The sequence below is a fragment of the Schistosoma haematobium genome, chromosome 3, assembly GCF_000699445.3.
Source record: "Schistosoma haematobium chromosome 3, whole genome shotgun sequence".
Lineage (NCBI taxonomy): Eukaryota > Metazoa > Platyhelminthes > Trematoda > Strigeidida > Schistosomatidae > Schistosoma > Schistosoma haematobium.
Window position 1 is genome coordinate 42,227,423 of NC_067198.1, and position 60,948 is coordinate 42,288,370.

The following is a 60,948-nucleotide window of genomic DNA, read 5'->3' on the forward strand; positions in this document are numbered from 1 at the left end:
ACTGGGATTTCAAATGGTCTCCTTAAATATCTAATCTATATGTTCCTCTTATCTAGATCATTCAAAAAAGTTATCTATTTTGTTTTTCATTTGTTTTAACACATCATAACTTATTCAGGTGAATTTGTAAAATGTTTAATACATTTCGTTGTACAAGTAACAAAAATGCCCAATTGGAGACATCGTGGTTACTGGCAATATGGATCGAAAGGAATTTATATTATTTCGATGTCAATACCTGAACTACTAACATCTAATTGGCGACTACTCAATATTTATCATCAGGATCGATCATGAAATAACAAAAGGAAACTTGTTCAAATAATTTATGCTGAGAATTCTATATAATAGTACCAATAATATAATATTGAATAAAGTTAATAATAATACGTAGACTAGTCACCAATTTCCAACTAAAGTCTGTAGACCTGAATACAAACAAATTATTGATTGTCTTCTAGGAGACAATGCCTATAAATTAGACATAAGTTTAAGAATTGTGATGATTGGTGAAAATTAATATCTGATAATAATAATAATAATAATAATAATAATCTACCCTTATTTCCTGTAATATACCACAACATTATATCTGGGTACAGTCTGTTGTGTCTTTAATGTCCTGCTATGTTTAATTAATAAAATCATTCTAGGTATATAATTTACAGGAATTTTGGTTAATTATTCTTAATTAAATATACTTCTTGGAATAATCATTGTTATATCCTAGTGAAGATTACATTACGAGTAACTTCTGAGACCTATTAATGGATTGCTATTATCTATATATTCTTATGGTATAAGTATTCAGTATTTAGATTGTGTATATTTATATTCATCTTATTATAAGCTTCGTTTCGACTTATTATTATTGTACGGTTGACTGTTCTCAAGTTATGTTCACTTTATTGATTACAGTCTCCCACGTTCGCAGTCACTTTTTGGCTTTATAGTGTATAAATGTTGTTTCGTGTTTCATGGTACATTGCGGTCTGTTTGGTTGAAATATATAAACACAGTACGCCTGAAATAAGTGATTCGCTTGGTGGAAGCTGTTATTAGTGTTCTGAATTCAGGTGGAAAGGCTAGGCGAGCAAGAGATCAATAAGGACGCTAGGCTGTTCAGACCGGTCGGACGTCATTAGCTTAGTACAGTATAAGAGCGAATAAGTCGTATTTTGATTGGCGGGTAAAGAACCTGGTAACTAGCCGGACTCTAAGTCATAACAATCATAAGATTTTCGAAACTCTCTATTAGTTTGAATGAAGAGTTCAAAAATAATTTTTATTACCGTTTCCACAAATTGTGTCAAAATATAGTATTTACACAATAATATCGATAATAATCAGAATGAATATGATTTATACACATTGATAATGCTCATCTATATTCCATATAATGGAAAAAAACTTCAACTGAATGAAATCGACCAAGAAATCATGAAAATGAAGCTTTTGGCTTAAAGCTATATCGAGGCAATCCATACAAGATGCACATATGTCAACATGAGACTGATCAATTGCAGCCCTAAATAACAATGGAAAGGTACAAGTAAAACAACACCAAATGAATTCAAACTTCACCCCACTGCACAAACAAATGGCTATCAGGACTCAGTAGCTGAGTGGATAACGTGATGGCTGTTTGAAGTGAACTGTACTGGGTTCGAGACCCGTAGCGAACATCACCTCTGAGATGCAGGTACATCCATCTGACGAGTCCGAAATGTGGTGAAACTTGCATCCTGTATTCCACTGCTAACCATTATCCATCTTTACTTAAAAAGCTTATGACTTAAGGTTATATCGATGCAATCCGCAGGGAATATACATATGCAGTCCTAAACATCATTGGAAAGATACAAGTAAACAGTACAAAGTGAATTTAATCATGAAAATAGTTGAAACTTAATTTTTCCATACAATGAATTATTATTTTCAGTCTCTTGCTAATGTATTACTAACTTCACCTTTCAAATAGTATTTGGGAATGAAGTTATGCATTTCAACGAATTCATCACATTTTAGTAGCATTCTTTATATCTTATCAATTTAACTCACTATTTTCACAACTTAAGTTATAAATAAAGATTGATGGTGGCTATTAGTGGAATACAGGATGTACGTTTCACCACATTTGAGACTCGTCAGCTCGATTTATTTGCATTGCAGAGTTGATGTTCACTTCAGGACTCGGACTCGGTACCGTTCACTTCAAATAACCGTCACCTTATCCACTTAGCTACTGAGTCCTGATAGCCACCTGCTTGTGCAATTAGGTGAAGTTTAAATTCACTTGGCGTTGTTTACTTGTATCTTCCTATCGATGTTTAGGACTGTGATTCCTGGATTTCACTTCTAGCCACTATTCATCTTTGCTCATAATGTTTCTAACTTAAGGCAATATTGAGACAATACGCACAGTATGCAAATACGTCAATAAGACACTAATCAGTTGCAGTCTTAAATATTAATAGAAAGATACAAGCAAACAATACCAAGTGAATTTAAGTTATAAATATTTAAAACACAATTATATGAACGAAATATATTCTTTCCAATGAATTCCTCATCAGCTACACTACAATTATCATATCCAAATTAATAATCCATAAAAGTGGTCAGGTTTAATGCAGAGTACATTATTTAAAACTTGTTACATGTGAATTAAGGATTGTTATTGTCATGGAGGAGAATATTTGTAGCTCAGGTGGAAGTTTGTGCTGATTATATCGTTCAGAAGAACGATGAAAGCTTCACAACCAAATCATTCAACTCAGAGAACTTCATTAAAAATTGTTTGTCATATCATATCAAATCAAATCGTTAATTCAAGAGCTGATTGATATGAAGTGTTACCTCGACTTAGTAATATAAGTGAAATGAAATTGTGAGATAAATGATCAGAATGAATATGGTCAACATCGAGTGAGAGAGAGAGAGAGAGAAAGGGAATAATGTAATTACAAATCAAAAATTACGTAATATGTAGAATAATACGAACTGAGCAAGAATTAGTAGTTAGAGGTGGATGCTGAATAAATTTCTCAAAAAGGTTGACAAGTGTAATAATAATAACAATGGTAAAATGTGTGGATAAGATAAATAAAGGATATAAAAATGAACATTAATGAAGTTACGTCATCACATCATAAAATTGATTATTAACTAGTTGGACCCGAAGCTGACCAGAGTAAAAGGAGTGGCTGAATATATTTCGTTTGGAGGCAAAGCTCTGGATTTTTAATCCGAATAGCAATTGCTTCAGCCGTCTACAGGATTCTTAGTCTGAAAGATTGCTCTATGTTGACTGTATCTCCCGTTTGAATTAAATGAACTGAAATGGAGTTGTTAACAGTTTTAACTACACCTTTACTTAACCACACTAGGAGGTGCCCACGAACTTGAATATACTAATTCCTGGAACATCTGCAAATATAAATTGCTTCACAGGCGCAGTCCAGTTGATAGACACAGAAAGATGTAAGTGGCTAGTATAGGCACTTTATTTTTCAACCTCGCAGTGATCATTGAACGTGTGGAAAACATAAATTATAGTTTACCTGCATTAAAATTTCTTTGGATTGATCTTTGTAACTTTAGTCTTAGCATTACCCTAGATGCACTGCCTATGAATTTTAAGAGTATACATTGAGGATTTTTGTTCACGGTTTTCATTTTATATGACAAACAACAATCCTTAATACACATGTAACAAGTTTTAAATGATGTACTCTGCCTTGAACCTGACCATTTTTATGGATGATTAATTTGGATATGAGATAACTGTAGAGTCCTTGATGAGAATTTCATTGAAAAGAATATCCTTCATTCATACAATTGTGTGTAGTATCAGTTACTATGTTAAACCCATATAACTTACTCTAGCTCCTAGATAGGCCAATTCATCCATTTTGACCTTGTTAATTATTCAATTATCAACCTTGGCTGTTTTTATATGAGCACATTGTGTGTATACTTCTTATCCTATTCATTACATGTCTGTAACCTATTTTTATCTAACTCCGCCTGGAGCCCCTCTTGGGCTACTGCCGGTCCCATGCCCGAATAAAGGAGGAGGGTTGGGCATGGGATTAGCGACTCACTCACTTAGAAAACTGACTCGCTAAAAAAACGCTAACCAGAAAAAATTGTTCAAACCAACTTATTTTCATCTAGCTATAAATAATGGTCAACGCTTGATTAAACTAGAGTTAGCTTACATGCCTTCACCCATTGCGTATCATTTTGCTTCAATCCCTTCTCTTTGCTTTGTCCCTCTGATTATCCATCCATATCAATGAGTATACAAAATATATGTATTCAAAACATTCATTCTTGTATTTGACTTATTGAATTCCATTATTCACCAACACGATTTAAGTCTATGATAACCGACATGTATATTTAAATGACAATCAGTATACAAACTAAATTGGAGTTAGATATTAGGCTACTAAATATGTTTTCATAATAATAGAATTAGTTCAGAGATTGAGATGGTGGTGGCATGTCAGAAACCGCAACGAGACTGCTAAAAACCTTCGGGATAGGTGTGGCACACAAACCGACAAAATCACTACAATCAATCCTATGCAAACCAAAGAATGAAATAACAAAGGAAGACAAATCAAACATCATCTACAAAATAAATTGTGCCAACTACGAAAAACAGTACAACGGACAAAGCGGACTCCCCCTTCACCTTCGCCTACATGAACATCAATTAGCAGTCAAACGCCATGATACTTCTTCACTTATATCAATACACGTGGACAACTGCGGACACTCCAATGGGAAACACAACCAAAACAATGAAGTAAACAATGACAAATTTAAGGTCAATAAGAACCAATCAACGTCAAGTTGTACAGAACAAGCTGTGAAACGCATATGGATAAATTCGAACATTTCACATCTATCTGAAGTTTGTGCTGATGATGTCGTTCAGAAGAACGATGAAAGCTCCACAATCAAACCATCCAGCTCAGAGAACAAAACTCCATCAAAATCATAATTCAGAGATTATAATTATTTAATTAATGATAATTTATTTTATATAGATGAATTTATGACCTAATTTAGTTTTTTAAAGTTTATATTTCCATTAGCTTTTAATGAAGTGAGTTCTTTTAGCTTAGAAATAGTTTCCAAATGATTCGAAAATAACTAAATAAAAAACATGTTAACAGGTTTTCTAATTAAAATCAATTTGATTTATTCTATTTTTATTACAGGTAATAACTGCTCAAGGTCAAATATTCATTTATTTATATAATTGAACACAAAAATATTGGTACGAAGGGGGAACGAATACACATGCGTTTTATATATAAGTTATTTGATTTGTATGTGGGTTATGATATTGCCCGGATGCCCAAACTTAATTAGGTGGGTTTTTTTTTTTAAAATGGGGTTACACCCGGAGCATTTTACATAAAAGTCTGATCCACAAGTTAGTGGAGTGACGTTAAGCGATTCAGAAGCATGTTAACCGATGACCAACAACTGGTTCATAAGCCATTTGTTCCTTTAAGATTCTGGAACCCATATGTTTTGTTGGTTTGGAATCAGGGTTTTCCAACTCTCTTAGGTGGCTCTTCAATATCCACTAACCCTGTTAAAGAGCCGGATATTAGTTTCTCTTCCTATCAATTTCGTAAATAACGGCAATGACGCGATAAGGCAGTGAGTAGTACTTCCCTGGTAGTGGCTGTATACACGTAGCCATGTGAGAGAATTTGAAGAGGGAGAGAGGACTCCCCCCACCCTAGGTCGTACTAGGTTATTTGGGGGCTATCTGAACTGAATTGATTGATTGAAATAGTAATATAATAATTGAATGGATGAGTTGATTAAACCTAGACCATCATAGAAAATCTGGAAGTACCTCTGAGGAGTCCTATACAAGTGTGAAACGGTCACCCAATGCTTCAAAGTTTTCTATGGTGGTCTAGCTTTAATTAACTCATAAATTTAACCAGTAAATTACTAAAATCATTACACAACCTCCCTTTTTGATAATAAAATAGTAATAATTAACATAATTCATTTGTTATTATTGTATCTTTGAGTTCATATAATCTAGTTAATATTGTTGACGGATAAATATTATTTAATAATTTAAAATATATTCATTAAAAATAGGTCATATATAATAACCATACATGGCAAAGTTATGGATTTCATTAAATCCATTAACTCTTTATTCATTATAGTTTACAAATTTATTGGAACAAAATTGAAATCATCAGTCAATTAAAGCTAGACCACCATGGAAAATCTGGAAGCAGTGGAAGGCCATTTCGTCGTAGTATGGGGCACCTCAGCAGTGCGCATCCACGATTCTGCACCCCGCGAGATTTCAACTCAGGACCTATCAGTCTCGCGCCAGGTGGTTAACCATTAGACCACTAAGCTGGCCGGCATCCAATGGTGTTAATATATAACTTCAACTAATCCACGAAATTGCGCCACCGTACACCATTGTCTTCAGTGAGCTTATATCTCACAACAGACCTGGTTCAACTCCAGTGATAACGGCTTCTCACTAGAACTCCAGGAGTATCTCCTGAAGTCAGCCACTAGTGAGTAGATGATTATTATCAGAAGGGGTTTGTGGAGATTTGAGAATTTTGCTAGATTTAAATCATGCGCACTGCTGAGGAGTCCCATACTAGGACGAAACGGATGTTCAGTGCTTCCAGATTTTCCATGATAGTCTTGCTTCAATGGATTCATGTTTTCAACGATTAAAATTAACATATTATTCACACAGTATAAACCCCTTCTGATATTAATCTAATATGATCAATATGTTGTTTGAGAAAAAAATATTTCACACTGAATTACAACAAAATCACCATTAAAAGTAGACTCGAATACAGGAATAGAAGTTTGTTACAAATTTATGTTTAGCAAAAAAAACTAGGTCACGCTATTACACAATTTATGTATTGTTTATGCTACCATTGCATGAGGTGAAAATGTATTTTTTCTAAAAATATCATTGTTGAATTGTCTACAGTTTCGATATTATCAATGATCTAATTTTTGAAATATTAATAAACTTACTTATGCCTGTTACTCCTCGTGAAGGAGCATAGGCCACTCACCAGCGTATGCCATCCAACCCTGTCCTGGCCAATCCTTTCCAGCTCTTTCCACTTCTTATTCATCCTTTTCATATTTGATTACATTTCCCGACGTAATGTGTTCTTTGGTCTTCCTCTTTTCCGTTTCATTTCACGATTCCAAGTTAACGCTTGCCTCATGATGCAGTTTGATGATTTGTGTAATGTATGTCCTATCCATTTCGATTGTCTTTTCCTAATTTCTCTCTATCTGATCTTCATTATCTTGATATAATATAGTCAGTACAAAAAATATTCCATAAATTTATTGATAAATCGTAAAATGTTGAAGAAGATTTGTAGCTTAAGTAGATGAAAGCTCCATGATTAAATCATCTAGCTTAGAAAACAAAATTACATCAAAATGGACAAATCTCTTCATACCGGTAAATGTGTATACGTTACAGTTTAAATGTACTACTGTTATTCGATTGTTTGAGAGATGTTAGAAATCTGGAAAGAAAATTCAACAATATAATCAGGAAGTAAACTATATAATCAGAGAATAAAACAAGAACAGTCTTTTATTTCTGATCATTTTCTTCAGAGTTAATGAAGTTAAATTATATTTAAACTGTATTCTATGATATTCATATTTGATTGAAAACAAAATGTCTAACAAGTGATAATGTTAAGTCGTTGACAGTTGAAACAATACAAAACTTTTTTGATTGAGAGCATTAACCGATTGATGTTAGACCAACGTTAGAAACCTGGAAGCACTGGAGGGCCGGTTCGTCTTATTGTGAGACTCCTCAACAGTGCGCATCCGCGATCCCGCTTGCGGGATTCCAACCCAGGGCCTTCAGTCTCGCTCGTGAACTCTTAACCTACTGAACCACTGTGAATAATGTTGTCTTTTTTTTGGTAATTTTACAATTTATCCAACCAATTCTTCAACTTCACAGCTGTCGAAATCTTCGGGAAAAAATCATACTTCTGAAGGAGTATTATATTTCATATATAAGTTCATAAACATTTTCATATATATGTGTTGTGACATACAGTGTTCGAAATCTGATAGTGCTATATGGTATGCTATGCGCTAACTCCCCAACTGACTACTAGAGAGAGTGAACACAAGAGTGAGGAGGCAATTGCATTGGACTACAGAATAAAATGCACAAATACTCATTCAGATATACATACCAGTCTATCCTTAGGAAATTGACCTATTGGCTCCAATGATCAGTACTAGACATTTGGGTCGATCGATCGACCTTTTGATACATCTAATTGGCTCTCTAAATAAACAAGTCACTGTAGGTTTTGACTGAAACAATGTAATAACTAAATACTTTCATGAATTTATTATTCAAAAGATAGGAAAATTAAGTTTATATGATTATAATGTTGAGTGGTAATGTGAAAGAAAAAATATATTTAAATAGTCATACTGCGGTACATGCTACTTATGTCTGTCGACATAAGTAGTATGTGCCACCAAACAGGAGTGAATGGCTTGTCGAGTGGAACAAAGAGAAAAGAAAAGGAAAGCAGTAAGAGATCAGAATAAAATCAGAATTAGAAAATTCATGAAGGATGTAAAGGACAATTGACAGAAGATATACAATTGATATATTTGATGTATGACTTTCACATTTTACTATACTACTGTGTAATTATGCAATAAACAATAAATTAGCTATTCACATCTGCATTCTCATTCACTAAAATACTTCAGTGAGCTCATTCATTTGGTATTATAGATGAGTAGCCAAAATATATCAGTTTATGATAATCCCCTCTATTCACAATGTTTATCATTAATTTAATGTAAAGATTATTTTAATGAATAGAGGGGCATAGGATTTGTTCTTTAATACATATACAATCGCATATCACTTCAAACATGTATTGAGTAAATCAATTTACCCATAGGCAATAATGAATATTGAGTGTAATAATATGAAATATGATGATAACCTGTTCGTACATTTGTTTGTAATGCTAGTGTTTCAAACATACAATCATTTCAGCTATTATATTTGAAATTAAAATTTTCAAGTGTTAATTAAGTAATTTAAACAGTTGAGATCATGATTCAATTGAAGCTAGATCATCACGGAAAACCTGGAAGCACTGGACGGTCGTTTCGTCCTATTGTGAGACTCCTCAGCAGTGCACATCCACGACCCCGCCTCGCGGGACTCGAAACCAGGACTTACCGGTCTCGCATCAGGCGCTTAACCTCTAGACCACTGAGCCGGCATCCAGCGGTGTTAATGTCTAACTTCAACTAATCCATGAAATTGCGTCACAGTCCACCATTGTGATCAGTGAGTTACTACCTCACAACGGACCCGGTTGAACTCCACTGATCACTGCTTCTCACTAAAACTCCAGGATATATGTCTTGAAGCCACTCACTAGTGAGCATATGTTGATTATTATCAGAAGGAGTTTTGTGGAGATTGTAGTAATTTAAACAGTTGAGATCATGAGTCAATTGAAGCTAGACCACCATGGAAAACCTGGAAGCACTGGATGGCCGTTTCGTCCTATTGACTCATGATCTCAACTGTTTAAATTACTACAATCTCCACAAAACCCCTTCTGATATTAATTAAATAAATTTTTTCTATGTAATAAATAATTTTTCATATTTTGACTACGCAATCTTGAAAGATATTAACATTGAATATTGTCTACAAAATCACTAATCATAGAGAGGTTTTATGGATATGATAGTAAATTAATACTTGAATTCATGAGTCAGTTGAAGCGAGGTGACCATGGAAAACCTGGAAGCAGTGGATGACTGTTTCGTCCTATTATAGAACTCCTCACCAGTGCCACTTCTTCAGAGAATAAATAGACATGTTTAAATAGTTCTCATCCTTATCATCTTGTATACAGTTATTTGTACTGCTTATTTTAATGTATATATAACAATATCAAAAGATTTTCGTATTTGGAATTGAAGGGTTGATTTGTTGGAAATGATTCAATTTTGAAACAAAACCATTCATTCATTTATGTAATAAGATGAGACTCTAATTTATGGACGACCTTTGGAAGAATCTTAAGCGACCTTGAGAAATATTAGCCAGTCAGCAAACAGTCATTATAGAGTAAAAATATATTATACAAAACCAAGGAAATAAAGTGGATACACTTCTTATACGTGGTTCAAAAACTTGTCAAGGTTAGAAAGAGGTTCAGAGGTTCTAAAATCGTCATGCATGCAGTAGAGGAAATCACCCATACAACTACAGAATAGTCGGCCTCTAGATTCATGATAAAGTCTCAAAAACTTTCAGCATCGATCACATAGCTTCAATATTGTTTATGTGCACCCCAGTTGTTGAGTGCACAAAATGCTACTTGTGGATAACGACACGTGCACATAACCGAGCCTATGTAGGAGTCTGTACGCTCTCCAATCATCCGTATATATTGTAGTACCTGGCTGCAGCCAGTGTTACTGGTGCTTTTATTATGCAGTTCACAATACTTGTCGTAATTTGCCTTAGTTTTCATCACGAACTGACATCAGCTCTAATGCGTTAAAAACCGAGATATATTATCTTATACCTGATTGATTCGTTCACAAATTATAGTCCCTCTGTTTTATTTGTGATAGCCACTTAATTATCACATTTTGTACAAAAATCCCTGTGAACCGATCGTACGTTAGCATTAAGCACTGAAGTTGGCGCCGTAACCTTGAAATCTCTAAAATGCCTCTGATTAGCTCGTCCACAACTTAGAGTCTCGCCATGTAATAATTCTGATCATTTGTGTGAATCAAAGTATTATGTTATAGTCTATATGGGATAATAGACATTGTTATATTTCATTGAAATCACAAAAACCGATATAAATTAAATAATCATTTCAAATCTAAAAGCACTGAACATTTATTTCATTGTAGTATTTGATTACTGAACGGTGCTTCTTCACAACCTAATGTCCAGGAATGATATTCAAGATCTACGTTCACTCATACGAATGCTTAGTTTCTAAACCATTGGAATAACATTAAAAATGGTTTATACTTGTAACTGGATAGGATATAAATATAGAAAAACACTGAACTACGTCACAACACAAGTCATGGCTTGGAATCCTCAAGGTCAAAGGAGAAGTGGAAGATCAAAGAACACATTACACCGAGAAATCGAGACAGACATAAAAAGAATGAACAACAATTGGATAGAATTAGAAAGGAAGATCAATAACGGAGTGAGTTGAAGAATGCTGATCAGCGATCAATGCTCCATTCAGGATAACAGGAGTAAGTAATTAAGTAAGTAACTTGTCACTTCAAGATATTTATAATCGATTCTTATATATTTCCAAGTGTAATTTTTAAACATACCATTTTTATAATAGATACATTCAATTCAACTATATAATTGCATGCAACTTCATTATTTATGAAGAGTATCATATCAGAATTGTTCTAAAATTCGGTATATTCCAAACTTTTTTCTAAATATTCCGTTAATGAACAAACAAACAAACAAACATACAAAAGATAAAGGACTTGATATTCATAAATCATCCTTTCTTTTTTATATAAAAAAAAAGAAACCTAATGTGAATCTTCATTTTACATTATTCTACTTATTCAATAATGATTAATGATTATTTTTCATTATTACCCATGATTTTAAAATGATGATCTAGAGAGTGTTATACATAGAAACAAAATATAAATTATACTGTTGTTTTTTTTTTATTTTTTAATTTTTTTTGTACTTTTGTATAATAGTCATATCGTTTATAGTTGATTATATTACTACATATAAGTAGTATATAACATAAATCAGAAATGGAATTATCTAATAGAAGAAGAAGATTGAATTCAAGTGAATAGAAATGAATTAGAATTAATAAAAGAAGAATTATGAATTATGTATATAAAAGACAATTGATAAATGATATGAAATTAATTGTTTTAATGTATGATGTATTACATGATACAATAGTATTATGTAATGATGATAAGTTAAAAGGTTTGAATAATTTTTTCTGGTTAGCCAATGGCTAATAGTGTCCATTGGCCGGACACTATCAGCAACAACGTACTGTGGAAGAGAACAAACCAGAACCCAGTGGAGGAAGAAATCAGGAAGAAGCGCTGGAAGTGGATAGGACACACATTGAGAAAAGCACCGAACTGCGTCATAAGACAAGCCCTCACATGGAATCCTCAAGGCCAAAGGAAAAGAGGAAGACCAAAGAACACATTGCGCCGAGAAATGGAGATAGACATGAGAAAAATGAACAAGAATTGGATGGAACTAGAAAGGAAGGTGGAGGACAGAGTGGGTTGGAGAATGCTGGTTGGTGGCCTATGCTCCATTGGGAGTAACAGGCATTTCTACTTCTTCTACTCTAATGATGATAAGTTAAACAATAAATTAGTTTTCCCTAACCTAAATCTTGTTCACGATTAGTAAGAATTTGTATATAGTAAATTAACTTTTTATCTTATTATGTAAGTGTTATGTCCCGGCAAGCATAATGAATGGTAACTTTAGGGATCCATTTGTGGACCAATACTATGCGTATATTTTTATCGTATGATTGTTAAGTAACTAAACTATACATATTCATATCCCTCTTATTATCAGCTTTATTTCGACCTATAGACTATTATGATACGGTTTACCATTCTTGAATGGTCCCTGGTCTATCAATTACTATCTCCAACATTCACAGACATATTTGGTTAAATGTTGTATGAATGTTGTTTCCTATTTTATGGTACGATGTGGTCTGTCTGGATGGTATATAAACCCAGTATATTTGAAATAAATGATTCATATTGCTGAGGTTGAGATTGGTGTTCTGGACTTATCTGGCTGGGCTAGGCAGGCAGCAGGAACGATAAGAACTCTAGACTGCTCGCATGAGTTTTAGGCGTCATTGGTCCGACAGATAATTCACTGTTCTCTAATTGGCGGTATCATTAGGTTATACATTAACATGGCACACAGGCCACAAGTTATAACAGTAAGATTTTTAGTTTCATTTATTCTCATCAGTTGTAATTCGATTTAAGTACTGAGAATTAAGGAAAAAACAAAAGTTATTGCTTATATAAAAGTTACTATAATAATGTATAATTAATATTCAATTCTGATATATACGATTATTATCAGTATAGGATTGTGGGGGCTATTAAGTTTTTGATTGAGATCATGAACTAAGTAATGTTACACTATCATTGAAAACCTGGAAGCACTGGACGATCGTTTCGTCCTATTGTGGGATTCCTCAGCAGTGCGCAACCACGACCCCACTTTCCGGGATTCGAACCCAGGGCCTTCAGTCTTGCGCGCGAATGCTTAACCTCTAGATCACTGAGCTGGCCGGCATCCAATGTCTAACTTCGATCAATCCACGAAGTCGTGCGATCATCTTCCGTTGTACTGATGTAGATGCCTATATTTACCCAACAAGGATTAGCTTCACTGGTCACGGACCTAAACCCGCGAGCGGTATCGTGGATGGGAAGAATCAAACAATCAAAATAAATGAATAAGTCATCCTTATTATTCGATTTTTTTATTACATTTACTGTTTTTTTAATATGAATGGCACTAGCGAACATCAGTTATTGCTTAAAACGTGTGACTGCATACATAAGTCTGTTCTCTAAGATACAGATAATGAGAGCGTAACGGATCAAACACATAGTTTGAAATTTCATGAATTGACATGGATTTGAATTAGATAGAACTTAATGTTTTACAGTAAATTAGGATCTCAGTAAACTCGATGAAAGTGCAAACAATTGTCGTCAAACTCTTAATAGTGACGGGATTTAACAGATTAATTATTACTTCATTTGCAAAATATCCATCAGATGTCTCATACTTGATTATTCCTTCGTTTTCATGTCAAACACTCTCTGTTCCGGTTCGCTACTCTTCGATTTTCTCAACTTTCTGTTGCCAGCAGAATATATATATATACAACTTTTTTTCATATAATAGTCTCATGGATGCTATCGACGAATTCTATCTGATCGTTAACTCTTGTTTAGATTCCTATTTACCTCTTAAAACGTACAGGTTTAGTAAACCTTACGAATTATATATACCAGCTAAACATCGTAATAAACTAAGACGCCTACAGAATTGTTATTTTAAGTCAAACGACTTCACAGCAGTTGCACAAATAACAATAATTTTTAATTAAATTAAAGAGAAACATAGGTTAAAAGCCATTAATGAGGAGCTGTTAGCACTTAATATTAACTCGAAAGTACAAAACTTAACTCTCCTTTTAATAAACGCACTAAAGCAACTCGAAATGTTGATATACCGTGCATCCAGCATAATAACACTTTTATATACGACTCTAAAACCATGGCCGACCTTTTCAGTAGTATTTTTGCGAATCATGTAGAAATCATAAGTGGCTCCGCTTCGAGAGTTATGTGCGTGATTAGCAACTCAATTAAATCTGTCTCGTTCACATGCATGAAAATTAATAAGGTTATAAATACCCTTAAGCTTTTGAGAGATCATTGAGCAGACGAGATTTCATCATTTCTCTACAAATATGGTAGTCCAGATATTCCGCTTCTTCTTCTTCTTCTTCTAAAGCTGTTTACTCCCTCTGTCGAAACTGGTTCTTACTCTTACTGTTGGAGAACCGCGTACGTCATACCACGTTACAAATCTGGAGATAAGACTGACATGAACAATTATCGGCCCACAAATATTACTCCAGTTATCTCTATGATCATGGAAAAAATTATAAGTGATGAACTTTCCAACTATTTTCTCGCTGGGAAAAACAATTTATCAATGATACTCAACAGGGATTTCCTAAAAATCGATCTTGCATGACATGCCATTTTGACTTCTTTAATATAGTCTATTCTCTACGTAGCCATGGATATCTAGTCTTAGTGCTATATCTGGACATTTCTAAAGCCTCTGACATGGTTAGCCACCAACTTCTTATAGGTAAACTCTCATCTTATGTGGTTCAAAATCCTTTGCTAGCTTGGTTTTATTCCTTTCTCAACAATCGACATCAAATAGTTAAAATTAACTCTTCATTGTCTAACGCTGTCCCTGTTACAAATGGTGTAATACAAGGTAGTGTCTTAGGCCTTTTGCTCTTTTTAATGTTTATCAATGATATTTGTGAAAGTTGTTGTGTGAATAAGCCCCTTCTATATGCAGATGATCTCAAAGTAGTATATTGATTTTCTCCATATGAGCTGAAAAATATGCAAAATCGCATCAGCATTGAGCTTAACAAGGTAGCACAGTGGTGCTTTAAATGGCAACTGGAGCTTAATACGGCTAAATGTGGATGGACATGCTTCGGCGATACATCACTCAACCCAGACATTACCATAAATGGTGAATTATTGTCTCGGTTACATACAGTAGTAGACTTAGGACTTAGATACTCCCAAGACTTGTCGTTTACAGAACAGATATTGAAACAGACCTCTAAGTCTCAACGTCTAATAGGTTACATAACTCGAAATCTTTACAACACTGTGTTATGACCTTGGATGTCTGACTTTTCGATCACACGATCTATCTACCAATCCGAATACGACTTATACGAATCTTCACACTAGGCCAACCAATGACGTTCAACCGGTGTGGGCAGTTTAGCGTCCTTATTGGTCCTATGTCCTACGAGCCCTTCCACTTGAGTCCAGAACAAGATGCCAGCTTCCGAATCAGAGCAGATCGTTTATTTCAGGCATACTTGGTTTATATATCAATCACACAGACCGCAACGTACCATAAAATAGGAAATAATATTTGTACACAAATAAGCCCAAAAAGTGGCTGTGAATGTGGGAGGCAGTAGTTAATAAACTGAACATAACTTAAGAACCGTAAATCGTACAATAATAAATTATAGATCAAAATAAAGCTTATCATAAAAGGAATATAAATATCCATAGTGTAATTGTTGAGTAGTTATACAATAAGAATATTTATAGAATATTAGTCCATGAATAGTCCTTGGAATTTACCTGTAGTTTAATCTTCACCGGATATAACACACTGAGTCACGTATTCTAATGTACAAAGTTTGTGTTCGACCTCTTCTAGAATATTTCACGTTTATTCATAGCAGTGCGCGCATAAAGGGTATATTAATACTTCGCATTGTTGGAGCTGATTGTACCTTAAGTTATAACTCTCGACGTAATAAACTTGGGCTCGACCCTTTAGGGCAGAGGAGACTCAAACTAAATCTTATCTTTTTCTTCAAACTACTTCATAAACTATCGTTTACATCCAATCACGCGATTCAATATTCAGAAACTTCTCATTATGACATCCGTAATTCTTTGGCACTAGTGAAACAAACATATTCTAAATCATCTCTTTATATGAATTAGTTTACTTGTAAATTTTCTAGACTCTGGAATAACTTGCCACAATCTATCCGTACGATAAAATCACTCCCATTATTTGCTCACTGCATCGATGCATACTGCTCCTCAGAAACTGCATTGAATGTTGTAGCACCTGCAAGTGTATCTCATTCCACAAGTGATATTATAGGAAATTTAAATGTTTAGCCACTTTTGTTAGTGCATTCCCTAAGTAAAACCACTTACTTGCTGTCACTTTATGCTGTAATACATGTACTACCTCAACACTTACTGAACCAGTATACTTAAAACTTTCTTCTATCACATGTTTGTTCTGTACATTTAATGTTACTATTTATATCAGATTGATCATGCCTGTAAACTGGCATGAATTCTGTAATTATTATTTTCAGATTATATATAATATCACTAACGTCAATTGTGATTGCCCATTAGGAGACCGTTATATATGAGCTTTACATTAACAACAACAAATTTTCTCTTGGCTACTCGGAAATATAGAAAGGTGCATAGACGTTTGTATTTACACAATGTTTCCTTTCATGATAATCTTTTTCTTCCAGTTAACATTGTATATTCTTTGCTATACATGTCATTTCACTTCTTTTTTCAAATGAATGACATTATATTTCATTATATGTTTGTAAACTTTAAAAGTGACCGAGATTAAGTTTCGTTTTTAACCTTTCATTCGTAAAAGTAGAAATGTTGTTTCACAACTCTCAGCGTGTTTTAGATGTTATTCATTCGGATTGTTTTATTATCGTCATATGATCGGTTGGATTAATAAACGTACGTTCACTAATGAATACTATCTTGGGTCTATTCGCTGAGTTCTTGAAATGGTGGAATGATGGTGGAATTCCTTCATATCTGATGTGAAGTAGTTAACAAGCATGAAAATGGTAGATATCGCGAATCGATTGAAATTAAAAATGACAGTTCACTGGTTTAAACGTTAAACGCTCCCAGCTAGATCTGAAGTCACTTGCCCTTTTCAGTCTGATGCGCATTACTGGAAATTCTTATATCAGGATGAAAGTGTTGTCCAGTGCTTCTTAGTTTCCAGTAGTTGTCTAACTTAGATCAGACAGAGGTACACATGCTGAAATTTAAATATTTTCACTGCTTTCTAAGAAATTATAGTTTTAGCGTAAGAAAATTGATGAATAATTCTGTGAAGTGTTGTTTTGTGCTTATTAAATTTCTATTCTTCGTCAGTAGGTACCAGTCTGTTCAGAAATAGGACTTGGTTACAAATTATCGAAGTTGAGCGAACTTTACTAACGAACGATGTTAAATATGACTTCGACGATGTCCTTTAACAAACGAGTTTTAGGTGGGTAGTCTCAGTGAATTCTTCAAGTAAAATCTATAAAGAGCGGCCTGCTTGAACATCTGAGCTACCTGTTCCTGCCAACTAGATATTTCAACAAGTCATATATTTTTGTTTGTTATAATATATCACTATGTTTATTAATCGTATAGCCTATTCTGTTGCGTTTCTGAAAAGTGTACAACCTTTCGTTTTCAATGTTACAATACAAAATTCATATTGCCATCAACCACATTGTGGTTGAAAAGAATGTACATTATTCAGATGTTCACTTAGTGAACTGCTAACATCTAACTGGCGATCACTCAATATTTATCGCCTGGACCGACCAAGAAGAAAGAAACGGAAACTTTTCGAAATACTTTACACTGAGAATTCTATATTGTACCAAAAATATAATATTGAATAAAGCTGATGATAATAAAAAAATAAAAAAAGTAGCTATGACAGGACCTGAGTTTGATTAAAAAATACGTAAAATTCTGAATGTAGCCAATGTAGTATGTTTTCATAAGGTATCGTAACATGATCTCATTCCTACTAGCTTATACACCTGTTTCTAAACGATTTCCTTGGCCTCAGAAGATCCAATTACGGATATATGCAGTCTACAGGCTCCAATATCCTTCATATCTGCAGGAAACTTAGTACTATGCGTCTAGACAATAATATGAAAAACAAAAACTTTGTGGAAGCAAAGGTGGATAGTGGTTAGCAGTGAAATACAGGACGCGCGTTTGTTCCTATTCGGGATTCGTCAGCTGGATTTACCTGCATATCAGAGTTGATGTTCACTGTGGGACGCGAACTTAGTACCGTTCGCTTCAAACATGCAGTCCTAAATAACAATGAGAAGATACAAGTAAAACAACACCTAGTGAATTCAAATATTCTTTGTATATGCAGTTATGTAGAGGTTGTCTGAAGCATCTTATTGTAATCAAACAATATCTTAAACAAGCAATATATTACAGGTATCACCATTTTCATTCATATAAAACACATCTACGCATGTATTCATCTCTAACAAATGTTTTCAATTACCTTTCATATAAATATGTAATGATGACTATCATAGATCGATTTTAACCTTTAATGGCGTCCTGCTTGAACATATGAGCTACTTGTTCCTATGATCTAGATATTGCAACAAGTTATATAATTTTGTACATTCCTGAAAAATGTACAACATTTCGTTGTACAAATTACAAAAAGGCCCAATCAGGGATATTGTGATTGTTGTCAATATACAACGTAAAGAATATACATTATTTTTAGATGTCAATTGACTGGACTGTTAACTTTTAACTGACGATCATTCATTATTTATCGTCAAGATTAACCAAGCAGTAAGACAAAGAAACTTGTTGAAATACTTTGTGTTATATCCATGGTCTGTCTATCTACTTTTGGTGCTGAGGTTATTTATCTAATCCAGATCAAGACCTTGGCGCGATAGGCTGACCGACCTAACCTTGAGGCTAGTACGCGTGAGTTCGAAGTGGGGTAGAGAGAAGAAAACTGTTCTATCACCTGATTGGCTGACAAGCACGCGAACGATAGAAGACAGGACAACTGGAACACTACTCGATCTATTCCTGATAACCTGATATCAATTCAGTTCGGATTAGTGTAAAAAAAAACACGAATAAATAAGTGAATAACCCGACCAAAACGTACAATAATTAGGAAAAATACAATTATGTCCAAAACTGGGAATTAGAGTAGAAAATAGAGTGCAAAATATTATGTTTAAATTACAATAGCTTCGGAACAGAAAAGGGTATGACAATGAATCACACATCGAACGAAAGCTTATGTTCTGTAGAATAGATTAGGGACAAGGTTAGCATAAAATGAAATAATGTCCCGAAAAATAGCTTTCATAGTTTGTCAGGGCTTCTTGTTTCCCTGTTCACATCACTTTGTATTTCAAAAATATAATATTGAATAAAGTCACTACTACTAATAATAATAAAGCCTCTTTGAAACCCATAGAATACATAATACCTACCCCCATAACTACAGTTTAAAAATCTTATACAATGAGTTTCTCACCATTGATTACATAATCTTTAAGATGAAAACTAATTCAAAACTTCTATAACTTTCACTTGGTATTGTTTGGCTTGTATCTTCCCATTGAGATTTAAGACTGCAATTGATCTGTCTGTTAATGGTATATGTGCATACTGTGCATATGCCTCGATATTACCTTAATTCACAAGCTATTTGTAAGCAATGATGGATAGTGGTTAGCAGTGGAATCCAGGACGCGCGTTTCGTCCTATTTGGGACTAGTCAGCTGGACGTACCTGTATCTCATACTTGATGTTCACTCTATGACTAGAACCCAGTACCATTCGCTTCAAACGTCATCGCATTTTCCATTCAGCTACTGAGTCCTGATAGCCACTTGCTTGTGCAATGTGGTGAATTTAAATTCACTTGGTATTGTTTGGCTTGTATCTTCCCATTGAGGTTTTTAAGACTGCAATTGATCTGTCTGTTACTGGTATATGTGTATACTGTGTGTATGCTTTAATCTTTATTTACAATCATTCATTCAATAATAAATAAATAAATATTTATGAATATTATCTTTTATATTGAAAAAAAACACCGAGACAAACTTATGAAAATAAGACAATAAACCTTTTTTTGTTCATAAAATTACATGGTTACAACACATTTTGTTGTCTTTTACATAAATCATTTGTCATTACATAATAATAATAATATTATTATTATTATTATTATTATTATTATTATTATTGAAAATACGGCGTAACTATAGTTTATGAACGAACCAATCAGATACAAGATAATAGACCTTGAAATTTAGCGCGTAATTCATCCGTCCATCTATCCATTTGACTAAATAACATTTTATCATTATAAATAATATGAATTCATGATGAAAATATTAAATCAAATTTATAATCTTAATTATTAATTATAAATCATGATTGTAATTCTTCATGTATTTGATCTTATTAATTATAAGATAGATCTTTACAAAATCACTTTAATATCATTCAATGATCGATTATCAATGATAATATCATCAAGAATATCAATCGAATGTATATGTGTGTATATTTGTGTGTGTGTGCGTGCGCACGTAATCAATAGATGATCAATCGAATTTATTCAATATTTAATTGCTCATTAATATTGATTTTTTCTTGATTATTATCATTTGATTTCATTGATAATAATGAATTATTAGTGATTATCATTTTATTAATTGTATTGATTATTTCATTTGTATTATTATTATTATTATGTAAATGATTTAATATTATATTATATAATAGATGGTTACACTTACATAAACATTGTTCTTGATGAATTACATCATTTTGATGATGATGTAATGTATTATTACTACCATTATTATTATTATTATTATTATTATTATTAGTAGTAGTAGTAGTAGTAGTATGTTTTATTCTTATATAACATCGTATAAACATTTCAACTAATTCACCTAATGATATAATAGATAAACCAATCCATATAGAAAATAAACCACCAGTTTGTGATAATAAATTCGTTAATGAAATCACTTCTTTTTCTTCAACTTTACGTACATCAAAATTAGGTCGATTAATTAATATTGCTAATAATTTACGTTCTAACACATTTAATTTATCTAATATATTAATAGCATCTAATTCATTACCTAAATCTAATAATTCAATTGCTTTATGATATAATATAAATTCTGTATTATTAAATAAACCTAATTTTTTATTATATGATGAATTTAACCATGTTAATTGCCAACTTTTAGTTGGCCATGTTGATATTGATTGTTCTGTTTCATAGGAATAAAATGAACATGGTATTTTACAATTAGGTAATTCACCATGTAAATAATTTTCTATAATTGTACGTTTACACATCATTCTTGTTATAAATTTATTTAATTCATGAATACATATATTACTTATATTATTATGATTATTAGTAGTATTATGATTATTGATTTTCAATAAATCATTACGATTACAATTTGATATATTGATAAATTGTAATAAATTAGTACATGGTTTATAATTAGTATCTTCATTATATGGATATTCAATAGAATAACAATTACAATAATGTATAATATCATTTTGTATAGTTAATTCACGACATGCATATTCTGAATAATTATATAACATATCATATAAATTTAATTGTATTGGATGATTGATAGAACATCTACCATAGGGTGGCATTTTTTGTATATTCTCTATAATAGATAAACGTAATTCAGTTAATGTACCAGGTTTTAAATTAATACTTTTATCATTAATATTTGGTAATGTATCAGCACCATGTATTGTGATTAATGCACCAGATAATTGAGATTTTACTTCACCATGAAAACAATCAATACATTGTGCACGATTTAACATTTCATCTAAATAAATATACATTTCTATATTTGTTGTATCTGAACGTAAATAACTAAATGGTTCAAATGTAGCACAATTTAAATATTGTGCATGAATAAATTTACGCCATATACCATTACGTTCACATGGTGCGGCTACTGGTTTACTTCCATTTAAATAGGTTATCTATAAAGAAAAATAAGTAGATCATTGAAAAATGGTATATAAATTATGTATATAGTGAAAATTCCCATTATAACATTTGTGAAATAAAGGAGGAGCGAATCGAGTAATAAAAAACTTCTTCTCAATTAGTTTTTCCATCATGGCTGTACACTAATATATATACTACTTACATACTTACGCCTACAACTCCCAATGGAGCATAGGCCGCCAACTAGCATTCTCTAACCCACTCTGTCCTCAGCCTCCCTTTCTAGTTCTATTCAATTCTCATGTCTGTCTCCATTTCTCGGCGTAATATGTTCTTCGGTCTTCCTCTTCTCCTTTGACCTTGCGGATTCCATGTGAGGGCTTGACTTGTGACGCAGTTCAGTGTATTCCTCAATGTGCGCTTCCTCCCGATTTCTTCCCACGCTTGGATCTGATGTGTTCTCTCACACAGTAGGCTGTCAGTGTCCAATAGATTCTGACCAACGGATCTAAAGTATTTTGAGGAAAAACCTGTTAATAAACACTTGTATCTTCTGGATGATGGATTTCGTAGTTCTCCAGGTTTCCACACCATTCAGTAGAACTTTCTTGATATTTGTATTGAAAATTATGATTTCGGTGTTGATTGACAGACAGTTGTTTTGTGTTGCAGATGTTCTTCAATTGTAGATATGCTGCTTTTTCTTTTCCAATCCAATTCTATATGCAGTTATGGATACCCATATGAAATGATCAACAATTCATTGTAATCCTTTCTTTATAATTCTCCAGTTATTATTCAACCATTAGTCAAACTAACTTGACATTGACAATTGATGTGCTTACACTTTATATAGCATTCTAAGTGAATCTAAATTCTATATGTAAAATTTACAAATCTCCTACATTTAAATCTTTTATCATACATTTTGTAAAGCTAAAATTACACATAATACGCAATGAAATGACTCGATTTCGTTCCGATTGACTAATATATGTTATATATATTATAATCTAACAATTACAGAATAGGTTGAAATCATGAGTCAATTGAAACTAGACCACCATGGAAAACCTGGAAGCATTAGACGGTCGTTTCGTCCTAGCATGGGACTCCTCAACAGTGCGCTTCCAGGTTTTCCATGGTGGTCTAGCTTCAATTGACTCATGATTTCAATCAAAACCTTAACAATCTCCACAACACCTAAATTGATAATTACAGAATATTTGTCTTTGTTTCATTGAGCTTTAAGCTATACTTCAGATACTTCTTGAGAACCTTTAACGCAAATGTTTGCTCAGAACGTTTCATTATAGTGAAAATTCCCATTTTGACATTTGGTAAGTAAAGAAGTAACGAATCGAGCTCAATTATGAATTTAGATTAGGTGTAATGTTAAATAACAAAAAAAAGATACATAAATTATTGCATATTCTTAGTCTCGATCCTTCGTGATTACAGGAGGTGATAACTAGTAGGTCTATTTATTGATCATTTAGTTTATTCTTTTTATAAAATACATGACTTTCGACTAGTCACTCATTAACCCCTAATTCAATATTCATGTGATAAAATAGATGGAATATTTAACCTTACTGTTGGGGTGATCCAAAAAACGTCTCGCAAAAGATAAGAAAAGCTCAGGAAACATTAAGAAGCATTTTATCTCATCAGTGTTCACTAGAAATTAGCCAGAAACAATAAGAAAGTGAAAAGCCACATGTAGAGTTTCTGACTGACTGATTACTATACTGCTACTATGTTTATTAGCATTCCAAAATTTTCGAGAAATCCAAGGACATCTAAAATACTATAAAACCTCATATTTTCTGTAATAAAACGAACCTTTGAAGTAAAGTGGTTCTCGCATATTTTGCACCTTTTCTCTCGTGTTCAGGTCACTGTGTAGTTCTAGTTTGGGGGTTACAAGAATAGCTTATGAACCGAATATAGCGTTCAATTGGCAAGACTTACTACTTACAATAACATAAATAGGAAAATAAATGTATATGATTAAGTCATAAGTCAAGAAAAACTATCTTACAGGTTAATAGGTAATTAACACTAATTTTAGGTTACATAAAACATCTAACAACGGCTAATTAGCCAATTGGACGATTATAATACAAGGATAATTTATTATAAATAAAATTATAGTAATTCACGTCCTTATTAATTATATAATAAAAATTCTAATCATAATCTCCAATCAGATAATTCTAAATCCACTACAAAATAACACAATTAGACTGTAGTCATGATCATAAAATCTATGATGCATATGAATTCCATTTGGTGTTGTTTACTTGAATCGTCCGATTGATATTTAAGACTGCGACTGATCAGTCTTTTGTTGGTATGTGTGCATACTCTAAGATACAGGTACATCCAGCTGATGAGTTCCGAATAGGACGAAACGCGCATCCTGGATTTCACTGATAACCACTATCCATCTTTGCTTATGGTGTATATGGATTAAGATTAAAGGTTAAAAGGACAAATTCAATTTATTATTTATACTTTACAAAGTTAATTTTATAATATTCTTTTTTAGGTAACTAACGTTTATTATTCAGTTAGATCCCACTTAATGAGAATCGGTTGAAATGTAACCAGTTTAAAACAAGTTTTATGCTGCACCTGATACTTCTTTGTTGATGTGGTTTTAACATATGACACCTTTGAAGAATTTTGGCATAAACTCTGTGCACAGTTGAAATCCCGAATGAATCTTAGCTAGACTACCATGAAAACCTAGAAGCGTTGGACAAACGTTTCATCCTAGTATAAGGCTCCTGAACAGTAAGCACCCCCTAACTCCTCACTCGGGAGTCGAACCCAAGACCTCTGGTCGCGCATTAGGATGCTCAACCTTTAGACCACTGAGTTGTCACTCACACACACACGCTTATACAAAAAGTCAAGGTGCTTAAGCTAATAATTATTAAGATCAAAATTTGACTCAAGAAGAATGAATAAATTCGTCTGTCTGGAAGCTAGAAAAAGCTATATGGGCTCGATATAGGGCCAGCCACTACGTCTTCTCCACTAGCGCATCTATCATGTTTACTAGAAATAGTGTTAGATTTCCTACTGTATTCACTATAGTGGATAAAATGTTGTCGTTTAAATTATTAGGTATAGAGTTTCACTGCCAACATGTACGTCTAGCTCACAAGTCCCAAATAATACAAAACCCGTATCTTGAACAACGCTGTTAAACCCAATTCAAAAACATTAAAACATATTATTATATATCATAGTGATGTATATAAGGAACAAAGAATAATGAAATTTCAATCCAGAATTTCAATAGTAGGAAATGAATACTTCCATATACTCTTGAAAGTCTAAGAATATTCCATATAGTTAATTACTTCATTTAAGTTTGTTTTTATTCAGTTCTTACATAAACCAGACTAGTTTAATAATTTGTATCACATAAACTTACACGGATTCATTTTATCCTAAAATGTTTCTTAGTAGTGATTTTTTAAAAGATGTCCCTTTTTTCCCCCTTCAAATTGAGTATACCATCTTTGTTTTCTTGCGAAACCATTGTTAATATGTGCTTTCTATTATTGTTATTATTAAGATTTCATTGCTGGTTATTATTATTATATAATCAGTTACTGTTACAATAAACCTTTTTACTTCATAATTGAATAAGTAATTCTTTTGAATATTGTAGTTAGTTTAAATACTTTCTTCTTTGAAGTACTTCATTAAATATTCATTGTAATTCTTAATTATTTATTATCAAATAATTGATCATCATCAGTTTTGGGGGTTGTGGAGATTAAGTTTTTGATTGAAATCATAAGTCAATTGAAGCTAGACCACCATGGAAAACCTGGAAGCACTGGACGGCCGTTTCGTCCTAGTGGATGCGCACTGCTGAGAAGTCCCATACTAGGAGTGGAACTAAGCACTTTATACTTATTTGGTGAAGTCACTATTCACGGGATAAAAAAAGTAAGACATAATCCTGCCTCATTGTGTGTACCTTCTAAGGCATTTCGCCTATGTCGAGTTGCTATATATTTGTGTAGAACCTTAAAGAAGAACTAATTGAAAAGCAATATTTCTTCTATCAACTTGTCTTTTTAATGTCTCAATACGAATATTTGATGAATTTAAAAAAATAATCAAAAGTCACCATTATGTTTCATATGGTGAATATAAATTGTAAACAGTTTCCAAAGGAAACATAAAACAAGGTTAGTGTGATCTATTGAAGTTTAGGTGATAATTATCTACTTAATGAATATCAAACTGATGAATAATAAACAAATAAGTGAAAACAATAATTTCAATGGTTAAGATCATGAGTCAATAGAAGCTAGGCCACCATGGAAAACTTGGAAGAACTGGATGGCCATTTTGTCCTATTGTGGGACTCCTCAGCAGTGCTCATCCACGACCCCGCCCTCTGCGAGGTTCCAACACAGGACCTACTGATTTCGCGCGCTAGCACTTAACCACTAGACCACTGAGCCGGCATCCAACGCCGTTAATGTCTAACTCCAAATAATCCATGAAATTGAGCGACACATCCACCATTGTCTTCAGTGAGTTACTATCTCACAACAGACCTGGTTGAGCTCCATTGGTCATTACTTCTCACTAGAACTCCAGGATATACCTCTTGAAGCCAGTCACTAGTGAGCATAAAATTAGGACGGATAAATAACAAATAATATAAGGGATTAGACATGTTTTCTTTAACAATAGAGAACAGTCCTGAATTGGTAAAGTGTTTAATCAAAATATCATAAATTTATTTTGACAAGTTTAAGATCAATAACTTGAAATTAATAAAATTTCTGGGTTGGGACTACAAATTTAGGATAATATACCTGTATTAAAATTGAAGTTATCCACCTTATAAAAATGGATGTAAGGTTTCGGAAGATCATGAATTGATTAAAGTTAAGCAATAACACTGTCACATGCCGACTGAGCCGTCTATAGGGTAAATGTTCACGCGTGAGACCGAGGGGCCTGGATTCGAGTCTTATGTGTGAGATGGTTGATGATCACTGGTGAGGAATCCCATACTAGAATGAAACGGCCGTCTAGTGGTTCCAGGTTTTCCATGGTGGTCTAGCTTCAACTGACTAATGATCTCAACCATTAAAATTACTATAATATCTACAAAAACCCATTTTGATACTAATCAGTAAATGCTCAATAGTGACTGGCTTCAAGAGGTATTTCCTAGAGTTTTAGTGAGAAGCAGTGGTCAGTAGAGTTCAACTGGGTCTGTTATGAGATAATAGTAGCTCACTGATGACAATGATAGATGTGTCGCTCAATTTCGTGGATTATTTGAAGTTGGACATTAACACCTTATGATGCCGGCCAGCTCAGTGGTCTAAAGATTAAGCGTTTGCGCTCGAGACTGATATGTCCTGGGTTAGAATCTCGTAAGGCGCGATCGTTGATGTGCACTGGTTAGGAGTCACACAATAGGATGAAATGGCCATCCAATGCTTCGGGATTTTCAATGTTGATCTAGCTTTAATTGTCTCATGATCTCATCTATTGATATTATTACTGTTACATTTTAATTAAAAATTGACGAACCATTTAGCGTGGATGGTTATTTCTATAACACTTTAGATATTTTCCACTAAATAAGATAATGTAATATCTATAATTGATTCTCTTTGATCATAATTTTATCATAAGAATTTTATATTTCAATCATCTTTTAACTGAATTAACCACGTATTGAAGGCATTTTTTTCATGAATGATACCGATTTATATTAAAGTTAAAGAGTTTGCCGGAGGATATGTATTTCTTTAAGTACTTGAGTAGATTTACAAGTAAATTTTGTAAAGTCTAGTGAAAATTTCGGCTTCATTTATTTGATTAATGTACCGTCACTTAAGTAAATTGAAGATAGATTATGAATTTTAAACTGATCTTAGTTTAATCACCATTGGAAACTAGTATGTACTGGACAATCATTGTATATTAGAACGAAACATTCATGCCCGTTGGCTGCTAGTTCAGTAGTTTATAGGTTAAGTATTTGAAAGCGGAATAGTAGGTCTTAGGTTCAATTCTCATATGTGTGGTAGTAGATGTACACTGACGATGAGTCACATATTGGTAGAAAACATCTTTCCATTGTTTCCAAGTTTTCAATTGTGTTTTGTTAGTGGCCCGAAATCTGACTTCATGTAGTTAGTTTGCTACGTGTTATCGAATGATTATTGTCGAACTATACATGTCGCCAATCTTCGTATACAATTATCGACTTAACTGGCGTTAGTGAATAACGAAAATGGACTTTGAGTACATATATTTCATACAATCGTTGATCCAAACAAACCATAAGAGAAATGAAACGAAAAGAGAGTGCTCAGTGGAGAAGATATGTGAACCAACTCAGTTTAATTAGGCGCTACTCAATATTTATAGTCAGAATAAGAATAAGTTACAGCCATGTAATGAGTGGGATAAGCAATCAACACATATACAATCATATAAAAACAGTTGAAATTAATAAACGAATAATTACCGAGGTCAAAATATAACTCAAGAAGAATGAATAAATTAGCCTGTTTGTTAGCTACAATAAGTTATGTGGACTTAACATAGCAACTGATACTACAATCATTTTGAGGTTTAAAATCTATGAATATTATATAATCTCTTAGATAATCTATACTAAAACAAATTCTGCCATTGGATTTCGTCATTTATAGGTATAGGAATAACCTATAGAATAGAAGTAGGAAAGATGATCGACTACTTAAAGAATATAAAATGGGCAAACAGACAAACACTCGTCAGAAACAGTTTACATCATCATCATAATAATAATAAGGGAGTATTAAGATCATGACAAAGTAAAGGATAGTACATAGGGCTAATGAAAATAATGATAAGGCTTACAATTATATCATGTAAATAAACTTTCCAGTTCATCAGAGTTTGGGAACGATAGCCAGTGATGGTATCCAGTACCTTTCGTGTGAACATAAATATTCAACTGACAAATCTTAAAACAAACAAAACACTTGTCTTAGATTCTATTGCTAATATCTATTAGGTCTTGCGATCAAATTACAATAACAAGGCAATCTGCTCAAGGTGCATATATTCTAATAAAGATCGAACATTTACAGTTTTTAACATCTTTAACAAAAAGATATACACACTTATAAATAATCATCATTTATTTGGAAATCCTTTGAAATTTCATTCTTCTGATAAATCATAATCTTCTAATTCCGTTACAGTTATGTAGGCTTTGGCCTCATTAAATAAGTGATTTATCTCAACTTTTAGATGAATCTCATCTGAAGTGAACAGAAAGTATTAAGGGGGTGAATATTTATATTTCCTTTGGTTGTAGTATCTTTCATAACAGTCTAATAAAGTTTTACAGAATTAAATTTTAAAACAATATTTATATTTGCACGCGCTCGAGCCTGATAGGTCCTGGGTCCGAATCCTGCGAGGCGGGGTCGTGGATGTGTACTGCTGAGGAGTCCCACAATAGGATGAAACAGCCGTCTAGTGTTTCCAGGTTTTCAATTGTAGTGGTCTAGCTTCAATCTGAAGTGGCGGCCTGCTTGAGCATCTGGGCTAGCTGTTCCTGCCATCTAAATATTTCAACAAGTTATCTATTTTTGTTTGTTTTAATATATCATTATGTCTGTTAATCGCATAGCCTATTCTGCTGCGTTTCTAAAAAGTGTACAACCTTTCGTTGTCAAAGTTACAAAAAGCCCAATATTGAGTAAAGCTTATAATAATAATAATAATAATAATAATAATAATAATAATAAATAATTGACTCATGACCTTAATTATTGAAATTGCTGCAATCTCCAAAAAGCCCTTTCTGGTACAAATAAAAGTCTGTAAAGAACTGAGCAACAAAGTATTTCTTTATGGTGAAATCTTATATAGATCTGTCTAGGTTTATATAGTTTATAATAATCATCTTTTCGTACATATAACAAAGCTATTGAATAGAACCAATCATTAAAACAGTCTCATCATAGTAGACTGTCTGAACATTTTCGGTACAATTTCATGAAACTAATTAAATATAATCAAAGTATCCACTAAAGACAGAAGATAGCGGTTCTCTTCAGTAAACGTTACATTTCACTACAAAGTAATATTATTTTGATTTTGAATTAGTAGTTATTTTAAAACTCTTCAATTTCTCTGCATCACTTCTACTAACTTGCTTTCAAATATGAAGTAAGACGATAACTAACAGAAAATCTTCGACTGATCTTCTTGTTGCTAAGTTTAAATTTGATGCATGTGAATTTACGAGGGCAATTTAAAAATGTTCACAAGCTAAAAACAAATTACTTTTCATTTGACTATCAACTTTCCCATTAAATAATCATCAAATGAAATACGTCTACTGAACACATGATTGAAACTCCATCTCTCATTGTATTAAAAAATAGTCAAATCAACAGAGAAACCATCATTGCCAGGACTAACATAGGTCATCTAGGCTTCTATCTATTCTAAACTGACGTTGAGTGCTTAATTTTTATTTACTACTACATTTCGCTAAATTACATAAATTAATGGTTGCTATGGTTGTCAGAAGGGGCATCAGTCTAGTGATTTCCGAAGGAACTCGGCTTTCATCATGAGACTTCATAACTCTTCAAAATGAAGACCTTCTAGCTTTCAGAGCAGAGTATAAATGATTTGAATTATTTTTTCTGGTTAGCGTTTTATTAGCGATTCAGTTTTGTACGGGATGGGGTCACCAACCTCATATGTAACCCTCTTCCTTTATCCGCATTTGGGGCTGGCAGTAGCCTCAGCGGGGCTCCGTGCATCAGAAGAAGACGACTAGTGTATCAGCAGCATCAGCATTAGTAGACCTCAGAATGCACAAAGGGAAAAAACAAGGTTCTCCGATATAAATCAGCATGCACCAATGAAATCACACTTGATGGAGAAGATTTGGAAGATGTAAAGTTCTAAACATATCTGGGCAGTATCATTGATGAACACGGTGGATCTGATGCACATGTGAAGGCATAGATCGGAAAAGCAAGAGTAGCATATCTACAATTGAAGAAAATCTGCAACTCAAAACAACTATCTGTCAGTCAACACCAAGGTCAGAATTTTCAATACAAATGTCAAAACAGTTCTACTGTATGGTGTGGAAACTTGGTGAATTACGAAGGCCATTATCCAGAAGATACAAACGCTTATTGACATTTGTCTGAGCAAGATACTTCGAATTCGTTAGTTAAACACAATCAGCAACAACCTACTGTGGGAGAAAACAAACCAAATCCCAAAGGAGGGGAAAATCAGGAAGAAACGTTGGAAGTGGATAGAACACATATTGAGTAAAGCACCCAACTGCATCACAAGGTAAGCCCTTACTTAGAATTCCCAAGGTCAAAGGAGAAGTGGAGGACCAAAAAACACATCAGACGGAGAAATGTAGACAGACATGATAAGAATGAACAAGAATTGGATAGAACTAGAAAGGAAGGCCGAGGACAGAGTGAGTTGGAGAATGCCGATCGACGGCCTATGCTCCATTGTGAGTAACAGGCGTAAGTAAGTAAGTAAGTAAATTTTGCTAACTAATACAAACCAATGATCGTTAGATGATAGATATAATTTGTCTGCAGACAAAGTTTAAAATTCAATTCCTCATAAGATTATTATCATAATGAAATGATAAAATTTGATCATAATCAATTTTTTTAACAAAGGGCATTTTTTTAAAATATTAGTCTGATGGAAAAATTTATTAATAATATTAAATCAATTTGTTTTCTTTCAATTAAGAAATTTATATTCCAAAATAAAATTTCATAAATGAAATACATATTAACCATCAAAAAAATGTAATAAGATTAAGTAAGATAACAATTTCAGTAGCTGAGATCATGAGTCAATTGAAGCTAGACCACTACCATGGGAACCTGGAAGCACCAAACGGCCGTTTCGTCCTATTGTGGGACTACTCAGCAGTGCGCATCCACGACCGCGCCTAGCGGGATTCGAACCCAAGACCTATCAGTCTCGCGCCAGTAACTCACTAATGACAGTGGTTGATGTGTCGCTCAATTTCGTGGATTAGTTGAAGTTAGACATTAACACCGCTGGATGCCGACTAGCCCAGTGGTCTAGTGGTTAAGCGCTCGCGCGCGAGACTGACAGTTCGTGGGTTGGAATCCCGTGAGGCGGGGTCGTGGATGAGCACTGCTGAGGAGTCCCACAATATGACGAAACGGCCGTTTGGTGCTTCCAGGTTTCCCATGGTAGTGGTCTAGCTTCAATTGACTCATGATCTCAACTATTGAAATTACTACAATCTCCACAAAACCCCTTCTGATACTAAGATAACAACAACAAAAATCTTCAGATCATGATGAATAAAATTGGGAACAAAAAAAGTGAAATAATTATTGATTTTTTCTTCACTTAATGACTTATTATTATTATTAGCTTTATTCAATATTATATTTTGGTACAATATAGAATTCTCAGTACAGGGTATTTCAACAAGTTTCATACACACAAAAAAATACAGAAACAAAGACAAAAAAAGATTTAAAAAATCTGAAAAACTGTACAACTTTCCAAATTAGAGACATCTTAAGAATACAGGTTATTGACTAGGTTAACTATAACAACCTGTTCGTCACAGAGTATATTTGCTAGATAAGGTATTATAGAACTTTTATACTTTTGCCTGCGTGCATGGATTTTAATGTAATTACATCTCGTTCTACCAGAAGATATACAAGGAGAAAGATAAGAGTGAATTGGATGATTAGTATCTAATAAAATAACACCTGCCAGGAGTTTGCATGACTTTAGATGTCTATCCACAACCATATTGATTATGACCTCGAAGGATTCACCACACACCTTGCTAACTGCCTTCAGCACTCTCTGCAATACAGCAAAGTCTTTTCTCAAAAGCCCGGGAAAGAATAATGGGGAACAGTAAAGAATAATAGGTAATATGCAAGAATTAACAAATTGTAAGAGTAAATGATGAGTAGTCCCAAGACCATGCAATCTCTTTATGTAGTAAGTCAGATGGAAAATCTTCTTTGATAACAATGAAACGTGAGAAGACCAAGAGAGATCAGGGGAGAAGGTAACACCAATATACTTGACCTTCGACACTGTGTTTATCAAAGAGTCTCCAATGGAACAAGCACTATGGGATCTCAAAATGGTGTTTAAATGCCGTTCATGTCTCATGCTAAAGTTAACAGCTTGACATTTAGACGGATTAAGTATGAGACCATTACCAACAGACCAACAATCAATACGAGACAAAAACTCATTCATTTCTATGGGATGTAAAGAGGAAGAGATAGGCATACATACAGTGAGATCATCCGCATATTTCACAAAAGTGTTTTCTGTGGAAGATGGCAGATCATTCAGAAAAAAGAGAAAATAAGAGGTGAAAGAACAGCTCCTTGTGGTGCACCTTCATGAGAAAGTAAAGACTCTGAACACTTTCCTCCAAATACAGTGTACTGTTTCCTTCCAGAGAGGTAGGAACATAGCCAGTTGGTTATCCAGCTGTCAGTGTTGACGCTGATTAACTTGTTAATTAGACGTTGTCTTGGTATAGAATCAAAAGCTGAAGTATAGTCTAGAAAAGCGCATCGAACATACTTCTTACCCTTTTCCAAGTTGAACACTATATTGTGATTCAGAACAGCAACAGTATCTAAGGTGCTTCTTTTGCATCTGTAAACAAACTAATACGGATCAGTATGCTCTTTTATTGCAGGCTGAAGTGGAAGTATTAATAATTTTTCCATTGTTTTGAGGAAGGGTGAAGTTATTGTAATAGGTCTAAATTTCACATTCCTATCACCAGATACTTTCTTTGGTACAAGGATTATCTTCATCATTCTCCACATTTTCGGTATGAGATTAGATGAGAGGGATCTGTTAAAGATAGTTGTGAAAGGATAACATAGGACATTAGTAGTGATTTCCAGTGAGTCATCTGTAAATAATTCTCAGTTAGTCGTATGAAACATGTTTTTCAGATTTTGGATATTTTCTTACGAGTAATTTCTATATTTGACTTTCTTGGTTTGATATAAGAGTGTACTCTTCCCATTCTTTCCATATACTTTAGGTAGAACAAGAATTATCCAGTGATCCGAGCTAGACAATGGAGCACGTTTACGAGTCGCATATATACCCACATCATTAATGAATTTGAAGTCTAAATGAGCATCCAAACGGGTAGGAAAATCTACTACATTTTGGTGACCTAGTGACGTAAGGAAGCTACAGTCACATGAATTGAAACCACCACATACAACTGAACGTGAATCACTGAAGGCAGTAACAGCAAACCCAGTGAATTCATCAGCGAAAACAGATAGTGCGGATGATGTGCAATCTGGAGTAATGTAGACATTGGTAACATAAATATATTTGTATTTATTCAGATGTTTTTGACGACATCTTAGAGTTAGACAGTCGATAAAGTCATTTGAAAGCTTGAAACACACAAACGATGATCGACACCAGTTCACATTTACAAACGTAGCTACACCGCCACCACACCTCTTTTTGTTGTTTGATCGATCCTGACGAAAAATTTCGAAATCATGTAGTGATACTAGACAGTCATCCTGTAAATCATTTAACCAAGATTCTTGAATTGTGATGACACCACAATTAAGATACATATTTTGACTTAGTAGGAATTGAAGATAGTCCACTTTGTTGATTAGTGATCGGCAGTTAGAATTTAGCAGCTCGGGAATCGACATATGATTTGTGTTCATTCTCTTTAACGCATATTGCCAACCACCACGGTGTCTTTTATGGTACTTATTTGTAACTTGTGCAGCGAAAGGTCGTAGACTTTTCATAAAAGCGCCTGAATAGTTTATGCGATTAATGGACATAATTGTAAGTTAAAAAATGAAAAAACAGATAACTTGTTGAAATAATTAGATGGCAGAAACAGGTAGCCCAGATATTCAAGCAGGCCGCCGCGGATAAAAAAGTGAAATAATTATTGATTTTTTTCTTCACTTAATGACTTAATCTATGAAAAAGTATTTGAATTGAAATAATTGTAACTGAGTTGTTGCACAAGCAAGTGGCTATCAGGACTCAGTAGCTAAGTGGATAACGCGATGGCGTTTGAAGTGAACGGTACTGAGTTCGAGTCTCAGAGTGAATATCAACTCTGAGATGCAGGTACATCCAGTCGACGTGTCCCAAACAGGACGAAACGCGCGTCCTGGATTCCACTGCTATCCACTATCCATCTTTGCTTATAATGCTGAGTTGTTGTTGTTGTTGTTTGTTTTTGGCTTTTTTAAAATGATGTAATAAACTAAAAAACAATCAAATTAAAATGTTTGTTTAAAATGAAAATGTAACTAATTAGAAGAAAATGTTTATTTATTTTTTGAAAAAAATGATTTCTAGACAAAAGTTTCTTATTTTTGAAAAAGAAGATCGAAAACACACAAACAAGAAAAAAAATTCAAATGAAACTTAAATTTATCATGGATACTAATTAGGTTTACATGTGCTTTCAGATCAATATATTGATGGATTTATATCTAAGAGGGGGTTTTTGTGGATATTATAGTAAGTTTTAATAGTTGAATTGATGAATTAATTGAGGTTATACCATTATGGTAACACCTGTAAACATTGATTGGCCGTTTCATTCTAGTATGAGATTCTTATACTGTGTAATAAAGGGAAAATTGATAGCTAGTAAGAAACTACTCAGAAGTTTATATGCAACACTACATTATGAATTGATTATAAGATATCCAGGCTTCTGATAAAATTAATTAGTGACTAGCTTCATAAGAAAATTCTCAAAGTTCTAATGAGAAGCTGTGACCAGTGGAGCTAATCCGTGTCGGGTAGAGACAGGTATCTACTTCAGTACAATGGGAGATGGTCGCGCAATTTGTGGAATGGTTGATGTTAGACACTAACACCATTGGATACCGGCCAGCCCAATGGTCCAGTAGGTTAAGAGTTCGCGCGCGAGACTGAAGGTCTTGGGTTGGAATCATGCAGGCGAGATCGTGGATGCACACTGCTGAGTAGTCCCACAATAGGACGAAACGGCAGTCCAGTGCTTCAAGGTTTCCAACGGTGGTCTAACATCAATCGGTTCATGATCTCAAATTTATTATCTTGACTTCATTGGACTAGTTCATTAAATTTGTAAAATGGCTAACTATAAAATGTTGTTTGTATAGTTTTGTTTGAATATTGTTCCTTAAATTTAGTTTTCACTTATAGCAAGATTACCACTTAATTCCATTGATGGTAAATGATTTGTCATACAATTTGTTGCACTCTGAAAGTCATGGTTATACATTGAATTCTCTAGAACAAAGCCTTGAAGAGTAATTTTTATATGCTACTGAAAATCTTCTGAAAGTTAGTTTTATCCATAAACAATACTCATTTCACTATATCAAGAACTAATTGAAGTAAAATTCTAGACAACAACATTCCAACATATTGATCTACAGATTAAACGCTATCTATGAGACCTGAAGAGACGGGATCCTATGTCATGATGAAATAACTTCCTAGGCCTTCATGGGTTTTAGTGGTACTAAAAATGAGATCAGACAGTAACAAATAATAATATCATTATTCTCTATGAGACCTCTTAAATAACTTTTTCGAATATTGAATAACAGTAAGATCAAGAATATACATTTCATGATATTCGGGAGACATTGCCTAAATGAATGTTTATGATCCTCTTGACATTTATGCTATGATGTGAATTCTTTATCTACTACTTCAAACATTAAACATTATCCACTAAGTCATGAATTATGGTGTGTGCTAGTAATATAAGTAGTACGTACCGTCAATCGAAAATGAAATGTCTGGTGGCAGAAGGTTAACAAGACCGAAGAAAAAGAACAAGAACAAAGAATAATTGGTGTGGAGAAAAAAGAACAACGAAGTCTGAGACGATTGATTAACATTTACAAAAGCAACGTTCAAGATTGGAACAATTGATTGATATTTTTCAAACTAAGTATGTACTGTATGGTTATCAGATTTTACCAAGATGTTCTGTAATTTTGTATTCAATTATATTCCATTGTCCTCACAAAAAAAATAATAAATAAAAGACAAAATTAAGATGTGTATGTTTTTGATAGAGTTTTGTTCTTTGATCTGGATGGTTTGGTCGTGGAGTTTTCAGTTTTACCTGAAGTTTGTGTTGATGATGTCGTTCAGAATAACGATGAAACCACAGCAACCAAACCATTCAGCTCAGACAACAAAACTCCATCAAAATAATCCACCTAAATTACAAATCTTCTCCAACATCTCAGATGGGTATGAACATTATCGGAACGGATAATTTTCAAACTTGAATATCAACAATGAAAAAATACACAAACCACCAAAACAATAATGTTTTTTTATATTCACTTGATATTGTTTACTTGATCTTCCCATTGATGTTCAGTACTACAATTGATCAATCTCTTCTTGATATATGTACATACTATGCGTATTACCTCAATATTGCCTTAATTTACAAGCAAAGCTGGATAGTGGCTAGCAGTATAATCAAGGACGTGCATATCATCCTATTTGGGATGGTTAGAGACGCAAGTGTATCCACTCTTTGTGTTCTCCCAAATTCTAATCTTCTGAATTCTTCATGTCCGTTATTTTCTTTCCAAATTTATTTCACTGTATTATACTCCTTGTATAACATCTTCAAACCCTAACGTTTCCGATTATTGCTTATACTCTTACTACTCCTACCACTACGGAATTTGAGTCGACAACTGCATCTCTGTGCTAATGTGGTATGGCAACTCAAACTGATGTACGTACATACGAAGTTCTACGTCGTTACTGATTGACTGACTGACTGACTGATTTGGGACTCGTCAGCTGGATGTACCTACCTCTCAGAATTGATGTTCACTCTGAGAATCAAATCTAATACCATTCACTTCAAACAATCATTGTGTTATTCACTTAGTTACTAAGTCCTAATAAACACTTGTGTATTCAATCGGTTAAAGTTATAATATTCATCAACCATATGTTATTTATATTTTATAAATTATCTTTATCATCTGAAAAAATATGATAAGAAAAATTTACTATACAAATTTTTAGTCAAAATCTAGTACAATAATCACCTGGTATAGAAAACTAAACAAACATACAAAATATCTGTGGTTGGTTTTAACTTTTGTAAATAATTAAATTGAAAAGTCAATAGAATAAAACAGATTTATGTGCTATGGTGATTGAATTCTCTTTCTTTTTTTTCTTTTTTTTAAAATATTGGTATTGGTTAATGATTAAATCTAATTGTCTGTTATTATTTATTTTGTTTATTTTAACACATAGATATTGGTACAAGGAGGCACCAAATATAGATGCGCCACACAAATCTCATTTGATATGTGTGAGTACTGTGATACGGCCCGGGTGCCCAAACTGAAGCAGGCGGTTTTCTGTGGGGTCCACAACCGGATCCTTCGACATGAAAGTCTGATCCACAAGGCAGTGGAGCATTGCAAGGAGATGCAGTCCCATAGTAGCCGGTGACCAATAATTCGTTCATACGCCATTTGTTCCTTCAGGATACTGGAGCCCATATTATTCATTGGTTTGGTATCAGGGTTTTCCTACACTCCTAGCTGAACTCTCCATATCCACCAACCCGGTTAAATCGCCTGACATTCACTTTTCGTCCTCTCATTTTCGTAAACAACAGTAATGCCACGAGAAGGCAGTGAGTAGGACTTCCTTGTCAGAGGCTATGTACGCGTGGCTATGTGAGAGCATTTGGAGAGTGAGAGCGAACTCTCCTCACTGTCGGCCGTACCAGGGCATTTGGCGGCATTGTCTGTTAGAATTGTTATGTTTATAATCTGAATAAAAACAATATGTTTATTTTTAGAAATAACTACTGTATAGAGTTGAAAATTAGGGGACTATTACAATCATTATTAAATATAGTAAATAATTGTCTATGTGAGATATTCAATGTCCATTCGTCGGATACTATTAGTAACAGAGTATTATGGGATAGTATAAACGAGCTTTCAAATGAGGAAAAAAATATTGAAATTGGATGTAATCATTGAAACTATGAGAATTAGTACTATAGATTTATTATTCAGGAAGCATGAACATTCACTTTTCATTCACCGCCATGGATCTCAACACGTTTTTATATATATAACGTAATTAACTGATTATTTTGATTGTTTTCAAATTATTCTTTAAAGAAATCCATGGCAATAACCATAAGGATAGTTATTTATTTCAGTCACTCATCAGTATATAATTATAAGACCCACTAAACAACATTTTATAAATACAAATCATGTTTCATACAATCGATTCCTAATACGAATTTGAATAAAGTTGTAAAACAATAAGTGAGGCAGAATTATATAAATACATTTCGGTCTATGGTATCTCGTCAGTCACTTACAATCATATTCATCATAAAGTGTAACAATAAGATATGACATAATATGAAGTAATCAATATTGATTGCGACTGACGAGGAAATGAGGAGACGATGTTAGAAGTGGATAGAACATTACAGAACAATACGGAAATCATGAAACTGTATCACAAGACAAGAGCTAACTTGAAATGCTGAATGGAAACGGAGAAGACGAAGACCAATGAATACACTGTGTCGGGAATTGGAAGCAGATACGAAAAGGATGAATACTGACTAGAAACAATTGGAAAGAATTGTGCTGGACAGAATTGGATAGAGGGTGTTGATGGGAGATCTATGCTCCTGCATGAGGGGCAGCAAGTGTAAGAAAGTAATTGAGTAAGTAATTTGGAATAAAAGATTTTTCGAAAATGAGTAAATTTGAAAATGGTGTTCAACACAGAATTATCTTAAATAACTGGTGATTGAGAGTGTGGAACACTAGATAACAGTTTCTTTCTATAACACTGTAATAATATAAGACTATTGAACGATATTCATCTTTCAAATTCCCGTTTTATAGATGAAACCGGTTACTAGTTTATTAATTTTACACCACTAAGTTGTGATATATTGGTTCACATTTAAAACTTTCTTATATTTTTCGATATTGTTTGGTTAGCATCGATTATCATGGGTTATAATACCTAGTACTCCAATTATAGTTTAACACCGTCAACTACTACTTATTCACAGAACATTAGAAAGCCCTATAGATTTGGCCAGCAATCAAGTAATTAATTATGATTAGAACATGCGGTTCGTGGATTTTCTGAATCTTAAGTTATATTTTATAAGAAGATGACATTAAATAGTTTTCTTTGGTTTTGTGACCTAATTTAAGCCGAAATAAAATTACATCCAATAAGTGATTATCTCATAGTAATTAATATCAAAGAAAGATTGTTAAAAACTGACGATTATAACTTATTCGTTAGTGAGGACAATTTCTGAAGAAAGTGATAACATCTTTATGTTTGTCATTTGAAACACTTTAAATTGTCAAGAGATATTTAAATGTCATTATATCTTTAGCCATTAATTATGTAATCATTATTCATTGGATAATTTACATTACTATCATGCAAATCAGGTCAAATACAATTCCTTAAAAAGTTTAAGAAATTTAAATTACCTATTAAATTTTATATCATGTTACTTAGTATCAGACCAGAAGATTCTGGGTTCAAATCTCGCGAGGCGGAGTCGTGGATGCGCACTGCTGAGGGGACTCACAATAGGACAAAACGGCCGTCCAGTGCTTATTAGTTTTCCATAGTGGTCTAGCTTCAATTGACTTATGATCTCAGCTATTGAAATTATGTTACTTATTGGCAACAATGTATGTTGATAAATTCAATTTTGGCCCTAATTATTGGTTAACGATCTTTTATTATTTATTTAAACACATAAATATTGGTACAAGAAGGCACCAAATACATATGCCCTACATAAATCATTCGATTTGTGTGAGGGTTGGGATACTGCACAGGTGCCCTAAACCAAGGCAGGTGGTTTTCTGTGGGGGCCACACCCGAAGCCTTCAACTTAAAGGTCTTATCCATAAGGCATTGGAGCAATGTCAGGATATGCAGTCCCATGGTAGCCACTGACCAACCCTTGGTTCATACGTCATTAGTTCTTTCAGGATACTGGAGCCCATGTTAACCATTGGTTTGGAACCAGGGTTTTCCAACTGCCCTAAGTGGATTCTCCGTGGCTAACGATCTAATCAACATTAAAAATTCACCCTTTGATCAGCAAAAGAGATGGGTACATTACTATATAATAATACGTCATATATAATAATATAATTAATATAGAGAAAAATAATCTGCGTAAGCCATAGACAATAAAAATTGTATAATGAATAGCGTTCATTTTAGCATTTCAGGTACCCCAATTCTATAATATACGCAGTAATTTGGACAGATAAGATAAAGAAGGTTGTGAAAATGGTCTAATCACTGATTAAATTTTATTGAAAACTCACATAACTAATCAAGGATAGGTTACCGAAGATGGGCTCCTCCATGTGTGTATATCAATTCAACTGCTCCTGTGGATCTAGTTACATAGGCTGTACTCAGAGGGCTTTATCCTTGCGTTTTCGTGAACGTGTACCAGCATGGTTGGGAAAAGGAGTTACCAAATCGATTAACAGCACTATTCTTTCTCATTTGGTAGATAGTGAACATCATATAAAAATAGAGGAAGCTTTCTCTGTTTTATATCAAGTTCCAAAATATCTACCTCAAGGAGCTAGATTACGGTTGCTCTACATAGCTGAAGCCATCTGGATTAACTCCATAAAACGAAATTTATGTATCCAGAAAAAAATATATCTAGCCTCTATGTTTACCTTGACCCACGACTGGAACACCGGATACCTAAACTGAATATTATAAAAATCTTGCCCCCTTTTTTTATTACCTCTATCTTAATTTTCACATTCATCATTCCTAATTCGTTGATCGTAATTACCTTGATAACACCCTCCTTATTACATATTATATTCACACAACAATCTTGTTATTATTATTATCTCACTTGACAAGATTAAATTCTCCTACTATGCATTGTATTCACATAATTTTTTTGCATTTTCATTTTTGCTATACTACTATTCTCTACTTATTGTGACTGTCCACTGTACTCTAAATCATCCTGACCTTTATTGAATGACCTTTCTAATTTGCAAATAATGCAACTTTGAAGTATCGTAACAGATGCAAACGTGCACCATTTTTAACGCATAACATTGTCAAATTCATTAATACATGGACTTATAACTGTAGAGCCTGATGATGAAGTTATTGAAAACAATTGCTCGCTCAAATATTCTTTATTTTTGAATAGTCTATGGGGATTTTTAAACTGCTAAAAACTAGACAGTCGATTTATCTCTCAGCAATGAGCACCTCGAACTCACAGGCTATTCAACCTAGAGTTCACGTGGGGAGCCGTCATTGGTGAGCTCAAACAAATCGGGAATGAGACAAGTATCATCTGTGAAAATAAATCATTGTTGCACAGTATCGTGGATTGGAAGAATTAGCGAATATAAATTACCGGATGTTATATCAGTAATCTCTCAGCTAGGCCTCAATCCTCTCAGTTCAATCTCTAATGGAATAGTGAAAGCGCTCTATAGAAGATTCATATACTGGAACAAGATAACTGTCCACAGTTTCCTAGCTTCCAGTGGTTATTTTAACTAAGATAAATCCGGAATGTTAAACTACAAAATGTAAGGCTTTTAACATATATGTATACCAAGCATAAAGTCATACGGAATGGTAACAGAAAGTGATCAAGATTATTTTTTTATATTCATAAAAGTTCCTTTCATACAGGATTAAAAGATCACACAAAATCAAGATAAGTCAATCTCATGTTTTATTTTATTACTGGAAATTTTGATGGGGTTCAATACATGATTTATAATATCTTATGTGCAACCTCATAAACTAAACATATTTATACAATCACAATTATTCAGTCATATCTTATTTAAATGATTGTGTACTGAACGAGAACACGAGTGGGGACAATCGAATAGAACATCTTGGTAAAATCTAAGAACCATACATTGAACACTTAATTTGCAAAATGTCAATCAATTGTCTCAAACTTGACTGTTCCTTTTGCAAATATCAGTCCATCGTCCTAGACTTCATAGGACGAAATGACCGTCTAGTGTTTGCAGGTTTTCAGCAGTGGTCTAACATCAATCAGTTCATGATCTTAATAACTAACTTAATAATCTCCACAACCTTATACTGATATATATATTTGTTTCAATATAAAATTTATAAAACTGAAGAATAGAAGATAGTTTCCATATGACAATATCTTTTAATCATAATTAATTGTAACTAATTCATTGTACCTTAATAATCTAACCTCATTTTGAGACGTAACTTTTTTCTTTTAGTAAATAAAACATATCAAATACAAGTTTTAATTAATTATATTACTTATTATTTAAAGTAGTCTATTATATCTATGCACTTTTTTGTCTTCATTTTATTAGCTTGATAAATATGAGTAACCATACACCATTGTCTCAGTGAGTTGGTATCTCACAACAGACCCGGTTGAACTCCACTGGTAACGGCTTCTCACTAGAACTCCAGGAGTATCTCCTGAAGTCAGTCACTAGTGAGCAGATGATTATTATCAGAAGCGGTTTTGTGGAAATTTTAGAAATTTCACTGATTGAAATCATGAGTCGATCTTGTGCTGAGAATTCTATATTGTACCAAAATATAGTATTGAATAAAGCCATTAATAATAATAATAATAATAAATAACCAAACCACCATGGAAAACCTGGAAGCACTGAACGGCCATTTCGTTCTAGTATGGGACTCCTCAACAGTGCGTATCCACGGTCCACGGTCTGTTGCGAGATATCAACTCACTGAAGACAATGGTGTGCGGTGGCGCAACTTCGTGGATTGGTTGAAGTTAGACATTAACACCGTTGGATGCCGGCCAGCCCAGCGGTCTAGTTGCTTAGGCGCCTGGCGCGAGGCTGATAGGTCCTGGGTTCGAATCTCGCGGGTTCGTGGATGCGCACTACTGAGGAGTTCCATACTAGGTCGAAACGGCCGTCCAGTGCTTCCAGGTTTTCAATGGTGGTCTGGTTTAGATCGACTCGTGATTTTAGTCAGTGAAATTTCTAAAATCTCCACAAAACCCCTTCTGGTAAATATACGTAACAAGGATTTTTGATAGAATATCTGATGATTGTTTGATATTAATTTTCTTAACTCATTTACTAAGTAATCTCATACTTATGTGATGTGATATTTACATTACACTGAAATAATAAATTAATATCTTTCATAGTGATAAAATTTCTATTATTCTTATATAATATTGTGCAAACATGAAGTAGATTTTTTTAGAAACTATTCCGAATGATCAGTTTTTCTACTTGTTAATTAATTATTTTAATAGTTGAATTCATGATTTAATGCAAGCTAGGTCAACATTGAAAATCTGAAAACGTTAGACGAACACTTCATCTTAATATGGGACTCCTCAGCAGTGCATATCCACGATCTCGCATACGGGACACGAACGCAGAACCTTCGGTTTCGCGCGCGAATACCTAACCTCCAGATCACTGAACTGGTATTCAACAGTGTTAGTGTCTAACTTTGATCCATTCAAAACCAGTGCAGTCCAATCAATGTTGGGTAGAGACAGATATCTACCTCAGACAATGGACGGGTGGTTGTGCTAGATCACGGATCGATTGAGGTTAGACATTAACACTGTTGGATACCGGTTCAGTAATTTACAGGTTAAGCGTTCACGCGCAAGGCTGAAGACCTTGTGTTCGGGTTATGCATGCGAGATTGTGGATGCGCACCGATGAGGTGTCCCATGCTAGAACGAAACGGCCGTCCAGTGCTTTCAGGTTTTCCATGGTGGTCTAGTTTAAATTGGCCCATGAATTCAACTGTTAAGATCACTACGATCTCAATAATTCCCGATTCTGATCATAATTTATTATTTCTTTTGCAATTTGTCTTGTTAATCCTATTTCATCATGATAACCTGGTATGGTAAATTAAGCCATCCCACATCTTTTCAATATTTAACGTTGTTATTAACTGACTATCACTGCTTGGTCGCAAAACATTTAAATAATCAAACTTGAGAAATAGTTATCTTTTCAAAACAAGTTATGGTAGATATAAGACATTTATATCGCGTCGACATATTCAGTCTTAATTTTATCCTTACCACAATTCATAAATAAAACATGTTTGTCAATCGATATAACAGTTGTGCCATAAAATTGTGTAATGGAAGTTAGTCAACTATGTGAATTCACGGTATGTAACATTACCTTCTTTTAAATAACGAATTAATTGAAAGTATATAGTTTTACATTAGAGTAATTCTAAGTCAAATAACTCACTGAAAGTCTATTAAATTAGTTTTATCAAGAGTTTTCAAATAGGACACATAGCCCAATTGTTTCTATTCAATCATTTGACGGAATCGTTTTTAGCTTTTCCGAAATTATTTTGCTCAAGATTTTCCACTTTTATTGAACATTTTTTTATTAGGATCATTGCTGTTATTCCAAGTGTGTAGTAAAACATATGGTATGTATAGCTCTATGTTTGCATTATGTATAGACATGTCACGGAAATTGTAAATGGACGGTTAGATTTTTTACTAATGAGTGCTAATAGTTGTATACGCAAAATACTTCGGATACGTTGGGCAGAAAATATCAGCAACAACCTACTATGGGAGAGAATAAATCAGATTCCAATGGAGAAAGAAGTGAAGAAGAAGAGCTGGAAGTGGATATGACATATATTTAGGAAATCACCCAACTGCATCACAAGGCAATCCCTCACTTGGAATTTTCAAGGCCAAAAGAGAAGAGGAAGGCGAAAGAAAACATTACACCAAGAAATGGAGACAGACATGATAAGAATGAACAAGAATTGGATAGAACTAGAAAGGGAGGCTGAGGACAGAGTAGGTTGGAGAATGCCGGTTTGCAGCTTGTGCTCCATTGTGAGTAACAGGCGTAAGTAAGTAAGTATTTTGGAAAACTAAACTTTAAGCCTGTAAGCTTTGGATGGCCCATGCTAGGACGAAACGGCTGTCCAGCGCTTCCAGGTATTCAATAGTGGTCTAGCTAAAATCAATTCATTAATCCAATGGTTATAACAAAGTTATATTAATTAAATGGTTCTGAATTATCAGTAAATTAGTTTTTTTTTACTTCGTGATGTATAAATAAGAAATTGCTGCTTTGGTATGGATAGCTTTCGTGTAGCTAACAAACTAATTAAACATGATTTGCATATAAGTTCTGTGGTGTCTGTTACTTTTGTCCGTCGACATAAATAGTATGTAACACCAATCAGAAATGGAATGCCTTGCAAAGAAGGTTGAGAAGATTGAACTGAAGAAAACACAGGGGTAAACATCAAGGAATTGAGAATCGGAAGAATCATGAAGGATGTAATGAACAATTGATGGAGGATTTGCAAATAAAGTATTTAATGTATAGTTTTCACATGGTATTCTGGTTACGGTTTTTTAAGTACGGTTTTCTACAGGATGGGGTTGCCAACCCCTCATCCAACACTACTGCCCTCAATAAAAAAGTATATATTGAAATCACACAAATGGTAACTATGAGGTTGAAAAATATAAATAGATTGTTAATATGTATATTCAACCAGTTTTATTGAATCATTATATTGTAGAGAACCTTTTCTTTTCAGAAATCTATAAATCAATAATAACTTCACACAAACAAAGATGCATAGTGGCTAACAGTAGAAACGTGCGTTACGTCACATTTTGAACCTGTCAACTGGATCTACCTGCATCTCAGAAATGATGTTCACTCTGAGATTCGAACTCAATGCCGTTCACTTCAAACGTCACCGTGTTATCCACTTGCTTGTGCGATGGGGTGAAGTTTTAAATTTACTTCATATTATTTACTTTTATCTTCTCATTGATGTTTTGGACTGCAATTGATTAGTATCTTATAACGCTTGTGACTTAAAAAAATATCGAGGCAATCCGCACAAGGTGTACATATACCAATAAGAGATTGATCAATTGCAGTCCTCAATAACAATTAGACGATACAAATATAACAACACTACATGAATTTCTAATTATAATAACTTATGGTAGTATATTAAATTTTTAATTTAATTAAAAAACTATTTTAATTAATCAATTTATTAATTAAAATTTTGTTCTTGCCTGAATTTCGGTTAAGTTTTTTCTCCTCTTCCTTGGAACAAAACAACATCATTTTATCATTGAATAGGTCTAGATTCATGATCTCAACCAAAAACTTAACAATTTCCACAACCCCCATACTGATAATTAACATGTGCTCACTAGTGACTAGCTTCGTGAGGGAATTCTCGGAGTTCTAGTGAGAAGTCGTGACCAGTGGAGCTAATCCGTGTCGGGTAGAGACAGGTATCTACCTCAGTACAATAGAAGTTGGTCGCGCAATTTCGTGGATTGGTTGATGTTAGACACTAACACCATTGGATGCCGGCTCAGTGGTCTAATGGCTAAGTGCTCAGGCGCGAAGCCAGTAGGTCCTGGGCTCGAACCCCGCGGGGTGCGGGATCGTGGATGCGCACTGCTGAGGAGTCCCATACTAGGACGAAACGGCCGTCCAGTGCTTCCAGGATTCCAACGGTGGTCTAACATCAATTGATTCATGATCTCAACCAAAAATAAAGTATTTGAATCATAACAGGATATCGTGATATCGTGTCGTTATAGTACATGGAATGAACCGGGTTTACTTTTAAAGACTAACAATAAAGATTTATATCATGTCTAGTTTAACAAGAAAACATCTAGTTTAGTTTATGCATATCCCTTTCTGATATAGGATAAACTAATGTTACCTACCTACTTACTTACTTACTTACTTACTTACTTACTTACTTACTTACTTACTTACTTACTTACTTACTTACGGCTGTTACCCCCAATGGATTATAGTCTTCAGAGGAGCATGCTCCATCCAGGTCTGTTCTGGACACATAAATTAATGTTAGTAATATGTAATTATATAGTTGAAATACCGAAAAAGATTTTATTGCTGAGATTAATAATTTTAGTTGTGATATACTAGGTAGATTTAATTACAATGTTTCTAACCATCATTCTGGATAATCTATCAAAAGTTAATTCATACAGAACTGAGCTATCAAAAATGCTTCAACAATCATTTGGATATTTCATTGGCTTGATGTGTTTCTGTATTCCCATTTATTGTCATATTTGGTTGATGTTTGATCTCAGCAAAAAGTCATCAAAATAAGTTAGTCTACATGAAATAAGTGTTGATAGTGTTAGTTAGAATGAAAATGAAATCGCTCCAATTAAACTAATCAGTTTAAAGGAGCACAAAATTATGACATTTTGACTTTTTTTTTCTCATTTATAAGTTATTTCATCCAATAGAAAAAACCAATGTAATTTATAGATTTGGTATAACTATGTTATTTATAATAGTGGGGTTTGATTGACTAAGCGTATCAACAACACAGAAGATCTTTGGATTAAAGGTACATTATAGTACTCATAAATTAGAAAACTGGATAATAATTTAGTTTTTCTTAGTGATTTCCTGATAAGTTAAACGAATTAAGGGTAATATGAAGTGTCAGGTTTTTTGAAGCCTTAGCTATTCGTAAATTTAAACCTTCCTTATGTGTAATATGGAACTCCGCCTAAAGCTACCCTGGGGCTATTGCCAGTTTCAGGCCCGGATAGAAGAGTACGGTTGAGAATGGGGTTAACGATAACATCCCATAAAAAACTAACTCGCCAACGAAAAAAAACGCTAACCAAATGTGTAATATAAATGATCATCGGTTATAATGACTAATAATTGTGACATATATATGGTGAATTTAAGAAATCGGAAAAATTTAACTTAACACTAGATAGATTGTGTAATATTCTGTTTAAAATGGAACTTAATGTGAAATCATTTCAATTTCATAGTTGTACAGTAAAAAGACGTTGAAAACTAAACATTATTTGAAGTTTAATTAATCTCTGTGGGGGGGGGGAGAGTATCAATTATCTGTGAAAAAAAACGTTATCCTTTGAAAATCAAATACAAAACAAACATACATGGTGTAGAAAGAAATGTATGTGATGATAATCAATGCAAAAGGTGTTTTCTTTCGCGTTTTTATGTATTTCTGTTAGGTCCCGATAAACATAATGAATGGTAACTCTCGGATCCATTTATGGACCAATACTAAACGTATATTTTGATCGTATAACTGTTAAATAACTAAACTATTCATATTCATGTCCTTCTTATTATGAGCTTCATTTTGACCTATGAACTAATATTATACGTTTTACGACTCTTGAGTTATACTCAGTGTATTAATTACTACCTCCCACATTCACAGCAACATCTGGTTAATTCTTGTACAAATGTTGTTTCATATTTTACTGGTACGTTGTGATCTGTTTGATTGGTATATAAACTCAGTATGTTTGAAATACAATGATTCATATCGCAGAGGCTGAGATTTGTGTTCTAGACTTAACTGGCTGTGCTAGGCGAGAAGCAGGGCCGATCAGAACTCTAGACTGCTAGCACGTGTTTTATGCGTTATTGTTCCGATCGATGAGTCACTGCTCTCTAATCGGCGGTCACAAGTTATAACAATTTCAAGTTAGTTAAAAATAATTTTCAATACTGACCGAACACAAACTAGTAATTATTGTTGTGTTGAATTCATTTAATTCATAAATATACTAATAAGTGACTGATCAATTTCAATCTTAAACATCAATCGGAAGACTCAGAAAACCAATTTTTAAAAAAATGAATTAAAACTTCACACCATTATATAATCTGGTGACTATCAGAACTTAATAGTTAAGGGGATAACTTGATGACTTTCGAAGTGAATGGAACTCAGTTCAAGTCCTAGAGTGAACATTAACTCTGAGATGCAGGTATATTCAGCTGACGAATCCCAAATATGGTGAGACGGGCAACTTGGATTCCACTGTTAGCCACAATCCATCTTTGCTTATTTGAAATTGTATTTACATTTTTCATTTATTTCAATGAAATCTAAATTCTTTCCTATTAAGACTGATTTAACTGTAAGGTACTTTTGAAATTCTTAAAATCATTGACTCTCAGTCTTGTGTCAGGCTCTACAGTACTATGGGTAAATTTTCTAGAATTTTCTTGGATCGGTTAATATTTTAAGAAAAATAAATACCATTCCCAGCAGTTTGCATCCACGATCCCTCCCGCGGGATTCGAACTCAGGGCATCCAGTCTTGCGCGAGAATGCTTAAACTCTAAACCACTAAGCTGTCCGGCATCCAACGGTAATAATGTCTAGTCTCAACCAACCCACGAAATTGCGCGACCATCTTCCATTGTAGATACCTGTCTCTACCCAACACGGATTAGCTACACTGGTCACAGCTTCTCGCTAGTGCTCCGAGAATTTCATCACGAAGCTAGTTACTAGTGAGCACATGGTAATTATCAGTATAGGGTTGTAGAAATTATAACGTTTTTGACTGAGATCATGAACTGCTTGATGTTAGATCACCATTGAAAACCTGGAAGCACTGGACAGCCGTTTTGTCCCATTGTGGGACTCTTCAGCGGTGCGCATTCACGATCTCAATTGCGGGATTCGAATCCCACACCAATCAGTTCAGGATCTCAATCGAATAACTCCACAACCCTATACTAATAAATATCGTTCTATAATACGTTCTTTTTAAAATTTCAGTTTAATTTCAAAAAAATTTTCATAATAAAATGTTTTAAACAATGGATTTCATTCGATCATATTTATTCATTGCCTTAATGAAAATCGAATGAATCATTTTAATTACATTATTGAAATTCATTTTCATTTCATTAGTAACTTCTTTCAATGATGAAGTCTAAACTAAAACGATTTACATAATTAAATAGATGTACACATGTTAAGTACTTTTATATAATCACTTAGTTTATGTTTCATATCTTTATGTTACTAAAGTGAATAATATTCCAGACTTTTACTTTAGATATATATATATATACGGGTGTAAGCTACTTATATTCATATAAGTAGTACATAACGATAGTCAGGAATAAAATGTACTTCAGTAGAAGATTGAGAATTGAAAGAACAGGAACGAAAAGCAATTTGTATGAAAATGCAGTAACAATGAAAACTGAGATGACTGACTGATATTTGTAAAAGAAACAGTCAAGTTTGAGATGAATAATTGATATTTTGCAAATTAACTATATACTGTATGGTTTTCAGATTTTAGTAACATATTCTGTAATTTCAAGTTATAATATATTCGATTGTCCCCACTTGTGTTCTTATTCATCACAATTTTATTGATTGTAACGTTTTATCCAATCTTTTATAAGTGTGGTTATATTGAAATAGTGTTTTCTATGTTTTGTTATTTTGTGTTTACAGGAGCCATCAACTTTCTATAATCCGAAATATACCATATATTGACTACTTAATTAACCCAGGTTTATATTAAAGATTGTTTATAGAATCTGTCTAGATCTATCAAAGCATCTATTCGTTTGCTTTATAAAATGAGAAATAATACATTTGATTTGTCTATGAGATTAAATCGGAACCAAATATGTTCTATCTCTGCACTTAACTTTTGTGCAGACTTGTTATTATTATTATTTTAACAGTTGGGATCATGAGTCAATTGAAGCTAGACCACTACCATGGGAAACCTGGGAGCACTGGACGGTCGTTCCGTCCTATTGTGGGACTCCTCAGCAGTGCACATTCACGACCCCGCCCACAAAACCCCATCTGATACTAATCAACATATGCTCACTAGTGACTGGCTTCAAAGAAATTTCTCCTGCTGAACCAATTTCTTTACTCGCTTGATTTACAGTTCAAACTTATTTCCTGTATCAATATATGTAACACCTGTAATATTTTCACATTATTTTATTAATGAGATAAAAACACATTATATTTATTTTATTGCGTTTCAAAAAATAACAGTTCAGTGGTCTAGAGGTTAAGCGTTCACGCGCAAAAATAAAGGTCCTAGGTTCAATTCCCCCTTGTGGGATCCTGAATGCACACTACTAAAGGATCTCATACTAGGACGAAATTGCCGTCTAGTACTCTCAGGCTTTCACTGGTGGTCTAACTTACATCAACCCATAAATTCAACCTGAAAATACTAAAATCTCTATAAATGCGCATACTGACAAGATTTTATTACTTGATTCATTAGTTTTTTATCTGTTCTCCGGTACATAAACATGTAGTGTTAATATATTAATTTGTAAGCATTTGAATCTTCCTATTGTTGATGTTGAGGACTGAAATTCGTTACTTTCTGTTTTGCTGAAAAAAGGATGTAATCATTGAAACTATGAGAATTAGTACTATAGATTTATTATTCAGGAAGCATGAACATTCACTTTTCATTCACCGCCATGGATCTCAACCCGTTTTTATATATATAACGTAATTAACTGATTATTTTGATTGTTTTCAAATTATTCTTTAAAGAAATCCATGGCAATAACCATAAGGATAGTTATTTATTTCAGTCACTCATCAGTATATAATTATAAGACCCACTAAACAACATTTTATAAATACAAATCATGTTTCATACAATCGATTCCTAATACGAATTTGAATAAAGTTGTAAAACAATAAGTGAGGCAGAATTATATAAATACATTTCGGTTTATGGTATCTCGTCAGTCACTTACAATCATATTCATCATAAAGTGTAACAATAAGATATGACATAATATGAAGTAATCAATATTGATTGCGACTGACGAGGAAATGAGGAGACGATGTTAGAAGTGGATAGAACATTACAGAACAATACGGAAATCATGAAACTGTATCACAAGACAAGAGCTAACTTGAAATACTGAATGGAAACGGAGAAGACGAAGACCAATGAATACACTGTGTCGGGAATTGGAAGCAGATACGAAAAGGATGAATACTGACTAGAAACAATTGGAAAGAATTGTACTGGACAGAATTGGATAGAGGGTGTTGATGGGAGATCTATGCTCCTGCATGAGGGGCAGCAAGTGTAAGAAAGTAATTGAGTAAGTAATTTGGAATAAAAGATTTTTCGAAAATGAGTAAATTTGAAAATGGTGTTCAACACAGAATTATCTCAAATAACTGGTGATTGAGAGTGTGGAACACTAGATAACAGTTTCTTTCTATAAGAGTATATAAGATTACCGAACAATATTCATTTTCAAATTCCCCTTCTATATATCAGACCGGTTACTAGTTTGTTAACTTTACACCACTAAGTTGTGATATATTGGTTCACATTTAAAACTTTCTTATATTTTTCGATATTGTTTGGTTAGCATCGATTATCATGGGTTATAATACCTAGTACTCCAATTATAGTTGGTTAGCAATCAAGTAGTTAATTATGATTGGAAGACGTAGTTCGTGGGGTAACAGGATTTAGTTAGTAGGTAAGTAAGTAAGTAAGTAAGTAAGTAAGTAAGTAAGTAAGTAAGTAAGTAGGTAGGTAATCAATATTGGTGATATAGATTATAATAATAGTAATAATATATACGAATATTCCCCAAGATTAGAATGAATCGTTTGACAGTAATTGAGCGCCGAGTATAGAGAAGTCATTATATGTGAAAATTATATTTGAAATATTCTCAGCGATTGAAATTTAACTAAATCCAACGTTTCGTCCAGCTAACTTGTCTGGACTTCTTCAGGGTAATAATCAAAATCAAAATTATCGAGGAAATATATAGCTTTTTAATAATATATATAAATATATGTAAACAAATGCGGGGCCACTTAAAAGTAGTGTTACTTAATTCATCTCGTTGATTCCGATTGTTAGATAATTACCACTTCATCTATTTATGACTTCAAAATTTATTTTCAATTAATCTGAAACTTTCATAAACTTCTCAAATCTCCTATAATTATAACGCAATCCATTTTATCAATTTCCGGACTCAACATAATTAATGTTTCAGCCTTCTATGTTAGTTTGTTTTTGTTTTACTTCCATCATCAAATGACCTCGCACTTGCTTATCCATACATATATGTATATATATATTCAAACAGTTGTAAACAACTGATGAAAAACCATGAAATAAAATGACAAAATCGGATTATTCCACCTTCATTTCTATTTTGACCTTATAGCAAACATTATAAAATTAATTTATATACGATTAGCCTAAGCATAAATTTTACACACTTGACATTTAATTATTAGTATCAAAAGTGGATTTGTAGAGATTATAGTATTTTCAGTAGTTGAGTTTATGAGTCAATTGAAGCTAAACCACTACCATGGAAAACCTAGAAGCACTGGATGGCCATATCGTCCTATCGTAGGACTCGCCAGCAGCGTGAATCCACGACTCTGCCTCGCGAGATTCTAACCCAGGACCTATCAGTCTCGTGCGTGAGCGCTTAATCACTAGACCACTGAGCTGGTCAACATCCAACGGTGTTCATATCCAACTTTAACCAATCTACGAAACAACTGATGAAAAATCATGAAATACAAAGATAAAATCGCATTATTCTATCTTAATTTCTGTTTTGACCTTATGCAAAAATACATTACAAAATTAATTTATACAATTCAGAAGGGGTTTTGTGGAGATCATGATCTCAACTGTTGAAATTACTACAATCTCCACAAAACGCCTTCTGATACTAATCAATATAAGCTCACTAGTGACTGGCTTCAAGAGATATTTCCTGGAGTTTTGATGAGAAGCAGTGACCAGTGGAGTTTAACCGCGTCAGTTGTGAGATAGTAACTCAATGATGACAATGGTGGATGTGTCGTCCAGTTTCGTGGATTAGTTGAATTTAGACATTAACACCGTTGGATGCCGGCCGGCTCGGTGGTCTAGTTGGTTAAGCGCTCGTGTGCGAGACTGATAGGTTGTGGGTTGGAATCTCGTGAGGCGGGGTCGTGGATGCACGCTGCTGAGGAGTCCCACAATAGGACGGAACGGCCATCCAGTGCCTATAGGTTTTCCATGTTGATCTAGCTTCAATCGACTCATGATCTCAACTGTTGAAATTATACAATTCACTTAAACACAAATTATTGTTTTTTTACTTACTTGACATTTAATTATTAATTTATCATGTTGATAACCAAGTTTTCTTCTTTCTTCATTATTTGGTAAACTTTCTAAAAATCCAGCTAATGAAAATGCTGCACTAGCTGCATTATATTCATCAATTTTATGTTTATTATAAAAAATATATTGAGCATATGTAGCTAAATCTAATACAAAATGTCTTGGTGTTTTCCAACCTTTCATTTGTAAATATTTTAATCCATCTGGTGAAATTGGACGAAAATTACATACAGTTACTGATGGAAATGGACTAATTGTATGACGTAATACACGTGGTGGATGTATTACATTATATTCTAAATATTGTCTAGTTAAAAAAAGCATACATATAAAACAACCTAATATTAATATAAATACTAATATTAACCATAATAAACGTAAATAACGATTATGTGCACGAACTATACGTGGTAGACCACGTATTGTTGTATTTTCACAAAAACGTTTTAATTCATCTAATATTATAACAGATATATGATCATGTTTTAATGATGTTGACGGTGATGTTGGCGATGATGGTGATCTTCTTGAATTCTGTTTGTTCACTTGAATTAAATCAATGATATTATTCATTGTTTTATTTTTATTTAAATTAAGATGATCCATTGGTAATGATTCGTTGATATGTTCATAACATTTTCTAATCTCTTGTATCAAAATATAACATAATGGACATATAGAATGTAAATTATTTTTATCAGAATTTTCTATATTTCTATTTTTATTATTATCAGTAGTATCGGACATAGTTTTGATTTCCTTTTGATTATTATAATAATAATAAGATTAAATCAAATCGACGATTTATTCATTTTTATATCAGAAAATACTTTATTTTGATTGGATTACAGATATAAATTTTGATTGGTTATAAAACGAAGTTATTTGTTGTTATTGTTTATTTATTTACTTTAACACATAGATATTGGTACAAGGAGGCACCAAATATAAATGCGCCATACAAATCTCATTTGATATATGTGAGAGCTGTGATACCACCCAGGTGCATTTGTTGTTTTTCTATAATTTGACTTATAAATATAATTCTACATTTTGAAAGTATTCAACAAGTAGATTTGGACTTGGATTTCAAATTAGTAAGTTGTAGCAATAGTGTATATTTTATTGTTATTAATAGTAAAATTCAGTGATTAATGTTCTGGTTTGCCATAACAACATAGTATCAAGTAAATTGCAATGAGATACTAAGTCACGTAAATTAATCGTTACAAAGTTTTTGGTTGAGATCATGAACTGATTGATGTTAGACCAACATCGAAAACCTGGAAGCAGTGGACGGCCTTCTAGTCTTATTGTGGGACTCTTCAGCAGTGCACATCCACAACCCCGTCCGCGGGATTCGAACCTAGGGTTTTCAGTTTTGCGCGCGAACGCTTAACCTCTAGACCATTGGGCCAGCATCCAACGGTGTTAATGTCTAACCCTAACCAATCTATGATGGTCTAACATCAATTGGTTCATGATCTCAATCAAAAACTTAACGATCTCCATAACCCCTAAACTGATAGTTACAAAGTTGTTGAATCCCAATTATCAACACCTGGTATACTAATGGCTTATGGTAAATTTGTCTTTTATCAATAATGAAAAACAAAATACGACACTCAAATCTATAACTGAGACTGATAACAGTTTTGTAGTGTCGTTTATTACATTAGACCCATATACTTTATTCTAGCTTTTGGACAGGTCAATCTATTCATTCTACTTGAGTCACATTTTGACCTTGTTAATTATTCACTTATCTCAATCTTGACTGTTTTTATATGAGCATATTGTGTGTACGCTTCTTATCCTATTCATCACATATCTGTAGCATACATTTTTGTGTAATTATAAATATTAATTACCGCTTAATTAAACTGGAGTTGGTTTACATGCCTTCTCCACTGTGTCATTTCGCTCTCTTTTCTTCGCCTCTTTCGCTGCGTCTCTCTGATTATCTATTCCAATCAACGATTGTACAAAATATATGTATTGGGAAATCCATTCCCAATCAGAAACCATCTCATTGGGGTCAGATCCCGGGCCACTAAAGTTTGATTCTACGGAGTTCGGATTATCCTTAAAGTTCGGTTGTACTAATATCTTAAATCTATAATTCATAAAGATTGTAAATAATTTAATTGACTTAGAAAAGAAGTGAGATTTGCAAACTAGGAAGTATTAAAAAGCCAATTCATTCTAGTCTAAAGCTTTTCAGTATTATGTTTTCTCAACTCCATATAAAATCATAACTAATGTCTCTCAGTTTTATGATAAGTACCATACTTATTAGGCATTAAGTTAATATCAAATAGTTTAAATAAATAAATTAACTTACTGTGAGATATCTTCCTAACTCTACATTGAAAAGTAGTCTATCATTAGGTTTGAACATTTATTTTTGTTAATTCAGTGGTTGAGATCATGAGTCAATTGAAGCTAGACCACTACCATGGAAAATCTGGAAGTACTGGATGGCCATTTCGTCCTATTGTGGGACTCCTCAGTAGTGTGCATTATTGTATTAAATATACTAACAAACAATATCCAACAGTAATTCTATCATAAATTTGATAATTGAATTCATGAGACAATTCAAAATAGACCATCACCATGGAAAACCTGGAAGCACTGAATTGTCGTTTCATCCTAGTATGGAACTCATAAATCTTTAAAAGTCTAATATTTACCCTATCAGAATAGAACAAAATAGTCACATCATATGAAGTTTACTTCATTGCATTTAAATAATCACCAAGTAATAATAATAAAACGAAATTGATAATAAACATATATTTTTGTTATATCCCAATGAGTAGGAAAAAGAACTATATTGCTGATGTTTCGTGACTTAATATCAGCTCATTCTTCAGAGAAATTTATTGACCAAAATTCAATTTATACAAGTTATTAAAAGGAAAAACCATCCAACTCAGAGAATAAAACTCTAACAAAATCATTTATCTGAATTATAAATCTTCGCCACCATCTTGAAAAACAAAATGCAGAATCTATTTTCGTTAGTACAATCAAGATATTCTACATTGTTTCCTTTGTACTATTTAAACTTGTGTTAATTGAATTTCAGTTAATAATTTTCTCTAAAGTATTGGCTTACATGAAGTCACGAAACGTCAGAAATATAATTTTTTCTACTCATTCGATTATAATAAAAATATATGTTTATTATTATTATCAGAAGAGGTTTTGTGGAGAATTTAGTAATATTATAGTTCAACCAAGTTTTTTATGAGAGTAACTCACTGAAGACAATCGTGGATGGTGACTTAATTTCGTAGATTGGTTGAAGTTAGACATTAACACCATTGGATGCCGGCTAGATCAGTGGTCTAGAGGTTAAGCGCTCGTGCGCGAGACTGATAGGTCCTGAGTTGGAATCTCGTGAGGCGGGGTCTTGGGTGTGCACTGATTAGGAATCCTACAATAGGACGAAACGGCCGTCCAGTGCTTCCAGGTTTTCTATGGTAGTGGTCTGGCTTCAATTAACTCAAAGATCCAACTACAAGAAAATATGTATTATTAATTCTCGACAGAATGCTCAATTTATTTAAAACAAACAAGTCCAACATTGCTACTTACATACTTACGACTGTTAAATACTTTCTTATATTCAATGAAGCTTATGTATAGTATCGAGTTTCATTCAATTGATTGTTCAACGATGATTTGTAGTGTCGTGATTTGGTCTGTACACAACCGGTCATCACGGAATGTGGCCTATTGATCTCGGAGTTAGAAATCTACACAATTTGTTATTCGGTTCAACAATACTCTGTTAAAAAGTGTTTCCTGGTACCGATAGTAGTGTGATGCCTCTAATGACCCCACACTTTCTCAGATCTCCTTTCTTTGGTATCTTGGTGAAGTATCCTTCTTTCTAGTCTGTTGATACTTGTTCCTCAATCCAAATCTTCCTGAATAGAATGTGGAGCATGTTTGCAGTTACTTCTACGTCTGACTTCAGTGCTTCGGCTGGTTTGTTGTCAGATCCCATTGCTTTCCCTCTCTTGATTTGTCTAATGGCCATCCTGATTTCTTCCGTCGTTGATGGAATGGTATGCATAGGAAGGTCTGTAGATACTGCTTGAATATCCGGGGGATTCGATGGATCCGATCTATTTAAGAGTTCCTCAAAGTATTCCACCCATCCGTTCATCCGCCATTGAATTTCACTGATTGGCTTGTCTTCCTTGTCCATGACTGATCTCTCTGGTTCACTGTATTTCCCTGCTAGTTTCTTCGTCGTGCCATTTAGTTGTCTGATAGTTTGTTCTCTGGCAGCTTTTTTCACTGTCGATGCTAGGTCTTCCACGTATTTCTGCTTGTCAGATTTCATGCTCTTGTTCACTTGCTAAATTGTTTCAGAGCATTCAGTTTGTGCTTTAAGTTTCTCTATCTTTTTCATCTGTTGTTAATTTCTGTTTTCTTCTTCTTCCTTTCTTGAATCTTATGCACGGTTTTGATAGAGACCCAGATCTAGAACAGGCTGGATTCCGTAAGTATCGGTCGTGCACAAACCAAATCGCAACACTACGGATCATCATTAAACAATCAATCCAATGGAACTCGTCACTATACATCAACTTCCTTGATTATGAGAAAGCATTAGACAGTGCGAATAGAAGAACATTATGGAAACTTATTCCACACTATGAAGTACCTGAGAAGATCTTGAATTCATACGACGGACCACAGTGCAATGTGGTGCGTGGAGAACTGCTGACAAACGCATTCCATGTAAGGACCGGAGTCAGATAAGACTGCCTAATCTTTCTTCTGGTGGTTGATTGGATTATAAAGACCTCGACATGTGAGGGGAAGGACGTAATATAATCGACAAGTTGGATGCTTTTAGACAATTTGGACTTGGCAGATGATCCGGCCCTCCTATCCCATACATATCAACAAATTTAGGTCAAGATAAACATTCTCGCAGCAGCCTTTGCATCAGTATGCCTAATCATAGACAAAGGAAAATGCAACAACCTTAAATACAACATGGAGAACACCAACCCAATCACACTTTGGAAGAGGAGGAAACATCCACGTAGATGGTCAGCATCATCATTGATGGACAATGCAGACATATAGCCAAGGATTGACAAAGTAAGGACAGCATTCATACAATTGTAGAACATATACAATTCAAAACAAATGTCTACAGGCCTACATCAAAGTCACAATATTCAATACGAACGTCAAAACAATTCTATTGCACGGAGCTGAAATGTGGAGAACTACCACAACCATCATCAAAAATGTACAAGTATTTCTAAATAATTATCTACGCGAGATAGTCAATATCTGTTGATCG

At 33.6% G+C, this 60,948-nt stretch overlaps 1 protein-coding gene across 1 annotated transcript; it reads right to left on the minus strand.

Moving 5' to 3' along the window:
• Window positions 1-20,411: 20,411 nt before the first annotated feature.
• Window positions 20,412-56,599, minus strand: SCNN1G_1 (sodium channel, non-voltage-gated 1, gamma). Its single transcript, XM_051213903.1, has 2 exons — window positions 55,587-56,599; window positions 20,412-22,389 (listed from the first exon to the last, which is right to left on the minus strand). The coding sequence occupies exons 1-2, from the start codon at window positions 56,352-56,354 to the stop codon at window positions 20,962-20,964; spliced, it is 2,196 nt and encodes a 731-aa protein (XP_051069923.1). The 5' UTR covers window positions 56,355-56,599; the 3' UTR covers window positions 20,412-20,961.
• Between the last annotated feature and the right edge of the window lie 4,349 nt (window positions 56,600-60,948).

Coding starts and splice junctions, on each gene's coding strand:
- SCNN1G_1 (XM_051213903.1), bottom strand. CDS start 56,354: ATGTCCGATACTACTGATAATAATAAAAATAGAAATATAGAAAATTCT. Junction 22,390..55,586: donor AATTAATAATTAAATGTCAA/GTAAGTAAAAAA, acceptor TTTTCTTTATAG/ATAACCTATTTAAATGGAAG.